Raw genomic sequence first — 72,089 nt, 5'->3', positions numbered from 1 at the left:
ACTTATTTGGAAAAAAGGAGCTGGTCTTAAAAAACTTCCCTTTACATCTTGGCCAAGTCCCTGATGAACACTTAGAAGATATCATAAAAGACTCTCAAATGGTTTTGGGCAATATCATTGGATTGAATCATCTCCCTACCCAGATGATGAGTCTATGGGACTGTAGCTATTTCCAAATCCAGAGAACTTGAGACTGCACACTTGGGCACCTGGGGAGTTGGCTGCAGCCACCTGCTTTCTTGGAAGTGAAAGAGGAAAAGGCATGTTGATTGTGTCCCCTGGTATTAGTTCCCACTGATGCTAAATACAACATTCACTTGAAAATAAGCTCCCAAATGAAGTCAGCGTTGGGAAGAAATAGCATCGTTAGCATCACTCATGGCTGGCAGTCAATTCTTGATTTTTTTGGTCTCTGTCTTGTCTTTCCCAGGAAGCATATGCTCATGACTCTGAGTCTACAAAATTTGAATCTTCTCCCTAAACATGAACTCACAATAGGTGCTTTGACTGTGGGGTAGGGGTCCAGACTGGGTTTAGACTTGGCTCAGTTTCTTGATTATATGAGCCTGCGTGGGTCACGTTGCTCTGTGTCTTCCTTTTCTCCCCAGGTAGAATGAAGCTGGAAAGCCCTAATCATCGAGGAGACTGCTGTCTTCCAGAGAACCAGTGTTTCTGATAATCTGCAAAAATTACCTCTTCCTCTACATGTCAGTGGCGACTTGGGCAACATGGCTTGATTCTAGAATTTCTCTATCTTCATTAGCTAAACTAGCTAATTAAAGTTCCTTTACAGCGTTGCCACCTCAAATTGCTCTGAATGAGTCAATCACAGTATATTCTGTGCACAAAGAGTGCACCAATTGTAAAATCTGACAGTTACTGTGGATATAACAGGAATCACTATTTCTACATCTTCAGCTCTTTGATTCCTGCTCCAGGGACATGACAGGGCTTTCGATCAACTACTTTAAATAGTAGGGAAGGGGAACTGTGGGAGCTTCCCCTTGGCCTTTCTTACTTGGCTCCTTTTTCACAGATTAGGAAGCTTGTATGTGGATTCTGTGAGTTCCCACGGATAGGTTTCCAGTATTATATTCAGAAATTTGAGGCTGCACTGAATTTACTATGAAACAAAGTTGGGTCAAAGTTCCATTTATCACCTGACCTCATGAGGCCTCACTCTGCCTCCTGTGATGTGATAGCTTCTGGGTTTTAGGAATTAGTGTTTGACTGAGAGCATTTTCGTATTTTTACATTGCCAATGCAGTAATTTCTCAGAGGTATACTTAATCTATCAAAAAGGTACAGGTCTTTTTGCTGAAGGCTATGATAAAGAGGTACAGTTCATACTTTCAATATTTTTACATGGCTCATGGTTTCTTTTTCAAGAATACTTGGCCATCCCTCCATTCAAGGGTTTTTAGGTTTGTTTAGATGTGGAAATATCCTTAGAAATTGTAACAGTATAACAGCATCCTATCTTGATGTCATAAAACCTAGAGCTATACATATCAAGTAGGTCTGTGATGAGATGCCAGTCTGTTTAGGGTACCGGGTACTTCCAAGGTCAATTGCATTCTCCACTTTTGTCCCCACAAGTCAGACACTGCAATGTCACTACCTATAATGGTGGCTAGACCTAATTAACTACTGTATGTGAAATGTTTTTCAATGTTTTTCACTGGAGTTCCCTCTTCCCAAAGATTTCAAAGATGACATTCACAAGGTTGTAAATAAATTTTCAGTCTTTTAAAAATGTCTGAGTGTTCTTAGTTGGGGAGGGGGTTAGATGGTCAGTTAAACTAAATCAGTTCAGCTTTTCTAAAACCTGAGTTCTGTTGTAGCTGAGATAGTGTCTAAAAAATTAGATGTCTATCACTACAAACATACAATTAAAATGGTTAAAAGGATTGTTTTGTCAGCATAGACACAAAGGAATATGAATATAATTAAATTAGTAAGTATTAGAGAATGTGTCTCTAACATGTTTCACTCAGTTCACCCATTTCCTTTTTGTCTCAAGCAATCACTTTCTACAATGTCTTATTGAATGGTGTGTCTAACGCTATAAGTGAGTTTCACATTCGGTCAGGGACTATATATGCTTGTTTTAACATGGGGAAACTGAGGCATGGAGATTGAGTACTTGTTCAAGTTGATGTGATTATTAAGTACCATAGGAGGAGTTTAAGGGGTCTGTTGGACGCCAAAGCATTTCATTAAAAAATCATTCTCTCTTTGCTTCTTTTTAACATTTATTTTTAATTTCCCGGATATGCATTTTTTTTTTTCAAGATTTATTTATTTATTTATACAAGCACTGGGTACAGTCAGAAGTGCGGGAGGGTGAGAGAATTTACCAGAGCCAGAGTGGGGAACAGAACAGGCAGACTGACCAAATACACTGCTGAGGGCGCAGTGGGTGTGGCAGGAGAGGTCTGCGTGCCATGTGCGACCCTCGCCGGCGGCTGGGGATAAAACCGGCTGCAGAGGCTGCGGGCAGCCTCACAGCCCAGCGCTCAACCATTGCGCCACCGCGGGAGGCCCTCCAGGGTATGCATTTTTAAACCCTGTCCAGTTTCTGGAGATATCAGGCTATATATTTTTTGATGATGTGTTTAAACATTTTGTTTTCAAAGCATCCACCAACAAGTATTCTTTTCCAATTCTTCCCTCTGGGGCCACCCTGACCTTTCTTGGAGCCATGTCCTCAGTGTAACAGCATGTCTCAAGAGTTTCACAATACTGGGCAATTTCCTTTGGCCAAAAATTACTGAGTCACAGAACACCTAGCTTATGCAGGATTTCAAGGCATCCATATATCAACATAAATCACCCTCAAATTTCTGGGTAAAACAAGGTCATCTGATCCTTAATTCTTTCTCTGATTTTTAGTCTGAGCTGTTAAGTGTTGATATTCATCATCAGGAAATGGGTGAGTTCCATAGATAAAATGCTTTAATTTTGTCATTTCTCCAACCCTGAGAGAGAACACAGATGGGCATTACCGATTAGCATCAGCCATTTATCAGATAACACTCATATTCTTATTTAATCATCACCACAAACCTATAAAGTAAATCATATTGTTTCAGTTTTTACAGATGAGGACTACTCTGAAATTCAGACTTGTCCAAAGTCTTCTGGTTGTAGGTGCTAATTCTGGGCTAAACTTAAGCCCATCAGATTCCATAGTTGGGTAACTTTTCACAACATGATGCTTGAGTGATCAGAATGAATGGAAGGAAAACTATGGGGTCTACACCTGATGGGAGAAACCAATTACCATACAAAAATGAGCAACACTGCAGGAAAATAAAAATTAAAAAAAAAAGAATGAATGACACTATAAATTGTTGAGACTTCACAAATTCTCAGGTTCAGAACTGATTGTTGCTCAGTTTTTTGCAGCTCTGCTCCTCTTGCTGTGTTCTGGGTCCCATTTAGGAGTGTTGGGACCCATGCCCCCATGATCAAGCTCAACAACTGCTGCTTTCTTAACCAACAGATCTGCTCTTTAGTTCCATCGAACTGAATCAGGGACCAAAGTTTGAAACTTGCTTCCACCACAACCTCCAAGCTGTTGACTTTGGAAGCAAGGATGCAGTACAAACCCATATCCTGTGCAACTAGACACTTTTTGTCATCATTCACCAATCTGTCATTGCAACAGTGCCATAGTTCATCCTTTGGACTGTTCATGTGTTACTGAAGAATTATTAACTCATTTATATTCTCATTTAATATGGATTCAGCAGAGATCATATTGTAGTATATTACCTTTATGTTTAAAATTCTTCTATAGGCCTTCTTGATTAGAACAGAGGTGCTAGAGAGGGGTGTGTGTTTTTCAGGAAGAGTGTAGGGCAATGCTTTGGGGTGTAGGAAGAAATTACTTCTCATATTTAGCTTAGTGACAGAAAAATAAATGCATATGAGTTATTCTAAGTGTTTCTTCATTCTAAATATTCAATTGCCTTTAGCATGTTGATATTTATCAAAGTACCTTGCTTTCTTAATAACTTGCATTTTTTTTCAATTTTCCATATAGACAATTACATCTATGAGTATTTTTATAATTTTAATTTCTTTTTCTTGACTTACAATATTGGCTAACCAATACAATATTAAATAGGAAATTACCTTATTCCTTCCTTAAAGGAAATACTTTCATTGGCTTACCTTTAAGTATGTTTTACTTAGGTTTTTGATAGATGCTCTTTATCAGGTTAAAAAATTCTATTCTTAACTTTATAATAATTTTAATTTATGCATTAAATTTATTGAACATTAAAATGTAATGAGAAGAATATGACTTTTTATTATCATTAATAAGGTGAACTATGCCAATGAAATTTTAAAATTCTTAACCAAACTTGCATTCCTGGTCTTAATAAAATACTGTCAAATGTATTATATTTTCTATTCATTGATGGAACTAATTTGAAAGTATTGAATTTAGAATAGTTGAATCTGTTCATGAGAGACAACAGCTTATAATTTTAATTTTTCATACTATTGTGTCTGGATTTGGCATCAGGATTATGCTAACTTCATAAAACTAGTTGGGGAGTGTTCCTTTTCTTTCTCTAAAAGAGTTGGTATCATAATGGAATTATCTGTTCCTTGAGAGTTTGGTAGAATTCACATGCAAACCATCCATCTGAGCCTGGAATTTTCTTTGTGTGGAGATTTAAAACCAGTGATTCAATTTCTTTACTGGCTACAGTAGCATTTAGTCTTTTTATTTCATTTTGAGTCAGACAAAATGGATGAAGCACTAAGACACCTAATATAATTAAACCATGAGGTTAATTAATAGTATTATGCATTATGTATTTTATTAAGGAGAAGAAATTTAGGGGTTCCTATCACATAGGAGCAGCTAATGGAGCCTAGATGATACTGTTAATACTAAACGTACAAATGAAGTCAAGATGTGGAGTATGTTTCGCAAAAAGTTGTGAGTTGCTCCTATGCTATATATAACTTCTAATTTCTAAAAAGGATTTATAAAAATATTTGTATGTTTAGGGAAACTGATTGTAATATAAAATATGAAAGTTGTCTCTCAGAGTGGGGACAAATATATGCTATTATGGGTAGATAATTCTTATATGTGTTTATTTAATGTAATATGTCTTTCCTTTTTATCCTGCCTTGAGAAGGTATAATTAGTGGTAAGCCTGAAAACCAGTGAACTCTTAGAATCAGGGAAATATGGTCCTTGTTATTCATGACGATGCCTTATTTTTTCTCATATCAATGCTTTTGGCGAGCAGTTTCCTGTCTTTCTTCATAGCCTGTTGAACTTCTATTTATCTTTAAGACAGTCAAGCCAGCGTCCTCAGGGACAACTTCCTGAACTTTCTCCATGTATACATAAAACCCATCCTATCAGTAAGAATTTTAAAGAAGTCCTAACATGGAAATTTCTGTTCTGAGTTTTAAGTCATTCTTCTCCACAGGCTGTGAGCTCCTGGAGAAAGGGCCATGTCCTAAACACTTCCCTGTACCCTGAAGATAGTACAATGTCTTAAGACATAGCAGGCAATTATTTTTCAATAATGTTTATTTGAAAAATATGCCAGGTTTATGGTCATCTCCAATTTCCTTGATTCTTTCCTAACTTATCTGTCTGTAATCAGAGATCCATGTCAGAAATGAAACTGAGTGTAAAATCTTAGCAGATCATTTATCTTCCTCCTTCTAAATCCCTTATTATCTGGCTATTCAAATTGGTAGCTGGGGGCTACAGAGGGGGTGCTGATAGGCTTTTATATCTATCCTGTTTTCATTCTGAGCAACATCTCACTTATTCTTGTCTGGTCTGATGCTGTTGGATTTGATTCCTGTGGACCTCTGGTAACCAGACCTGTGGTGTAATCTTACACCTAATTAGATAATCATGCAGCAAGACCTGGCCCCTTCCATTTGAGGGATGATTTATTTTTCTTTGCTATGCTCAGGAAAGTAAAGACTACAAAGTCATCTGAGAGGGCAAGCTACCCCTCACCCTGCCCCTGTTCACATCCCAGACCCCTGTCTCCTTTGGCATTTCTCTGGAGGCCCTGCAGATGTGGGTGGGTTGAAGGGTGGCTCTGGAGCAGCACCAGTGTGGCATTCCAAGGGAGCCAGGACTACCCTTCTGTCTCCTGTTGGGTTCCCTCAACATAGGTCTGATTGCATCCTCCTCCTACTTAAAACAGGTAGCACCACTGAGTAGCTGCCTCTAGGGTCCTGCTCCTACTTATTGTTCTCAACCTCACCTTTCAGACTGCCATTAACAGGGTCAAGGGCAATGCTATGCAACCAGAAAATGGTGAAGTTCTCTAAACACAACACCCCATTTTAAGTTCCCTGCCTGAATGGAGTGTTCTGTCTCCAGTCTCTGTCCCTACACCCACTTCCTCCCTGTTCTTCAGGTAGCCAGCTCAGGATGACTCTTCAAAATTCATTTGGGTCTCCTCCTTCTGGAAGCTTTCCATGACTCCCCCAGCCTGGGATAATTTCCACTCATCCTTATTTTCACTGCATCCTTCTGCCCCATTATCTAAGCAATTCTGGCTATCCACTCTGATTACCCTGCCTCTGGTCTTCAGCAAATGTCCCTGCCAGTGTTCCCCAATTCCATTGTACCCTTTCCTAGTGCTTCTTTTTCCTGTTTTCCCAAAAAGATTTGCCTAGTCTTATAAGTGAAAGCCAAGAGAGAGAAAGTAATGACTTCGTGAATGACACATTCATCAACACAAATGATGCCATGTCATGTTCTCTTAGTATTTATCCTCTTTGGTAGGTCCTCTGATGGAGGGGACATGGCCAGTCATGTTAATGCCACACATCCCATCTTTCTGGCCACCACAAATGTGTGTGAACACGTGCTTCTAAGGCTGGGGCAACCAGATTATTTCTGAAGAGGGACTCAAAGGATGTAGACCAACAGTGGTGAGTGGCTGACCATTGGGCTAGTTACATGTAGTGACCAAGCAGAAACATCTGGAAGGCAGAGAGGCTAACAGGCTTACATGAAGCAGATGTTCCATACTGTACTGCTCCCTGGGATGTTCTATGAGATACAACTGTGTTTTGCTTTTATGCAAATGAAATGTCCATACACTCCATTTACTACCACTCTGGTTGCAAGGACAATAGGCCACTCCAACTAGCCAAATAAAAATAAAAATAAAAGCCAAAGAGGCCTTACTGGGAATGAGGGAGTGGGGGGGGGTAGAGGAAGGCTATCGGGGGTTCTGGGGCATCATAACTAAGTTTGATGAGTTTGCAATGCACAGGGTGTCTTGTGAAGGGTAGTTTGAAAGAGAGAACAGACTGAGAGCTGGTGAAGGAGAGAGCTGCTGCAGTGTTCGGGGATGAGAGCCTTCGCTAGGAGCACCCATTTAGGAAGGAGAACTGGAATGGGATGTCCTCGCTAGGGATTGAATCATTTCTGGGACCACTTTGACTTTCCTCCCAGCCTGGCATGGCCTGAGTAAGCTCTTAATAGATGTTAGTATTTAATGTGCCAGGCACTGGGGTGAGAGTTTTATTTACATTAATTCATTTAATTCTCAACATTTTGAAGTCTGTTTTGTTATAATTTCCCATTTACAGATAATGAAACTTAAGGTCAGGTAGGATAAGCTAGCAGCTCCAAATCACACAGTTGAAAGTAGTGGCACCAGGTTCTGAAAGCAGATCTAACTGTGCCAAAGCCTTTTGATTCTCTTTATGCCTCCTTTATATATGGGCCACATATAAACTCGTAGGCTTCTCTGAGATGCTCCTGCTTTTAAACATCTGCTTTGAAAAGGCACAGAGTTTCCCAGGCCGTAATCCTCTTTCTACAGCCACGTCCTGCTGGATCCTGGAGGTGCTGTCAACTGCTCTCAACAATGCTGCCAGGAGGCATTACTGAAACTGAAATGATTTCTTCTGGAGGGAAAAAACATGAGTAATAAGAACTGGATTCCAAAAGCAACAAGCAATGCACTATTTTTTGTTCTTCATGAAATGTTAAATTTGAAAGGGCAAGACACTTCAATCACTGTGTGAAATTCAGATTATATTTTAGACATTCAAATGGTAAAGGATGAGACAAGCATTTAAATATGTAGAGGGTCCCCGTTATCATGGGGAGATGGAATGACCCAAACTGTAATGTCAGCGAGAGTAGAGATACATGTCCTTGATTTCAGAGATGCCTCAATATCCCCCGTAGCCAGAGTAACCTCAAATTACTAAAAGGGAGGCAGGGAATTTTACGACATATTTATTTCCCTTTAATTTTAAAAGTTGTGGTTATCCACTGAAGTATCCTAGGTCTAGTGGAGCTACTTCCTTGCAAAGGGAACTTAGCCAAGGTCTTTATTTTTATTGGGCTCACTTTCTCCTTCTGCCAAATGAAGACAATTGAGCCTATAGCACAGGGCTACTGAGAAGAAGTGAGATAAGGGATGTAAAATCTCTTTAAATTGTGAGGGGCTCTGAAAATGTAAGGGGCTATTACCACACATGCTTCTAGATCATGTTTTCTATGAAGGATGTGGCTTTGGCAAGCAGAGATGGCAGCAAAGGACATTCATTCATCCAAGAAATATTCACTGTCAGCCACTATATATCGCTAATCAATGTGTGTGAAGGGCTGAACAGTGACTCAGAGCAGTGCAGAGTGTTTCCTCACTGGGCCAGAGGGTGACTAGAGACATGATTCATTCTGTTGGAGAGGTCCTGGTATAGTCAGAGATAAGTAGGAATGCTTAGAAATACCTGCTCATCCAGATTTGGGGGGTAAGAAATGCTTTGTATTCTGGTGCTATTATGGACTGAATTGTGTCCCCTCAAAATTCATGTGTTGAAAGTCCCCAGAACCTCAGAATGTGACTATTTGAAGATAAGGTCTTTAAAAGTAATTCAGGATCACTAAGGTAAACTTAGGTCACAGGGGTGGGCCTGACTCTACTAGGACTGGTGCTAGCCAAACCTAGGATGTGTGAGGGGGTGGTGGACTAGGGTACTCTGGGCAAGGGGGAGTGTGTGTGAAGCAGGGAGGCTCGTGTGAACAAAATGTTTGCTCAGCACATCTCTAGCATAGAATGCTGGGAGTGCTGGTGACAGGCGTGAAGGTCAAGAAATCGTCAGGGGCCTGGTGAAGCTGAGGAGTGAAGGATCTAAATACTTGCAGGAGCCCCCCAGAGCCCCCCAGGTAAGATGCAGTTATGTAACATACAATTTAGTAAGGACTATTAACCTAACCACTACTGGCTTCTTGTATAAATTATTTCATTCAAGGTTTATAACAATGCTGGGTCTCCTCTGGTGACAGGCAGTTGAGTGCCACGCTGTGAAGCTGTCTGCAGTCTCTGCAGTGCAGGTTCAATCCCAGCTGGCCAGCGAGGGTCCCACATGTCACGGCAGACCTCTCTTGTCTTGCCCACTGCTCCCCTCAGCAGTGTATTTCATCAGTCTGCCTGTTCTGTTCCCTGCTCTGTTTCTGGTTAATCCTCTCACCCTCCCTCGCATCTGGCCTATACCCTGGTTCTTGTATATTTATTTATTTATTTATTTAAATAATAAATTTTATTTTTATATTCCCCATACAATTGCAAGCCCCCCATTCTGACCCCAATCCCTCCCCTCCCGCCCCCCACCCCCAAAAAGTGTCTCTGGTTCATAGTTTTTTGTTGATTTTGATTTCACTTTCTTATAGTTATTCATTTTCCTGGTCCCTTATTTCAGTTTTCTAGATTCCTGCTGTGAGTGAGACCATCCGGTATTTTTCTTTTTCTTTCTGGCTTATTTCGCTGAGCATGATCCCTTCCAGTGCCATCCATGTTGCTGCAAATTGCATGTGTTTATCTTTTTTGAATGCTGAGTAATATTCCATGGTGTATATGTACCACATCTTCTTGATCCAGTCATCTATTTTTGGGCATATAGGCTGTTTCCAAAGCTTAGCTATTGTAAACAGTGCTGCTATAAACATAGGGGTGCAGGTGTTCTTTGGAATTGATGTTTCTGTGTCTTTTGGGTAAATACCTAGGAGTGGAATTGCTGGATCATATGGAAGCTCTATGTTTAGTAGGTCCAGAAATCTCCACACAGCTCTCCACAGTGGTTGGACCAGTTTGCACTCCCACCAACAGTGCAGAAGAGTTCTTTTTTCTCCACACCCTCGCCAACATTTGTTGTTGCTAGTTTTTTTAATATGTGCCATTCTCACTGGTGTAAGATGGTATCTCATGGTAGTTTTGATTTGCTTTTCCCTGATTGCAAGTGATGTTGAACATTTTTTCATATGCCTGTTGGCCATTTGCATTTCCTCTTCAGAGAAGTTTCTTTTTAGCTCTTCTGCCCATTTTTTGACTGGATTATTTTCTTTGTTGTTGTTGAGTCTCATCAGCTCTTTGCAGATTTTTGTGATCAGTCCTTTATCATTAGTGTTGGGTGCAAAAATGTTCTCCCAGTTGGTGGGGTTTCTCTTTGTTTTTGTTATTGTCTCTTTTGCTGTGCAGAAGCTCTTTAATTTGATGTAGTCCCAGCTGTTTATCTTTGCCTTCACTATCACTGCTTTGGGTGATGTGTCTGTAAAGATGTCTTTGATGTTCAAATCACGTAGTGTTTCGCCTATATTTCCTTCTATGTATTTTATGGTTTCAGGTCTTATGTCTAGTTCTTTAATCCATTTTGAGTTGATTTTTGTGTATGGTGTGAGGTAGTGGTCAAGCTTCATTCTTTTGCATGTAGCGACCAGTTTTCCCAGCACCATTTATTGAACAAACTTTCTTTGCTCCAATGCATAGTCTTTGCTCCTTTGTCAAATATTAGTTGACCATAAATCTGTGGGTTTTGGTTCTTGTATATTTATAAATAAATCGTTAAAAAATATTAATAACAATGGGCTCCTGTTGCCATCTCCGTTTTACAGACAAGGAAGCAAAGGCTTAAAGAGATTGAATGGATTCCCAAGGACAATGACTAGGAGACTGGGGGCTTGTAACTCCTGCCTGGTTTCTTAGGTTTGGGTTAGGAAGTTGTCAAGAGTGAAGGCATTCTGGTAACTGCATGGGATATGTGGTGTGTGTGTTTGTGACTGTGCATGAGTATGTCTGCATGAAGGCATGCACATTTGTGCATGCAAGGCATACATACATGTGTGTTGTATGTGTGTGTATGAGCACATGCACACCTGTGGTTGTGTTATATTAGCAGAGTCCTCCCTGGGGCAACAGGATTGGAAGTAAATCTTCCTGTTGAACTGCCTTGGGTACTCTCAGGAAGAAGGGAAGACGCCATAGCCCTGGGCAAAATCAGCAGCAACATCATTGGAAAGTACATTGTAAACCTGGGCAAGAACACAGTATCAGGGCATCAGCGGGGATCATTTTCTTTTTCCCTCCCAGTTCCATGTGGAGAGCCTCCAGCAAGATTACCTCCCTGGCTTTCTCCTACCTCCTTCCCTCTCCTCCTGGGGAGTGGAGCCCCTCTCCTGGATGGTATGAGAGGCAGTCTGCCTGCCTCTAAGAACCTCGTGTCCTGATCTTTTCCTAGTCTGCCTGCTGGGAGCCCCAATTTTCAGCATCCTCATGCCAGGTGGGTGAGTTTAATTCAGGTTGAAATGTTGTTGACTAGTGCTTTGATCATATCTCAAGTCATATTCTCCAATCTAGCTCTTATCAGCTTGAAAGCTAATGTTTTTCTCTCTATCTGCCTTGCAGCCATGTTTATTTTAGTTGGCTCTACATTACAAGAAAAGCAAATAATTTGCTGATCCCTTAAAATCCTAGTGCATTGGATTAATAATAACAATGTACCCAACAATGTAATGTCGGTACAGGGTGCTCGAGCAAGGAGAACAGAGATACTCTAGCTAACTTCCCCCATCTTTGCATTTTCTGCTGCCCAGATATATTTTCCAAAGATTTTTCTCATCACCCAATGAGAGTGTGGACTTTGAGAGAATTGTTCATCCTGTAAGTTGTCTGCAGATATATTTCCAAGTGATTTTGTCTGGGCTGGCTCACACGTCTAGGGTCTGCTGGCTGTTGGCTGATCCAACATGGACTCAGCTGAAGTCACTGGGGCACTCTGTCTTGCTCTGTGTGTCACTCATTCTTCAGCAGATGAGGCTCGGCTTAGCCTTATGCCAATAGCCAAGAGGCAAGTGAGCAAGAGGCTATATTGGATAAAAGGAGAAACATTATGGTTAGAACCCTCTGTCTCCCACCGTGAGCTCCCTAGCAGGGTGCTCTGGAAGGAAGAGTCTTTATAAACCCCTCTTTAGGTCTTTTGCAACCAGAATGTAGAACCTGGATCTGCCAGCCCTGTTTGCCTGGGGTTCATCCTGATTGGTCAGTGCCTGTGCTGTTCTGTTTGCTGAATTTCTGAATTTCACCTGTGCCCACATTCATCCACTAACCCAATCTTGTATGTTTCTAATTCTTAAAGCCTCCTAATCTTCATTCCTATAGAGTCAGGGCTCACTTTTTCCTAACATGGTTTCCTACAATGGCTTTCTACATTTGACCTCTCTTGAGTCTACATTGGTCTCATACTATGGCTGGAGTTCTCTTTCTAAAACAGTCCCTTTAAAATCCTGCATTGATTGGGTGTACTTTTTACCTGATCATCTACAACCTCATCCCCTAAGACTAAGATAATTGCCATTGTGAACCTTTAATTACACTGGACTCTGCTCAGAGTTCTTGCCCAAACTCCTTTACCCAGCTTACTCCAATACATCCTTCAAGATGTGACTTAGACATCCCTTCCTCCAGGGAGTCTGCCTTCCTTTATCTCCAGTGAGGCACGAGGAGGTTTGCTCCACTGGAGCTCCACAGCCACCGGTGTTTCCCTTCAGCACAGCACTCGCCATGCTACAATTGTCTCTTTGCATGTCTGCCTCCTGCTTCGGCTCCCAGGGAGCAGAGACAGTTTTATTTGGATTTGTATCCATAGCACCCCTGGCAGAGTCTGGTACACAGTGGGCATCCACTATGTTTTTTTTATTTTAGTGAAAATAGGTACTCATACAATTCATAGTATATGTATATATGTGTGTATCTACATCTGCATATACATTCACATATGTATATATGTACACAAATATATACAATACTGTACAAACTATTCCTATATTCTCCATTGCACCCAGGTGTGCACACTCATGCCCACACTCACTTGCCCTCTCCTTCCCCTCCTCCACGCAAATTCTCTCCCTTTCTCGATGCACAGCAAACACACATACCCACAGGGTTCACGCCGGGTGCTAAGTGAAGATATTGAAAGCTTCTGCTTTGATGTTTTTTATTTCAGGAAGCTACTTAAACAGAGGGTAATTATTGCTGTTAATGGCAATAATTTCCCCATAATCTGGTTACATGTCCTATTTCATTTTAACGATCAGAGCAGCTGTCTTTAAACAAGTTTGGACGGGCCTCTGGGGATGGGGCTTCCTGAGGCATATTCTCCTTTGTCTAATTACTCCACTGTTGGAACTTGTCTGAGAAGGAAGCTGAGGGTGGGGGGCACGGTGGGGCAATTCTCCCTTGTACCGCCCCTACCCACCCCAGTTCTCTAGAACACAGAACTTTCTGGGGCTTTCCCACAGCCTCTCCATGTGTACCCTAGGGGGTGAGGCAGATATCTCATCATCTTCCTGGCTCTTATCAATAATAATGAGAATGCTTTCTGGAGGCCAGGCTATAACTCCAAGGGAGAGGGTTTCCTTTCCTTTAAATTAGCAGCTGATGGGAAAGCACCAGCCATATCTAGGCCTTGCAACCTATCAGGTCTTTTCCTTCTCTCTAAAACTTGCTTTATGGGAAGAAATGAGGCCACTTCAAATGGTTTCACTTTAAAAGAAAACACAGGAATCCATGCCCTGTACATTTGCTAAACATTTACAGAGTCTACAGTCACAGGCCCCTTAGGTCTGCAGATTCTGCTTGTGCCGCCTTTGGCTTCCTGGTCTGGGGTTTCCCATCCAAGCCACTTGTTTCAGTTAATAACACCAGCTCTGGAGTCAGTCACATGCAGATTTCAGTCCCTTCTCAGTCAACACTAGGTTCTGTGTTAAGAATCACTGCCCTCAACCATCAACTTCAACTTCTAACAGCAGGGACCACAGGTGAAGGGACTTAAACCCACCTGGTCTAGAAATGTGGACCAATGAGTCAGACCTGGGACAGACTATCTCATGTCCAACAACACAAAGCCACCAAAGTGATAGGCCTATCTGTATGTCTTCATCTCTCATAGATGAATGCTTTTATATTGTGTAACAAAAGTTGCTCTGAGCAGAAAGGAGGTACATAGATATGTTAGTATTAGAAATCTCTAGGTGATGGAATCAGGGGCAATTGGTAAAAACAGAGCATAGGAATAAAAATGGGAAAGAATGAATTCAAGTCTATTTGGAAAACATGAATCAGAAAATAACTGATATGCAAAAATAAATCCACTAAACTGGCTAATATCTTGGTAGAACTCTAAGGACCTGATTAAGAATAGACATCTCTATATCTCTAGTATTTATTACTCAATTATTTATAAATAATCTTATAGAGTACTTTCTCTGAGACTAGACATTATTCCAAGCCATGGAGATAGCAAATTAAAAATATACCTGAGGCTTCTTTACTAATGGGGCTTCTGCTCTATGGTTCAAAGGATTACCATAGTCATATCATATATTAATCATCATTATAATAAGTATGCAATAAACATTAGATAAACTAGGACTGTGCTAAGTATGGATAATTTTAGTTACCCTTCAAAGCATCTAATGAGATTGGTGCTTTTATTGTCAAAATCTGGGATCCAGAGAGATTCAGTTAACTAACCAAGGTCACATAGCTACTAAGTGGCAGAAAGGGAATTAGTTCCCAGGTCTGGTGGGTCCATGCCTTTAGCCCCTATTTCTTCTATGATAGAAATTTCTGCTTGTATGCCTTTTAAAAAGAAGAACTTTGAAGAACAGAAGTTTGTGTGTGTAAAATCAATTTTAAAATTAGCAAATAAAATAATGATCACTGAACTTGGCCAGCTGTTTGGAAAATCTGGGTGCTTCTGGCACTCTCTACTGGCAAGGCATCAAAGCATCTGTTCTAATATGAGGTTATCCTGAGACATGGAGGTAAACTCTTGGAGGGAGGAGCAGAAAATCTCAGGTGCAGAATTGTTGACAGGGATGATGAAAGAGGAACTTGGAATATCCAGGTTTGGGCAAAGGAAAGCCCAAGACACTTGTATGAAGGAAGGAAAACTCCTTAATTGTGGTTGAGTCAGGAGTCTTGCCTGCTTCCTAAAGGCAAAAAAAAAAAAAAAAGAGCAAAGAGCTCTTGGAGGTTGTTGGGCCAGAGGGCTTTACATAATAGACCCTCAAGCCACACAACTGCAGGCACTCAATGACCTGAAAGATGGGTCTAAAGTCTGGGTAAGCCATCCCCCTAGCTGTACTTAGAAAAACACCAGCAAAGGTTTCTTCTTTCATGTAGACTGTATTTGGTTTGAGCCAAATACAAGATGAGGGATGGTTGGCAGTTGTGGGGTGAGAGTGAGGAGGTGGGTGGGTATATTCCTGCCATTCTCTTTGAACTACATGCCACATATTCATGAATTCCTTTCCTTGGGGCAATATAAATAAAATTACTTGCCCGATGAATTTCAGGTGAAAAATGAACTCATAGCCATGACGCTGCGATTGCTCCTCACACAAACGTTGGGAGAAAGAGAGGCCAGGAAGGGAAGGGGACTATCATGCAGCAGATGATGGAAGCCTGTATTTAACAGTCAGGAGAGCTGGCTCCCATACCCTGAGGTCACTCCCCACTGTGGGACCCCAATTTCTCTATTTAACAGGGAGGATTAGCCATTAGGATCTGCAATCTTCCTGATTTCTCCAGTAGGAAACTGTATGATTCTAAACCCTGGCAGGGGTAGGAGGGGATGGAGGAAACATGAGCTTGAAGGAGAGCACTTGGCAGAGGAACAAATGGAGCACCTATTATTACACATTAGCCTGGCTGGAGGGCTGGGCTGGGTGGGATGCGCCACACAGGATGTGATGTCATAGGCAGCTGGGACCCCACTGGGCACTAGGAGAAGTTGGGTCATGCCCCTTGATTATTAGTGTTTTTCCAAAAGGGAGCTGAGTCTTCATCTTCTTTATTTGTAGTGTGTGACTCTCCTTAGAGAAAATAATTGCCTACATCTGTCTCTTCCAGGCTCCTTCACAGAAAAATGAAATAACACAAAGGAGTCAAGCATATAAGTTTGATTTTATTTCCCCTCTCCTCTCCCTGAGGTGCCACACTCCCCTTTGACAACAAACTGATTTTTTAATAGGAGGCCTCCTCTGGCCTCCTGACAGCTTAGGGTAGGTTGTAACTTGACCAGAGAGGTTCTCTGTCCTACTAAGTTTCGTTGGAGGGTGTCACTAGCTGACCCAAGGTCAGGGTTTCTGGATTTCAAATCCAGGACCTTTCTTAGATAGCAGTGCTTCTCACCATCTCCAAACTTTTTTTTTTTTTAAGATTTATTTATTTATACAAGAACCGGGGTACAGGCCAGATGCACAGGAGGGTGAGAGAATTCACCAGAGACAGATTAGGGAACAGAACAGGCAGATTGATGAAATACACTGCTTGGGGAGCAGCGGGCGAGACAGGAGAGGTCTGCCGCGCCATGTGGAACCCTTGCCAGCCGGCCAGGATCGAACCGGTGCAGCAGAGGCTGTGGACAGCTTCACAGTGCGGCGCTCAACTACCTGCACCACCAGGGGAGGCCCTCAAAACTATTTTTCGAAAATTTCAATCTGTCACAGGCTAATACTTTTATAAAATTCAACAAGAATGAATCAATGAAGAAATACAGTGAAATATCAAGACATACAAATTACAAACCCCAATTTTTTTTTTTTTTTGTGGGACCCTCGCCGGTGGCTGGGGAACAAACCGGCGCTGTAGAGGCTGCGGGCAGTCTTGCAGCCCAGCGCTCAACTGCTGCGCCACCAGGGGAGACCCCCCCAGTTTTTTTTTTTATTAAATTTAATAGACATATAAAAAGTCCTCTGTCAAATAAGTCTACATGTTTCTGAATGCTTGTTCTCATTGGGGATTTGGTATGTCCAGGACAATGCCACCTATGGTGTCTCTGCCCTCTCCCCACAACCTAACAAGCCCGAGCCTGCTTTCCTCTGGGCCAGGCAGAGGATATTTATGCTGAAAAATGAAGACAGCTTAAGAATAAAACTCCAGTGCCATATTCACTTTTCCGGAAAATCCGTGCACTTAGAGAACAGTTCTGGCTTCGCATTTTTCCTAGTAAAATTGAAAGTAAGTAAACATGGCAATTCAGCTTTGTAAAATTACAATTCCTTCAACTTTTGGAAATTAGTGGAATGTGATGGTTGCATTTTCACTAAGGAGCCTGTCATAATGGACAGGAGTTTGGGAATGAGCCATGAAAGTGACAAAGATGTGGAACTAGTTGGGCCCCTGTGTCAATGGGCACTCAGACACCAGAAGGCTTATTTTCCTCTCTAGCTATGTAGACCCATTGCAGAAATTGTGCAAGCACTCTGGGAAAGGGAGCTTTAACAGCCTCTTCTTTGCTTGTATAGTTGGAAGTATTACGTGAGTTATTTCGTGTAAATTACTTAGAACAGTGTGTGGTAGGCAATGCCACGCTATACAACATTCTTTCAGCTGGTTGTATTTCAGCTATTAAATGTTTAACTATTGTGATTATTAAATGAGATTATCTCCTTTATATTGGTTCGATGTTTCATTTTAGGTGAAGCGTGGATGAACAACTTTTATCCTAAAACAGGGATTTTCAAACTATGGCATAGGGGTCAAATCCAACCTCTCTCTTACTTTGGTAAATAAAGTTTTATTGAAACAGACACACCATTTGTTTAAGTATGATCTGTGGCTGCCTTAGCCTTATATTATAGTTAGAGCTGAATAGATGCATCAGGGCCTGGCATTCTTACCATCTGGTCTTTGTCAGAAAACATTTGTGGGTTCCTCTTCTACATGAATGATTGTAGATGTGTAATGTTTTGTTTTTTTGCATAGCTCATTAAAACTACATATAGATAAACATACAAAGAAATCCTTAATGTCATTGAAAAGTTTTCGGAAACTGACTAAGTATGTAAGAAAACCAGTTAGCACATAAGCTAATTGTCTGGTCATATAAACATGACTAAACTAGATATCCCAACCACTTTTAATATTAAACAACAGTCTGTATTCATTTATTGATTTTTCAACTTACTTATTCCAGCTCAGGGTCCTGGTGCCTGGAGCAGATCCTGGCAGTTCAGGGGTCAAGGCAGGTGCCCACCCTGGACGGGTGCCCTTTCATCGCAGGGCCATTCACATACATCCACAGTCACTCCAACTGGGGCAACTTAAACATGCCCACAAACGTGCACATTTCTGTGATGTGGGAGGAAGTTGGGATACTTGGGGAAACCCCATGCAGATGTGAGGAGAAGGTATAAACTCACACAGATGTGAGGTGAAGGTATAAACTCCATACAGACAGTGGCTCTAGCTGAAAACATTCCCCCACCAGCCCCCCCCCCCCACTAATCAACATTATAGCAAAAGGATGTTGGATTAAAAACATTATCTGAGGACCTGCTGTGTGTGTGTGTGTGTGTGTGTGCCTTTTCACCAATTTAATTACTGCAACTCCTTTGGTATATTTTCAGTGTTTCTTTTGCGATATGAAGTACTGGAGAGAAAGAAAGGAAAGCTAGCAGATAGCAGGGCATAAGTCTACTCCCAGCAGGTTTCTTAGATGCCATTTTACAAGGTTGTTTTCTGAGTCCATTTATCAATGTGCTTCTTTCAAAAATTGTTCTTGAAGTTTCAAGGTTTTGTTCAATGTAAATTTCCATTCATTTTATGAAGAAAACTTTGTACTAGGCAGGTGTATGAAATAAGAGACAGAGCACTATGCTAGGAGCCCCAGTCTTATGTTCCAGGGCTTTTTCACTAAAATGCCCCATAACCTTGCACAAATGGCTTATCTACAACATTTCAGTTCATTCCCAGGTCATTTGTGTGATCTAGGCCCTCATGAGTTTCCTCTGGATGGTTGCCTTGGTCACCCTTCTCCTGGTTGGTTGGCCTCTTCCTCTCCTCCAGCCCACCCTCTAGCTTCTAAAGAGTGCTTTCTGTCAATGATGTCACTCCCTTCCTCAAATGTGATCCTTGAGTCTTCATTTTACATATTTTAATGTCTCTGAGAATCAGTTTTTCCTAAAAAGAAAGTTAACAACAGGCTACTAAATGGGTTATTAAGAAGATCCTATATCTAGAATATAATATCCTAAAGGCCATCAGCAGCAGCAGCAGCAGCAGCAGCACCATGGGGGACTAGACCCCCCAAACCTTCCCTCCTTGAAACTTGGGTTAGAAATCCCACTCTCTGGGAAACTCAAATGCTGGAAACACTTTTAAAAATCTTTTTTCTCTATCCAAATTTCTGCCTACTGGTCTGGCATGGTGCAAACACTTTCACAGGCAGCTGGGATTTTTATCTGTGCCAAAAGCTGCTTGTCCAAGGTTGCTTGGCGATACTTAATCCTTTGAGTCCCCCACCTTCCACACATCTACTCTTTCTACACATCATCTTCCAAAGGGATCTCCTGCTAAATGCTTATTTTATTTTCAAGTAAATCTTTGAAAAATAGGTGTGGCATATGTTATTTCTCTATGACAGATAAGGAAACTGAGGCCCAGAGAGGTGAAGTGAATTGTTCAAGGTCACACAGCAATTTTGCAATGCAGGTGGGAGTAAATTATCTTTTAATTTCTGGTCTTGTGCTCTTTCCTCTTTCTATACAAACATTTAAAAATGGAATTTTGTCTTAAAATGTCCCACACCTGGCTTTAACTCCAAGTTAAATTTCTGTGTATAAAGTCAGTATTGTAGAGCTGAGAGGAAAATTGGTGGGAAAGAAATCTCATGTTAATGGACTTTGATGCTAGACAGGAACTTTTAAACTGAGAGAAAAAAATAAGCTACAGATGAAATCTCTGCAGAGCAAAAGAAAATAATGTTTTACTTATTATAAATAAGAAGGAAACTGGGCCTTGCTACCAAGGTATTCAACTCTGACATATTAATTTCAAGGAACACAAAGACTGTTGACATGAGAATTTCTGCACGGCCATGAGAAAAAATACACTTTGTTAAGATTCACAAGCCTTGAGACCATTTCTTTTCCTATTCATTTTTCAGTTTCTTTTCCTGGACCTCCATTTCTTCTTCTATAAAATGATTCGGTGGGTGTATCACTTAGTTTAGGCGAAGTTCAGCTACTGTGACTACTAATTCTCAAATGTTAGAGGCTTGCAACACCAAAGACTTATCGCTTGCTCCCTGGCATCAGCAAGATGCCAAGGTTCTAGTTCTCCTTTCTCCTGAGTCAAAGTGGCAAGAGCAGCCCCTCCCTGGCACTGGGTTATTAAGGCCTTTGTTTAGAAATAACACATATCATTTATTTACATTTTTTGGCCAAAGAAAGTCACAGGGACAAGTCCAGTGTCAATGGAGTGGATTATGATTCTTCTCAGGAACAGTCTCAGAGGGAATTGTGCTGTAGAAGGACAGCACATGTTTTGACAATGGGATTAAACAATATATTCCATTATTTTCTGAACATTTACATTTGTGTGGTTCACATCAAATTCAATGTCCCAACTGAACTAATCACTTTTGCTACCCCAATACACTATTTTTTCTCTAGCTCTTTGCCATAGAAATGGCACCACTTTTTATTTTTCCCATTATCCAAACCGGAATTGAGGAATTATCCTAGACTCTTTCTCCTTGGTCTTACTTCCCATGCCTAATTGTTAACTCAGCCCTGTTAACTCAGTCTTGTGAATTAGCCCTGAAATTCACTTTATTCTCTGTATGTCCCTCACCACTGCCATAACCCAGGGATCTACTACAATAGTCTACTCATGACTATCTGAGAGAAGAGGACATTGTGAGAATCAGAAATTATTCAGAAATGATTTATTGGTCTTATGATCAATGGTCAATAAATTTTTTGTTCAAAGTATTTTTCTCTCTTTTGTTTTTTTTTAAAGGAGTAAAGGAGTAAAGGATAAAAATACACTGAATGAGCTGACATTCCCCATGGAATATCAGTGAGTATTTTAGTCATGCATTTTTAAGATGCAAACAAAGATAATAAGAAATCAAGTCCTTAAAAAAAAAAAAGCAGGATTTCTTATTGTATGAGGCAGAACATTTGAATGGTCTGCTCACCCTGGACTAGTGGAAACTTGCCCACTTGATATGAGGAATTTGGGTCATTCTTGTTCATCGACGCTTCTCTCCACACCTATCCTGGTCTCCAGGGACCTGGGATCTCCAAAGGGAAAGATAGCAGGAGAGGTGGGCAGAGGGGGGAGGGCTTGGTCAGGAATGGTATATCTGGAAACAACAAACTCCTGCTACTTCTCCAGGATGGGTGACATGAAGTTAAAGAGACACATAGCAGAAAGGAAACCTCAGTTAGCAGGGAGCCCCATTCCTACATTTAAAGGTGTAGTTTAAAGGTGTAGTGAAAGCTCAAAGGTCACCTAGTGAGTCAGAAGTAGGACTGGGCCCAGAACCCAGGTCACTTGAGTAATAGTGCAGTCTCTTCGTGCTGGAGTATCTTTTTTTTTAAAAAAAGATTTATTTATTTATCCATACAAGCACTGGGTACAGTCAGAAGTGCGGGGGGTGGGGTGGGTGGGGTGGGGTGAGAGGATTCACCAGAGCCAGAGCAGGGAACAGAACAGGCAGACTGACGAAACACAATGCTGAGGGGAGCAGCAGTTGTGGCAGGAGAGGTCTGTCGCGCCATGTGTGACCCTCTCCGGCGGCCGGGGATTGAACCGGCGCTGCAGAGGCTGCGGGCAGCTTCGCAGCCCAGTGCTCAACCACTGTACCACCAGGGGAGGCCCACATGCTGGAGTATCTGTGGTGGGGTGCTTCAGCATAGCACCCCAGGAGAGCCACAAGACTGTGCATCTGACTCCTTTTTTCCTCATCTATTTCATCTTCTATCATTGTTGGTCTAAGCACCATTTGGCCTTTTTCAGACACAATGGGTACTTCTACAAATCTTCACTAGCATCCAACTTGCATCCAACTTGAGAGCCACATGGACAATGTTTTTTTGTTTTTTTTTTTTTTTTTAATTGCTCACCCTGTCCTTTTTCCCTGAGTCTAGGTTTCCTCACTTAGAAAATGGGTGTGAAAATAATACATATTTCCCAAGTTACTGTTTGTAAAGATTAAATAAGAAGTATGTGAAATTGCCTAGCACTGAATTTTATAATTTAGCTTGCCACAGTTCTACTGAAATGCTTGTTTTGTGCATGAAACCAGAACAATACAGATTAGCCAGCAAGCATGGAGGGAGCTCACTGCTTCTCCATCCACTAATCAATACATACAAAGCAACAGGAAGTCAGCTACAGACGTTGTGCAAGGCAAAGAAGTAAGACAGGGAGGAATGGATCAATTTTTTCTAGCTAGTCATAGGAGGCCCCTCCAGAGGAGGTGACACTGAAGAATAAATATGGAAAGGTGAAACAGAATCCTGTATGTAAGGAATTTGGGTAATATTAGGGAAATGTAATACCATGAGCAAATGCATGAAGGTGTGAACATGTATGCTTTTTGAAAAACAAAAGTAGGCAATTTAATATAGCTAAAGAACAAAATAGAAGTGGGGATGGTCAGGGTAAGAAATGAGACTGGAGAGACTGGTCTGAGCCAGTTCAAAAGGCAGCTGTCCTGAGAGTCTAGGAAATTCAGCTGCACAGAGTTTACATGCTGGTGACCTGGGGTTCAGCCCCAAGATGCATTTTGCTTGATTGACAAGGAGAAAATTTCTACTTTCTATTATCTTCTGGCCCCAACTTTTCCTGGCTACTTCACTTATTTTTTCATTGCCTGGACAGTAAAGGCATTTGAGTTTGAGAGGTTTGGAGCAGAACACTGAAAAAATTGCATTCGAGTTGTAGATTGATGCCTACGGCTGGATTCTGGGTGGATTATAGGGGGTAATACTAGCTGCCGAGAGTCCTGTTAATAGATAGTTGCGGTGATTCAGTTGGGAGATGACGAGACCCTGTTAGAAGGCAGGGGGAGAGTGGGGGGAGATAGAGAGAGAGAGAGAGAGAGAGAGAGAGAGAGAGAGAGAGAGAGAGAGAGAGAGAGAGAGAGAATGAATCTGAGCATTATTTGAGAGGCAGATCCAGAGGAAGTGGTAATAAATTAGGATAAGAGAGAACCTTTCTGAGGGGCATGAAGGGAGAGTGTCATCTGTCTAGGTATCCCTGGTGCCCAAACCATCTGTCTAGGTATCCCTGGTGCCCTGGTGCCCAAACCTGGTGCCCTGGTGCATAGAACCTCAATAAATAATCCTTGAATAATTCAAATACATGGTTAAGGGTGGTTCTCTAATTTCTAAGTAAAAGGAGATACAGAGTAGCTGCTTGAAACCTTTGTGTTGATGTGAGCAGCACATTTCTAATAATGACATCCAGCTCCTCTTTTATTTATTTATTTTTTAAATTAATTTATTTATTTTATACAAGAACCAGGGTACAGGCCAGATGTGCAGGAGGGTGAGAGGATTCACCAGAGACAGAGCAGGGAACAGAACAGGCAGACTGACAAAACACACTGCTGAGAGAAGCAGTGGGCATGACAGGAGAGGTCTGCCATGCCATGTGGGACCCTCGCCGGTCAGCTGGGTGTTGAACTGGCGCTGCAGAGACTGTGGGCAGCTTCACAGCGCAGCGCTCAACCTCCTGCACCACCAGGGGAGGCCCCCCAGCTCCTCTTTTAAATGAATTCCACCTCCACTAGATTCAGATAGCTCAAGAAAACCCATGGAAGGGATGGATGACTGGCTTCTGAGAAGCATAAATTAGAGGCATTTGTGAAAGGGATGCTGTCTGACATTTCCCTTAGGAGACCGAGGCCAAAGGCGTTCAAACACTGGATTTCTTAGCTTTTGGAGATAAAACTTAAAGGACATTCAAATCCGGGGCAGCCAGGAGACAGGGTACCTTAGCCCTTTCACCAGGGAAGCAATAACAGAGATATAACCAACAAGATAAAAAGGGCTGGATTGATGAGATAATAATTTCACTGGCCAAACAGAAAAATATCAAAGGTCCAGGCAAGGATAGAGTTATGGGCCTTTGATGTACCATAAAGGCCCATTTCATGCACCAGTCGGGAGTATTTCAGGGCAAAGATGGAATGATATTCTATGTCACCTCTGAGGCATAAAGGGCACTTTATGAGTGAAAGGAAGCCAAGTTCTCAAATGGCCGGAGGCTGGCAGGTTATTAGTTTAAAATCTAAATACACACTAGGATTCCAAAACAAAATTACTCCCTGTAGCCCTTGCTCCGGAGAGGTTTGTTCAGGTTGTAAGCGGCAGTGGGTGGTTGGTGCATGTCCCAGGGCCCAGCAGAGGCAGCCCATTACACTCTGCCACCTTGAATGAATTCATTTTTCTTCATTGATATATATCAAGAGATGATGCATACTATTTGGTCTTTATTATCTCTTTCACTTTTAGACTATAAGCTCCATGAGCATGAGCTGTGTACTGTTCCTCTGCAGTAGATGATTGCCTGACACAAAGAAGGGACTTGTGAGCCACCGTCAATGAAGTAAGTCCCCTTAATTGTGTTCAGGCCTGTGCCAGATGATTGAATGCTCACAGTCTTGTGGGAGAGAGAGCACCAGGAGGTACTGAAATTATCTGCATCAATATGGAGCTAAAGGGAGTATGGTCAGGAGAACCAATAAAGCACCTAAGTAAGCTTATTGGAGAAGGACAGGGAAAGTCACCTGCAGCTCAGATCTGAAGGAAACATGGGGCTTAGGCAGAAGGAAGGTAGGGAGAGTTATCCCAGCAAGAGTGGCCATACCAAGTCAAGACGTGACCAAGGAAGGGTGTGTTGAATGGATATGCGAGTGACTGCTTTAAATATAACCACTTATTTTGTTAATCATTCAAAGAGCCAGTCCAAAAGGAAACCTTCCCACTAATATGTCATTTTATTGAATTGTGCATTGGCCTAGTCTGTGTTTTTTAAAGAAAATGTAAGCATTCCTAGGAACATGAACAGGTTGGTATAGGAACTTGGAAAAAACAAAACAAAAAATGGACAATATATAGTTGCTTCCTCCTTCAAACAGTCTTTTAGAAAAGAAAAAAAACTTCCACTTTTATCTAGTGACATGGGCTGAAAAGAAGCCAGGATCTGAGGTTGGAAGGTTGGGATCCAGTTTTTACATCAATATTTACTAGGGAAGTGGTTTGTGTCTGGGCTGTGAGAATCAAATGAAAGCGCCTTGTGAACCAAAAATTGGATAAATGAAAGTAATTTATTATTATTCCCACTGAACTTATTTTTTTTTAAAGATTTATTTATACATACAAGAACTAGGGCACAGGCCAGAGGTGTGGGGGGGTGAGAGGATTCATCAGAGAGAGAGTGGGGAGCAGAATCGGCAGAGCCACTGAAATAACACTGCTGAGGGGAGCAGCGGGCAAACCAGGAGAGGTCTGCTGCGCCATATGGGTATCTCTCTGGCTCGCCAGGGATCGAACTCGTGCTACAGTGACTGCGGCCAGCCTCATAGGTTGTGTCCCAATGCTTTGTGCCACCAGGGTGGCCCTTTTCCCACTGAACTTATTATTTTAAATTTTTTAATAGACAGACTAAAATGTTTTTTTTTTGGTGTACCATGCTGAGTTTCCACACAGGTATAGGTATCTGTAACCACCACCACAACCAGGATGCAGAATAGTTTTATCAATCCCCAAACTCCCTCAGACTGCTTTTTCATAATCACATCTTTGCTGGACCCCTCACCCCTGGTGGCCTCTGACCTGCTCTCTGGCATGATAGTTTTGTCTTTTTGTGATTGGAGAATGACAACTAAAAGGATTCATTTAGTATATAATCTTCTGAGGCCTACTTCTTTCAGTTAGAATAATGCTTTTGAAATGCAAGTCACGAGTCCCCAAAGGCATTGCTTTCATTGCCCAGTGATATTGCATAGAAGGGATAGACCAGCTCACCTGCTGACAGACCAGTTGGTTGTTTCCACTTTTTAACCGACTATGAAAAGACCTACTATGCACATTTATGCAGAGGTGCCTGCATTAGCATGTGTTTTCCTTTCTCTAGAGTGAAATACCCAGCAGTGGACTTGATGAGTCATAGGATAAGTATATGATTAATTTTATTGAAAATACCAAGCTGTTTATCACAAAACAACCACATAATTGTGGGTAGGACTCTTAAAGCATCATTTACTCCCAGTCCGGAACCACTTCTGTTAAACTGAGATCTAACATTGTTTATTTCATATCATCCTCAAGACAGCTCTTTGGGGGAGGGAGGTTTATTCATTGTTGTGTTGCCCCCTCTCACAGGTGAAGAGACAAGTGGGGAGGACAGGCGTAAGAAGAAAGGTGACCTGTGCAAGTCATACAACTTCTGCAGCATTTGACTCCAAGCTTATGCTCCTCCCATGGTGCACATTTCCTCTTCGTTGCTGAAAGTTGATTAATTTTTCAGTGAATCAACATTTCCACCCTCATGCTACATTACAGAGGAAACATTTCCATGCTTTCATAGTATGAACTGTATGTTTATTAATAACCGTTCCTCAATTGCTTCAATTTTCACATTACCAAATGCTAAGGCTTGACTCACTTGCCATTTTCTTCTGTTTGGAATGGATGTTTTAAAACTGGGACTGGGAAAGGACAAGAAGGATTTACTGGTGCCCGCTATACCTGCTGGGCAATTCAGGCCCTCGCCTTCTTTCCTGTTGGTCTTTCAGCAAGGAGTGGTCCCCACTTCTGCCTGGGCGGGAGACAGTGAGAGAGCAGAAAACCCACTCTGGTCCCTGTGTCCCACAAACACTCCATTGCATGGTCAAAAGTGTTGCGATGATCATTTCAAAGTCTTGTGGGAAGGGAAAGACTGACAGATCACATTCAGGATTTGGCTTTTATGAGAGACCTTAGGTCTCTCCCAGGCTAAATTCCCTGTTTGAGCCCTGGACCCTAATAGAAAAAAGGAAGGAAGCAGAGTGGGAAAGACAGGGAAAAAGAGAAAGAAAATAATGGGAGAAAGGAGAAAAGATGAGGAAAAAGAAATGAAGGAAAGGAAGACAGACAGAGAGTTAGAAAAAAGACTTGACATCAGGTAGTTTATTTTTCTTTCCTGGTGTTTGTTACAGATTAACCTAGGCTAGTTGGAATGGAACAGAGTAATTGGACCAAGTTAATTAGATCTTCATTTGATTTTTCTGTTTGTTTTTTGACTACTTAGTTTATAACTTGGCAGGGAGTTTTATCGTATATACTCTACTAACTGGTTTATCTAAACTGAGATTGAGCATGAACAAAATTGACATTGCATTTGCTGCTTTGGACCACACAGAAGAGGGGGGAAGCCCTTTCGAGTAAATATTGATGTCTAGGTGCAGTAGCAGATCTGACAGGGGCCCTAATGGTTGGAGTCCCAGGGACAGCAGAGTTGATAAGTATGGCTGGGCTCAGCAAATGTGGGGTGAGGCTCCAGGAGCAGGGGCCACCCTCCTAAGAATCTGCTCTTTACAGTTGGACAGATCTGCATCTAGTTCCTGTTGTCGTTGCTTGCCTTGTTTTCCTCCCTGAGCCTCAGTAAAGAGAGATAATGTTTACCTAGGGGCAGAGACAAGGATGAAATGGAATAGTGTCCGGAGCCGCATGGAGCATGTGCCGTGTTGCGCATGCTCGCAAATGTCCGGAGCCGCATGGAGCATGTGCCGTGTTGCGCATGCTCGCAAGTTAGGTTTCGATTCCTGTTTCGCCTTCGGAGAAACCACTGTGTTTCCGAAAAATCACGTGGGACTGAGAGGTACGAGGGGAGGAGCGAGGGGGATAAGAAGGGAACCAGAGGAGAAGGAGAGAGACTGTGTAGAGAAGGAGAGAGACTGCGTAGAGGAGAAGGAGAGAGACTGCGTGGAGGAGAAGGAGAGAGACTGCGTGGAGGAGAAGGAGAGAGACCTCGAGAAGGAGACTATGGAAAGGATACTGTGTAGAGACTTTGAGAGAGGATACTGAGAAACGTACTGAGAGAGGAGCATAGAGAAAGCCAGGGAAGGTAGTAGGACAGGGAAAGGAAAAACATGTAAAAGTAGGAAAAGGAAAAAGGAAAAATAAAGAAGCAAACGCTAGCGTCAATTTGTCAAGCCCCTCATTTCAATCCTCAGCCCTTCTCTTTCCGTGCCTCCGAATCCCGCGGGTCGGGACAGGTGGCGCCCAACGTGGGGCACGAAAAAGAACGAAGGAACAGCTGAAGGACCAGCTGTGGTGAGCCGGCAAGTAAAGTAAAGTAAGGTAAGGTAGCTGGGATCATGGGCAATTCAATGTCCAAGGGGCAGTTAGTTATTTCCCTGGAAGCTCTTCTAAAAGAGTTTGGAGTTCCTCTCAGTAGAAAAATTCTTAAAGGATTTGTAGAGACCCTTAGTATTGCTAGTAAATGGTTTCTGAAGCAGGATCAGGTCGATAGTGACAATTAGAATAAGGTGAAAGGAGATATTGTCTTGCATCAGCAATTATATGGCCTTGAGTCTCTTCCTGGCACTACTTTGACTTTCTGGAGAGTGGTGGGAGATGCTTTTAATGCCAGTGGCACTGTTGCCACTCAGTTAGCCACTGAGGCCGTCAGGACAGCGAGACAAACGGAGGAAGAAGATAGAAGTTCCATTAAGAGTTCTACATTGGTAAGTCCCCCTTCCTCTACTCAAAAAATAACAACAGCCCTTCTCCAGATGATTCTACTGATGAGTCGGGAGGAGACGAGGAACAGGATGAGAAAGGCCTCGGTTGTTATAAGGCAGGGAAGCGTAAAAGGAGATGGAAAACACCTGGGGAGTGACCTCCTAGAACCCTTGGCAGGTCACGATGCTGCAAGCGAGATGGAAGGACTCAGTTAATAATGAGTGGCAACCACCCACGCCAGTATTAATACAGCTGCCAGGCAGCATTTGTCTTTTCCCACAGGATGCAGAAGCACCCTGCTGGGTTCCTGCTCGATTGGTTCAGTTTGTCAATATACCTGACCCTGCTAACATTGATGACACAAGCGTCCCAGATGTTAGTACGATGGGCGATTGTGCATCAGCTGCCGTTTTTGCTCCTCATTGATCATCATGATTCCACTTTTCCGCAGGTATTTGCCACTAATCTTACTATTGGTCTGGCTTCCAAGCCATTGGATAGTGCCCCGTTGGGCCAGGGTGAGGTGAAATTATTTAATGGCATTTATTCTGTAAACATTAGTTCTACCATTGAATAATTTGTTAGTATTCAGAATAATAGATTATAGAGTTTGTCTGCTGCTGTCTGTCTGTCCCCTCCTTTCTTTTTTGTCCTCCCCAATAATGCAGGAGATGCCACTGGGTTGAGCTGTTCAGCGGAGACTTGCCCCCTCTCTGCCTCCTGGGCCCGGAGTGCGGAGAGAGCGATGATCGTTGTCTACCTTCTATTTTAGTCATGCCCGTGGATGTTTCTGCGCACCTTTCCCCTGTTCTACCTAGGAGGAGATGTGATTTTAGCATCACTGCAGCTATTGTTGCCGTTTCAATAGCAGAGGCGCGGCTGCGGCTGCTGCCGCCTTTGCTGTCACTTAAGGCTGCTGTAAATACGGACACTATGGACAATTTAGCTGCCGTGTTGCTTCTGCGTTGTCAACACAGTAATATATGCATGGACATTTGCAGAATGGACTTTTTATGCTTAGTCAGCAGTTAGCTCATGTAAGAAGAGATAGACACACTTTTGCTAACCACTCACATGCATTGTAACTTTTTGTACAGTTTTATTTGTGTAATTCCTGTTATGGTGAAAAATATGTTTATGGAAGAAAATAGGTTAAATAGTGTAATCAGAGGACCTTAGAACCACCAGCTCCTGAACCTGACCTCTCAATTGGCGAGACAGCTCATAACTGTTAACAACACTCAGGTTACCCTGTTTCGAGTAAGGGTCTCATTGCGTGGTTTAGAGGACTCCTCCCAGAGTTGCTGTTTGTGCATTCGGCATATGGTTTCTCCGTCGGCTACGGAAGCGAAACAAAAAACGTGCTATTGTGGTCAGGCAAGTACTTGGCGCCATGGTACTTGACCAGGACTCCCCAGTGGCATCCGGATGGGTCAACTTAGCCCTAGAGAACCTGTGAGCCAAAGACGGGTAAGAGCGTAGCCCGTCCAGACCAACCTAAGACAGCGGTCCAGACCAAGTGCGCCGGATTAGCAAAGACGGGTAAGGCTGGTTACGGGATATGCCAACCTAAGACAGGCCAGGTATCTCATTTAAAAGAAAAAGGGGGAGATGTCCGGAGCCGCATGGAGCATGTGCTGTGTTGCGCATGCTCGCAAATGTCCGGAGCCGCATGGAGCATGTGCCGTGTTGCGCATGCTCGCAAGTTAGGTTTCGATTCTTGTTTTGCCTTCGGAGAAACCACTGCGTTTCCGAAAAATCACGTGGGACTGAGAGGTACGAGGGGAGGAGCGAGGGGGGATAAGAAGGGAACCAGAGGAGAAGGAGAGAGACTGTGTAGAGGAGAAGGAGAGAGACTGCGTAGAGGAGGAGAGAGACTGCGTAGAGGAGAAGGAGAGAGACTGTGTGGAGGAGGAGAGAGACTGTGTGGAGGAGGAGAGAGACTGCGTAGAGGATGAGGCGAGGAGACCTCGAGAGGGAGACTGTGGAAAGGATACTGTGTAGAGACTTTGAGAGAGGACACTGAGAAACGTACTGAGAGAGGAGCATAGAGAAGGCCAGGGAAGGTAGTAGGACAGGGAAAGGAAAAAACATGTAAAAGTAGGAAAAGGAAAAGGAAAAATAAAGAAGCAAACGCTAGCGTCAATTTGTCAAGCCCCTCATTTCAATCCTCAGCCCTTCTCTTTCCGTGCCTCCGAATCCAGCGGGTCGGGACAGAATAGCAGGGAGATGCCCATCAGCCAAGTGTGGTTTTCAGGAAGGACTTGTTCCCCTGCTCCTCCTTGGCTGGGAAGCCCTATCTGGGAAGTCATTCAGGCAAATACTATGCGATTGGGGAGGGCTGACACACTGATATTGAGGGCTATGTCCCAATCAGATATTGACTTTAGTTCCCCATAGAATCAGATTCTGGACTTGAGCAAGGCAACATTCTTCTTTCTTCCTGGATTTTGGTTTCTCTACTGGTAAATTATATCCTGAGCAATGATTTAAAATGCTAAGCACTTGCAGTCCCTATAATGAGCCCTCTCTTGATTCTGGGGCCCCCATTACAGGATCCTTGCTCTGACCGCCTCTCAGATCACTCTCTCTGGCTTGTTTCTGCTCAGGCATCACCTTTTTGGGTCTATTCTCCAGTCCCTGACTTCATGCCTCTCTTTTGGATTCATTGGTCATTCTCTGGATGTAGTCTCCTTTGAGACTCTGCACTATCGTGTAGTTTGGTTTATTTGCCTGTCAGGACGCAAGCTCCTTCAATTCAGGAATTGCTTCCATCTCTGAATCCCCAGGAACTAACACAATGCCTTTTGAGTGACTATACACATTACTTAGCCTCTTCACGCATTCATTTTCTCATGTATAATATGGGGATAATAACAGTACCTAGCGGTTTACTGACTTATTGCATGTAAAAGCTCTCCTACTGTTCTCGGTGCATAGTAAGTGCTCAAAGTATAGTCATGTCATTATTATAAATGTCATTAGACTGAAAGAATGAATAACTATGAATTAGACTATTCATGTTTATTAAGTCTTAAGGAGTTGGCTTAGTGGGAAAAATGTATAAACAGCTCGCAATGAAACAATGTCATATTAAAGCAGAAAGTCATTAAGAATGTAATAACAGGGGAGAAAGACTCATTAAAGTTAGATCATTAAAGTAAGGATGAAAAGTCAAGAAAGACATTGTAAAACCAAGTACTTGAGCTACAAGGAACTGTGAATGAGAATCCTGCTGTTTGCTCTCAGATTCCTAGATACCAAAGCAGAAAACTAGGTCAATTTTATATTAAAAATCTAACCCCAGCAGAAAGAGATTTTCAGGGTTTTTAACAAGGGCACCGTCGGCTTTGTGGGAAGAATGATTCTTTACGGGATGAGACGGCCCCACGTATTGCAGGAACTGGCGCTTCCCTGGCCTCTGCCTGCTAACTATTAGTTGTGTCCTCTAGTCACTGTAAGAAGCAAAAAATGCCTCCTCACTTCTAGAAATACCTCTCAGGGGATGGAGCTAGTACCAGCTGAGAACCACTGACCACAACATACTGGGTTTCAGCAGAAAAAGATGTCAAGGTTCAGAGACAAGACCTGACTGTTCAAGATCTCATAGATCAACAGTATCAAAGCCAGGTCCCAGATCCATTTCTTGACTCTGGTTTGGTTTCTATTATTGTTCTATTTCCTACTACTGTTTATTATTTCAACCACATATTGAAGTAAATCACCTTTTGCATTTAAAGACTGAGCATTTATTTTTCATTGTCTGTAAACCATTACCTTGTATGGAGAGACAATAGTGAGAAATGTACTAATTATTTCATGAGCAGAAACCAGGGAGTCTCAGTGCCCTTGGAAGTTAGAGCTCTGAGAAGTCAGAATGCCTGAGTTTTTCCATGGACACTGTGCCAACATGGTTTCCTGAGATTTCCCAGGGCAGAGAGACTTGATGATTGTAAGAATTCAAATGGAAAAGTCCAAGCTCTTCCTTCTTGGACTACATTTATCTGCTGATTCTGATGGAGGCACATGGAGAGGATGAGGGCCTCTGTCTGTGATGATTATTACAGTTCAGTGGTAAGAAACTCCTTGCAGATGCTCTGCTAGGTACGGAGGGGTCAGCTGTGTTCTGCCTCCCTTTGTCATCGTGAAGACTGGCAGAAAACTTGCAGGGAAGAAGTTTTGCATTTACAGCTGGAACCTGACATAAGGATTTATGCCTCTGCAGCTTAAATGTATTTGACCTTGATCAAAAGCAATTCTCCTTTTGAAGGCTCACCACAGATACTGAACTCACATGACTGTTGGGGGGTAATCTAATCAGACAGTAAATGAGAGAGGTCTTGCTTTTCAATGTAGCATGCACTGGCAGAGAGCACTACAGCTCAGCCTCACCAGTGAGCTGGATTCCAGTTTCCTTTCTTCTTTCTTCCTGGATACATAGCTAAACCTCCTACCAGCCTCCTTGCACTGATGGTGGAATCAATAGAAGGTGATAGAAGTAATGGATGCTATGTTGCATGATATCCACCCTCTTTCCATGGCAACCTGTGGCACATGCTAAAGACAGCAGTGCTAAAGACAGTAGTGCTACAGAATGGAGGAATCTGAGCCCTAAATTGCCACGAAGAAGGTTGCCCCTGAACTCTTCAGAATGTGGAGTGAGCAAGCAGTAAGTCTGCATGGCTTAACAACAAAGCTGTGCTTGTAATAGGTATAGGTGATGGCCAAAGCTGACTGACAATTGGTAATACCACTGAGCAGACCATGAGGAAAGCAGATGTAGGAGCAATATTCTTTCCTTGCCTTCCACTTCTACCCATCTGCAGCTGGGAGAATTTTTTTAAAGAATAAACCAGAACTTGTTGATAATTTTCATTCTTGTGCCTCTTTAGTCAATAGAATTTGATACCAAAATCATTTTTTTCCCCACATCAATGCACAATTGCACCAATCTGAGAGGTAAACAAACCACTGGCTGGACCATGTTTATAGAATCCTGTAGCTGAGGACAGTGAAGCTCAGAGAAGGACAGTAGACTAAAGGAACTGGCATAAGTGGATTGTTGTGATGTTTAAATAGGATCGTGACTGTGAAGTTCTCAGCACAGTGCCTGGCCCTTAGAAAATGCTCAATAATGTCAGCTCCCACATTCCTCATCCTCCCTGAAGAGTGAAGGGCTTTGTTTCCTGTCAAAGGAATCAGTGAGCACAGGGAATGGTAGTTGAGGAATTGGGGGAGAGGTGTGTAGGCATTTTCTGATGCCCTCACCTCAACTGCAGCTCCTTATAAAACTCATCTCTTTGAGGCACCCCGACTGGTAGAAGGCATTGTTTTTTTCTAGTCTTGGATCTTTGGAGAAATAGCTGCTTTTCTCTTTGGGCTCAGTTTCTCTTTGGAAAGACTGGGTAGAACTAAATGACCTCCAGGAGCCCTCTAGCTCTGCCAGTGCGGAATTCCAAGTTAATGTGAGAAGACGGAAAGACTGTGGAGAGAAAGGCATCGAGGATGGGGAATGGGCTGGAACAGGGCTTAGCTGTATCATATAACACGTCTCAGAGGACATAAGCCATGTTTCAAGGTCATACAGAAAAGATTTACAATCTCAGAGTCCATAAATAATCCCTGGATGGTGGGGTCCTTTAAATATCCAATGACACTGGATGCCACAACAGGGGAGAAAGTCCATTCTTCTTAGAAACTCCAATGTTATTGTGAACTTTTGCAGGATTGGATTCAGGCTTGTTTTCTTTTTCTTTTTTTTGTCTTTTCTTCTGCATCTTACTCCTCCTCCTCCCTTCCTCATCCTTTTCTTCTCCTCTCTCTCATCTATTTCTCCAGGCTCCTTCCCCGTCCTATCCCTCAGTCCTGGTCTGCTACATTCCCATCTTTCAAGAACTTTGCTTCTTTTACTTCTTTATTTTAAAGCATATGTTTTCTTATCTAGTTTTCAAACCAACTTATGTATGTATTTTCCATCTCTTATTTATCCTTAGCTATCTCTCCAGATTCAGAGGGGTGAGAATCAGGTCATTTGTTGATTAAACAATCTTGGTGACTTAACAACAACATTGATAACAGACTGACTGGTTTATAAATTCAAAAGAATATCAGGCGCCGTGATTTTAACTACTATTGCAGGCAGTTAAAGTTACTGCAGAAGGAGTTTATGGTAGTGGTGGTGTGGGGGAGGGGGCCAATTCTGGGAAAAACAAGTTGAAGACAAATAGGCTCTTTCCAAAGCTGTTTACAGTCTTTAGGATAATTACAATTTCCAAGTTTTCGGGGACAAAATCATTAACTCTGACATTCCAATCAACCTTGAAATTAACTCCAATCTGAAACTTCAGCCACTGATCAGACAGTTTTTTGATGTGCAATCATGTGCTCTTTTTCTTGGAGCAGAAAATTAAGAGAACAATTTAGAATCATACAGAGAATGTTTTATCCGGACGTGGTCTTGGTTAAAATTTCAGGTACACTATTATAGGGACATATGGAGATTTCACCCACATCAGGCCTACTCCCTTCCCTTCTCCTTAATGTATGCAGGTTCAATATTTTGACTAGAAACCACAATACCCCAAATTCCTAGCACAGTGCCCAGAAGTCATTCTGACTTCGACAAATAAAAATGATCGCCTCAGCCACCCTGCAGCCCTAGTATTGTTATCACCGTTCAGAGATGAGATTGCAGTAGTTTTGGACTTCAAAGTGGTTAAAAGTCAGATTTGATGCCTCATCTACCTAATTCCAAAACTTCTCTTTCTACTCTTGTGCCCAGAAATTCTCTCTGCTTACCACTGGTGACCTGAATTGACACAATATGTTCTTTTTAGTGAGAAAAAAAAAAAAAATTTAAAGGGGTAAAACTCTGGTAAAGGGAATCCAATAGTGTCAGTCTCCATTTTCACCAGGAAAGCATTTCATGGTTTCATTCATTCATTTATTCAATAAACTGTTATCTTCATTGTTACATTAGCAAATTCCACTTTTCATAATTTTATTTTTACTTTCTGAATCTTTTACTCTAAGCTCTTTGAGGAAATAGATCATCTCTACTTCATTTCCTAGTCTTTGTTCAGTGCTGAGTTCAATGCCTGACATCTGGTGTATGATGACTCTTTATACGTGAACAACATTGGTTTAATATTAGTTAATTATAAAATACCACTAAGACCTCAGCCCACCATTCAGGTGGCTGAGAGACATTGGGGAGAGAAGATTAAAACCAGGAAGAAAGAGTTTAAGATAGCAGACACAAAGGTCCAAGGGACCAGTATTTGAGTTCACATAGCATGGCCTCAAGAGCCTTACTCATTGTGATAGAAAAATGCACAAAGAGGGCTGTACTGGTTATTCCCCTTTCTCCTCCAAGCCCCTTCTCTACTCTCCACTGGTTGGCTCTGAGCCAGGGAGTGTGACCTCTATGGAATGCTCCATAGTCTCTTTGTCCTCTGTTTCCATTTGAATGGTGCCAACCCTTGCTAGAAGGGAGATGGAGAGGGAAAGTAGAGGAGTACTTAGTCTTCCTCCTCCCTCCCTCTCTCACCTGATAAGAGCAGGGCTGGATCCCTCTACAGCAGCAGTGCCTACTGGGCAACCCTTCTCCCAGCTCCTGGTTCTCCCAGCTCTTGATCTCATTGATTCTGGTGACAGTGATCCCTCTCCTTGACCCCTTAAGGCACTGAGGTGGCAACAACTTTTGTTATATTTTTTAAAGATTTTATTTATTTATTTTTGCATAGAAGAACTAGGGTGCAAGTCAGAGGTAAGGGGGAAGGGTGAGAGGATTCATCAGAGACAGACTGGGGAGCAGAGCAGGTAGATATTCTGAAATATACTGCTGAGGGGAGCAGTGGGTGAGACAGGAGAAGTCTGCTGCACCATACGTGGGTTAGCTCCCTGGCCAGGGATCGAACTCAGGTCATAGAGGTGAAAGCACTGAGACTTAACCCCCAGACCACAAGAGAGGCTCCAAGGATGGCAACAGCTTTTAATGATGCTTAGTCTCTGGTTACCTGTAGGGTAAAGAAAATATCAGGCTTTTCTGCCCTTCCGCCATCAGGATAGATGATGGATCCTTGTCCTGAATGCATGCCTGATGGCGGGCACCTGGAGTAGGGTGTGGGCATAGGTAGATGGGATTCAGCTGAGCTAAGACTGTGCTTTTAAGGGCGGCGTCACGGGGACGCCAGCAGCAGCAGCAGCACCAGTAGCAGCAGTAAAAGCAGAAGCAGAAGCCAAAAGAGAAGCCGAGAAGCAGCAGAACGAACGCTAGAGAGCCCAGATAGAGTGAAGACTTGCTGGGGGCTGGGAGGCCTGCCAACCTCCCAGCCCCCCAGCCAGCACCCCTGCCTGCTATATGCCTGGTGAACCCCAAATAATAAAAAACCTGCAAAACTACTGAGGACTGACTCCTCCTTTACCCGGTCTGCATGGGATCAGAAAACCTGCACTGTGGCCAGTCCTGCCTTTACAGTACCTTACTAGCGCTCATTTCTCTTAATACTGTTCACCCCTCTGTAAACAATCTCCTCATTAAGCTTTCTTCAGTTAAACACATTTTGTTTTCCCTGTATCAGTCAGTACCCTGGTAATGAAGAGAACACTGGACTGGATAATTGCAGATTATGTGTTAACATGGGTTGATAAAGTGGAGTTCTCTCCTGAAACCAAGGACACATCTGCTTAAATGATGGGAAGTATGTGAGCATAGGATAAAGAGAGAGGGCTTTAGTGCTCTAATGCCTGACTATTATTCACTCATTCACTTGTTTTCATTTAATTTGTATACAAATATTTCTTGGGCGGTTACTATATGTCAGGCAATCTTCCAAGCCCTGATGTTAGATCATGAATAAAACTGACAAAATTGATGGATTTTTGGAGTTTCAACTCTAGCTGGAAAAGTCATTTCATTAACTATTAATTGTCTCAGGTGGAGATATAAACTATGCTGTAAAAGAGGACAGAGCGTAGGGCTGTACAGCCCTATGTTTGCTTAAAAAATTAACCCCCAGAAAAAAAAATTGCTACTATTAGGATCACCAAATCACAACTCCACAGAGGGTGAAAGCTTCAACCTGGAAAGGGTGTTGGTTTCTATGTTAGACTGCTAATGTTAATCCCAACAAGCTTAACCTGGCTCAAAGCCCAAAGATGTATGGTTCTTTCTCTGAACAAAATCAAGTTTTCATAAACCCATGAATTGAATTTGGCATGGACTGTTACTGAATTAGAAAGGTAGGCTCACATGTTATACGCAGAATGTCAGCTCCAGAAAACAAACAGTGCATGGCAAGTGCCTGGTACAGCAGGTTACACGTGATGCTACTGAACAGGATTTGTAACTCAATGCTCACACCAGTCTACATGGTAGGTGGGGATATTTATGCCTTCCTTATGGATGATAGAAATGAGGCTTGAGAGGATTCAGAAGAAAGGATTTGAAAACGGCAAAATAAAAAAGCTCTGAAATAAGGTACATGTGTCAGATGATGTTCCTATTATATACACCTATGGGAGCATTCAGAACTGGGTTCAAGTCCCGTAAACTTCATGAAATGATACTTCGTGAAGAATCCTCGTCTATAAATAAGTGAAAACAAAGTATTATATCTGTAAGTCATTCACACATCTTTGTCATTAAAGCAGATTCAATCACTATATTTTCATTAATCCTTATTATAACTGGCTTAAGTACCACTGCGGATCATAGATACTGGGGTATAGCAGCACTACTGGGCAAAGCATTCCTATGGTGATCTATTTCAATGTGTCATCCTATTTTTTTTCCTTCATGATTGTCAAGTTTTAAAAATCACTGTTAATTAGTTAAAAGATTTAAATAATTTATCATTATTTATCAAATCATTATTTATCAAATTATTAAATAATTTATCATTATTTTAATACTTAATGTTATTTACAAATATTCATTATTTGTAGCAGGTGGCAAGTACAGGAAGTTTGAGAAGTCCTCATGAATTGCATGAACAGCTTTTGAACATGGATGTGGTCCTGAGCCAGGTTCTCCACCCTCAGAGCTGTCCTCCTGTGATCACTTCTCATCCCTATGCACATGGGCATGGAGGGAATTTCTCTTAACTGCCTTGGAGTCATGTTATACACTTACCTCATACATAAGCAAGTATTTTTTTTAACTTACAGTACAAAGTTTATTGAATGAGAAAATTATAATGGCATATTGTATATAGGAAAATTGTTTATAGCCAACATTAGAGCATTTGCTATATTCCATCACTTTTGTAACTAAAAAATTTAATACTGAGATGTCCCATTAGCATTTCCATGTTTTCTAATCTATGTACAATAAACTTGTGGGACTTTAGTATTTTTTTTAATCTCTTATTGCTGAAGTATAATTTACACATGATAAAGCACCGCTGGGTCTGAGAACTGCTTGTTTGTGTGGGAAGCCTCCACATGCTAACATGGAATTGGGTCCAAGAACCTCTATTCAGACCTTGAAATGTGTCCAAAGACCTTGGCGTTTCCTGTGAGCCACAGGAAGGAGTGAGTCTTGCCTGCAGCTGCCAGTCCATCTCCCCCATATCTGCTAGTGTCTCTGGCCCTGTGTGGAAAACATGTTAATTAATGATGAAAACCATTCTGCTCTCCAGGCCTGCAAAAGGCTTCCTGGGAGCACTTTGCAGAAAGATGGCCTGGTCATTGCTGTCAACAGTTACTCCGACTCCCTAGTCACAGATTCCCGGTCCCCAGCAGCTTCCTCATCTCCGGGGTGTGCCTGTCTCTGCGTCACGGGGGAATCACGTCACTGTGCATAGAAGCATCCAGGCCTGGAACCCGTCAGATGCAGAGAACTGGATGTGTCAGGCAGAGTCTCTAGGGACAGGGCCCTGAAGGCTGGGACAGTTTCCATGTTGCTTTTTGGATCCCAGCGGTGTTTGTGGAAGAAGGAAATTGTGGCAGAGGAGCAAGAAGCAATCCCTACCACGAGTAATTTTTTTATACTTTTAACTCAAGTTGTTCTTTTTTTGTTATTTTACATACTGTGCTTTATCTACTTTCTTGTCCAGTCTCCTATTTTTTTTTAATTGAAGTAACATTGGTTTACAACACTGTATTATTTAGAGGCATTGCACCACACCCTTCAGACTCCTGCTTTCACACCACACCCTCTACCAGAGTCCCATGGTCCTCCAGCTTCCTTCCTGGTAGCCTCAGTTCTACAGTTACATTTCTAGGCCTTGTTATTGGTTTGGTTTTACCTGACCCTTTATCTTATTTCCTGGTTCCCTTAACCTGTCCATACCTCTTGAGAAGACCTTTTTGGGTTAAATCCTTCTGGGTACACGTGGTGTTCACTAGACTTAGCGTGGCAAAGAAGCCAAGACTTTTAATGTTATTTTCCCAGGATCTTTCTCTTCTCTCCACTAACTATTCATCTGACATCTTCCTTCCTCCCTGCCACCAACCTGGCCAGCCTTATGCTACACTTAGTTTTCTAAATTGCACATGCAGGCATGCTACTTTCCAATCTACAATTCCTTCTCTTCTCTTCAAATCAAGCCAAACTTCCTGCCTCTTACAGAGACCACCACGGTGTGACCTCAACCAACCTCCCAGTCCAGTGCTGCTCCCTGTCATGGATTATGCTCCAGCTGTGAGGAGGCACTAGCTTCATTGTTTCTGTTCTCTCAAGAACATGACTGTCAAATGGTATTTATTGAATATTTATTAACATGCACCAGGCACAGAACAAAGTATTTGCTCTCCAGTTTATAGATGAGACTCTGGGAGACAGATCTGTGAGGGAACATGCCCTGGTCCTTCAGCTGGGAAGTGGTGGAGTCAGGTTTTGAAACCAGGTAGGCAGCTCCAGAGGAACGGAAGAATGGAAGCAGGAAGGAATACAAATCACTATGTGAGATGATATCCTGTAAGGGCTACAAGGAAAAACAAAGTTGCCTACAAATGGAAAATCATGGAGGAGGGCAGCTCTGAGACTTTTGAGGGAGGCTTACTAAAGCAGGAGGAGTTGTTCTGCGAGGACAGAGGGAGACAGTTTAGGAAGAGGGTTTTAGCAGAAGCCAGTGTGGCACATGGCATATGAGAGCAAGATTGGGAGCTGCCATGTGGGCAGGCACAGTGCTGAGAGGAGCCTTGAGGGCCAGATGCTGAGGCCTAAGGACATGGAGAGGAGATGTAAAGTTACCATTACTGTGAATGGGAGGAGAACACGACATTTCAGATCAGGACAAAAACATGATTTGATTTTCATAACAGAAGCCCTTTCTGGCTGTTCTTTAGAGATCATATTATTTCTTAGATGTGTGGTCCTGCAGGAGCGTAGTTGCTTCTATGCCAATAAGTCCGGCATCATACGCAATAAAATCCGCCAGCTCCAAGAAGACCTAGACAGTGGCCGGCAGGATCTTGCAGCCAACCCCTTATGGACTGGCCTCAACGGACTTTTGCCGTATCTGCTCCCCCTATTGGGTCCCCTGTTATCCCTTTTATTGTTACTTGCTATAGGTCCTTGTGTTTTAAACAAAATTGTTGGGTTTGTAAGGCAACAAATACAGTCCCTTCAGGCGAGACCTATCCAGGTGCACTATCACCGCCTGGAAATGCTGGAAAGTGGAGATGCATATACAGATCTCCGGTCGCCGTCTGCGCCTGGCCAGTAGGTAGCACAGCCTACATGCTATGGGAGTCCCACCATCCTGACCTTTGGTAGCCTTTTAACGTCAGTCATTATCCAGCTTCCTGGCTGGGCCCCCTTGAGGATGCTGGAATGGATAGCCAATGACGGGTAAGATGGAATGCGGGATGAGACCAACCTAAGACAGCCCAAGCTCCCCTTTCATCTAGGACCGTCGGGTGATGATGGGTAAGGCTCGTCCCTGTAATCCGCAACCTAAGACAGGCACATTCCTCCTCACTAATAAAGGGAAAAGGGGGATCTGTTGGCGCCTTGCCCTGTGACATCGGGACATTTCCTCCTTCCGGGATTAGCTGTGCTCCTTTCGGTCCAGTGCGCATGATGACCTCCAGCGCACCAAATAAGGTCATGTGTGTAATCATTGGCTAGGCACTGTTGGCCTGCTTCTTCCGCTTTTCCCCGGCTATAAAGCCCCGCTGAAACCGAAAATAAATGAGACATGCTTTAGCTGAACCGAGTGTACGTGTCTCCCTCCGTGGTGTACCCCTGTTCTTTCAGGTTGCTGCTCTCCCCCCGAGAACCTCGTTGATCAGTCCGCGGGCTCGGACACTTAGAATCTTGATTTCCCACTATACTTAACGTACCTACCCTGTACCAACTAGTTATAGTAGTAAAAATAATGACAAAAGAGTAACCACACCTGAAGCATACTTAGTATTTAACTATGCATTTCTTTTTATCAGTATAGTGTAATTGTCTCATTATTGAGCACAATTAGTTACTGAGTAACTAACTTGTAGGGATGTTTTAAGAATTAGTAATGATTGCTTTTTATCATGGAAAAGGAAGCTGATGAGCCACACAGTGAGTGAACCATCTTGCTAAGATCCTGTAGCACATAAGATTCAGAATTCAGTCTGTCTATCTGCCTGTTTTCCACTCCGCCCTGCTGCTTCCCAGCATTACCATCATATGGGGGTACTGTGAGAAAAGAATTAGTTTGCTTAGTTCTCTCAGCAGTGGTATGAGAGCGATGTTGATGTGTTTTTCTCTGTGTACATCCTTACTTCACAAATGTAGACACTCGGGCTTAGGGAGGTAAAGTGGCCTGAGTGAATCACAGAGGCAGAATGGAGACTCCGTTCTGTCTGACCCAGGTCCCATCATCTTTGCCAGTGCTGTCCATTAGAGTCTGCAATAGTGGAAATGCTGAGCAATACATAGGCATTAGCCACTTGGAGCTACTGAGCACTTGAAATGTGGATTAGTAAAATGAAGGAACTGAAACTTTTAAGTTAATTAAAATTATATAAAATTGAAATAATCTCAGCTGGCTAGGGGCTACCTTAGTGGCCATCTCAACTTAAACCATGCAGACTAAGACAAGGACTCAAATATTTGTTAGTGTGTGGACCAGGGGAACACAGGGACCCCAAACAGTTAAGAGGTGTACTCTCTAAAAGGGATATAGCCATTCTCAAACAAAAAGGCAAAAGAAGTAGACTCCACACATATTTCAATCATGTATCTCTTCCAGGTGTCTCCACATGTTCTCTTGCCCTTCTGGCTTCGACGTGCACCCTGGTACTGTTAGAAGGAGCCATGTGGAGAAGAGACAAGAGCACACATTTATCCCTGAAGGATCTCAGCCCAGGAGAATCTTACAAATTTCGGGATGGGAAAGGTTCAGAGGCATTTTCTAATCTTTCACCCAGCTCCCTCTTTATACAGATGGGAGGACTATGACCCAGAAAAGGGTAGAGAACTTGTATAGCCAAGAGTCCATTAACTCCCACTTCTGTTGTGTCAACTCTATGTCTCCAATCTAACCCCATTAGGTCTTTCTCCAGGGTTTGTTTAGAAGTTTTAATATAAAGGAACACTAGCGTAAATGATTGTGTAACTGCATTTGTCAATGTCTCCATGAAATAGCTGTCTGAGGTCTGTTCACAGTTTGAGAGAATGTCAGATACAGGGGGGCCTTGGGGCTCATCCATTGAGCCCCTTATCTTATGTCCTGAATTCTCAGGGTCTACAATTCAGACAGGGCACAGGGGAGAAACTTGTCTTTTTCACCATGTCTGGGGACCTAGTTAGAAGACTCAAAGGTGGTGGTGGCCTGACATCATTTCACTTCATTCATGTGTCTGGTTACTGACACTAACTGTCAAGCTGGAAAATACAGTCTGCCTAGGTGTTAAGCCATCCTTTAGCGGTAGCCATGAAGGTTATGTGCAAGAAGAAAAATCAAAAATGATTTACAGGGAAAGGGGCTGTTGAATGGAGTAGACAAACTAAGGAACACAGAGAGGAAAGACCATTTGGCCAGAGAGGATCTGTGTGTTGTAAGTTGAGTTCTCCAAAGGAGATAGAGCTTGGGGTACAAGGTGCTTATCAGAGATCAACACCTGTGAAAAGCAGGGGGAAGTGACATGAGGTAGAAGGAAACTTGATAGAAGCCTGACAAAGCTTCAGGCAACACAGTGGATCTCCTCCTCCTCAGAATTGTCCCTTGTGAGTACGAAATGACTGGGCCTCTATACGCTGCCTCACTTAATCATGGAATGTGGGCCAGTCCATCAAGAGCATGGCCTTGGATGAGACTGGCCTTTATAATTGGAAGCTATCTTATAAGGCATGCCCATCAACTGACAGTCTTTCCTAGAACATCTGTATAATGCATCTCTGTGTCTACCACAAGGGGGCACACTTTCCAGTGCTAACATGTTCTTGTCTGCCCTACAAATGGGGTTTACAAAATAGCCTCCATATTTATAATACACCACTCTCTGGTTAAGATGAATGGATTTCCATGTCTTGCAATCTAATATGCCAGCCTAAGGCTCTAGGTCTCAGTTTCTCTTCCTATAAAGCAAGGGGGTTGGATGGACCTTCCTGTTTTGAAATCTGGTGATTTTTATCCACGTGGCAGCCACCTTTTACACAGCAAGCTCTGCAGAAAGTGGAACACAGCTCACTTATTGTTGAGAGCTTATCAGATACAGACCCAGACAGACACAGTCTGGCTTAGCTGTTCATGTGATTTATTCACCCTGTTCAGAAGAAAGCACCAGGTGATATCTGAGCTGTGGCAGCGGCCAGCTGGCTCCCAACACATTCCAGGTATAAAAATAGTTCATAAGAAGCACCAACCTCCAGTAATTCTTACTTCAGACTCGGAACCCTAAGACAGCCTGGAAAATGTGGGCAAACTCAATGAGTTCCTATTAGAAGTGGATTGCTGAGGAGACAAAGGACGGAGAGCTGGGCACTTTCCCCAGTCAGGCTCAGGGCCATAACATTGTTCTTCCAAAAAGCAGAGAAGTGTGGATTCAGACAACATGCACTATTGGAGTTTCACCACTCTCTTGCTAAATTCTGCATCCACCATGTACTCACTGTGTAATCTTGGTCTCTGACTACGTTTCCCTACTTTAAAAAGTGCTTCTAAAACATACTTCACAGGCTTATTTTGAACACTGAGAAAACCATGTGTTATGAAGTGTTTAGCATAGTATCAGTCACATTCTTAATATTATTGTTCAAGAAGAACATAAACTTTCAGTGTTTGAAGCTCTATTCCAGGCACTGTAATAAGTGCTAGGAAAACAAAGCTGTCAAGACGTGTTGCTCCTGACCTCAAGGAATTTTGGTAATTTAGGAAAGACAAATTATTCGAATGCAAACTCTGTCAGATCCCAGCTAAGTGACCTTGGAGTAGTTATTTTACTTTTGTGGGTTTTCATTTCCTATAGAGGTAATTCTGTTTACTTCATAGGATTGCATTGCTGAATATATGAGATGCATTAGATACCCAGCTCAGGGTGACCATTTGTTGGGTAACTCTCCTCACACTATGAGCTCTCATCTGACCCATTGGTTTTTCATGGGCTGCTCCTCAGAGGAAACCCCTAAGCACACTGCACTTTAAGGGGATTTGCCCAGTCTCTTTAGCCATTTGGTCTGCTGGATTCTTTATGGGAAATGTTGAAGGCAGAGCTGGAAATAATAGTACACTAGCAGCCAGGAAACCTCAGGCTCAATAACATCCTTTGCCACTTGGAGGTTCATAAAAATTCAAGTGCCCACAGTAATTGTTCCTTGTTTGATAGGGGCATAGAATTTGGAATCAGGCAGCTGGGGCTTACAGCACTGACTCTGCTCTTTTTGTGAGATCTGATGGCTGAACCCTGGATGAAGGCCTCAGTTCCCTTATCTGTGCCATTGCGGTAGATTGCCTCCTTCAAAGGTACATTATGTTGTGCATTCAGGCCGCGTGTGTAACACAGTATAGCAGCTGGCTCAGTGTAAGTGATTAATAAGTGCTCCCTTGTATTCTTGAATATTCTTACAACTCCAAACACTTAAGAGATGTGTAACAAAAGCAGAGCTATGAGATGAAGAAATTAGTGCTCAGAGTTAATTTATTGTGGTGCTTTATATTGACCATCTCAGTGCCAGATACACAAGAAGCACCCTATATATATTTGTCCTATCTCCCTCTACACAAAGGTCAGTTTTAATCCAGGCATCATTTTTGAAGAGCCTTTCTTTGTTCACATTTTTAGTCTCATTTTTTTTCTGTGAGTGAGCCTGAATCTTCTCCCTGGTGATGAAAATTATTTTTCTAAACTGGAAAACTTCAGGTAAGGTATCCTCTGGGAAAAGTCATGAGGAAAAGGAGATGTGTGATTATTTGCAGAAATCAGCAATAGGTTTTGAATCAGACCTAGGCCCCACGCTCCCTTGGCCCATCACTGCAGGCTACTCCTGGCTCTGGTGTTGTCTTTGGTGATTCGTGCAGAAGGAATGAGTGAACCCCTCACACTGACACATACACACACTGACACGCACACACACACACACACACACACACACACACACACAATCTCCTAATGACTCACATCCTCTCCTAATGACAGCTGATTACTGTGGAAAACTGGATGACTCCAGGGAGGGGGCTCCAATCAAGTGCATCTCTCAGTTCCCAAACTGACCATCTGGACACCGGTGACTCACCACTCAAAACACACAGGGAGAGAATGCCACGGTCAGCTTGGCTACCACAGACAAGCTTGGAATCTATGGAGCCTGAAGACAAATCACATTTCTGGGCTTTAGAGAGAATTATGAAACTCTCTAAATTTAGATTGGGCTCTCTTCTGGGATCAGTATCTTGGTGAGAGATGTCATTTTGCTATGAAAACCTGAATTGAAATCATAATAGCCCATCACGCTGTGCATTCATGTACTCCCTGCTCTGGCACAAACTCCAACTCAGCTGCAGAGTTATTTCCCAGCCCAGACTCCATCCAGTCCACGAACAAGGATTTAATCACCCCCAACCTGCTTTAAAAGGTGCTAATAATTTCCAAGTGCCTCTCAGGCCCTCTGTGGGTGTCTGTATGCTCGCTCATTAACCGCCTCCCACACCCTCCATACTATGCATATCAATTGTAATGTCCTCAATTCTCAGAGTTTTAAAGGACTCTCATTGTTCAAATGGTGCATGCAGAAGACCTCAAGGAGTTAGAGCCAGGAACCCATCCCTGGTTTGTCTGATTCCAGAATCTATGTTCTTCTGCCTACACCACACAGGCCAGAATGGTGGTCTTCCCCAAGATTTCAGCACTGCTGAACGTCAGACACAGTGAGGCCCTCAACTAGCCTCCAACTCTCATCACAGGGCTCAGTTCCCCCACCATGTGGATGACCAAACGCAACTTCGTAAGTGGAGGAAACTGGGTCTTGCCCAGTGTCACAGCATCCACCACAGTTTTTTTTTTAAACTCATAAAATGAGGGGATTGGTTAGATCATCTGTGGGTTCACCCCTCCTGGAATGGTCCAGAGTGGTGCTTCTCAGCACAGGCTTCACATTCTAGCCCCCAGCGGAGTTGTTCAAAAACACCAGGTCCAGGTTTCTTTCTAGAGGTTTTGGCTTAATTGATCTGGAGAGGCAACCAGATATTTCCTGAAAACTTCCCAGTGACTCTAATGGGCAGCAGGATACACAAGTGCTAACCCAGAGCTCCCTGGTCCTTCCATTCTTGTACTTTAGTGGTAAAAATCAACCTGTTGCACAAGCCAGAAACTTTAGGGTCAACGCTACCTTACCACACACCCAATCACAGCAATCCTACCTTTAGTATTTTGCTCCAATCTGTCCTGGTCTTTCTTTCTTGATGTGCCTAACTGAGAAGTCACATAATCCTCCTCTTTCACGATGGCCATCACCACTGTGGGTGTCCAGTCTTCATCCACTTTCTCTTCTTTGTTCCTATTTGAAATTTGCTTCGACCTCTCCCACATGGCTCAGAGGATGTTACCCCCACCTCCACTTCAGGAATTTCAGGAGAGGTCCTGGTAGAGTCAGTCTGGACATGGCACACCCCTGGCCAGTGGTCTGGATTGGGCCTGTGACCTGAGTGGCCTAATTAGATGGAAGGGAAGGAAGGGAGGGATGTATGAATCTGGCTGAGGGGGAGTGGATTCCTTTTCTTCCTCTTCTCAGAGGAGATTGCCCCTGGCAACCATCCTAAAATACTACTGTTGTGTGACATATTGTATATTATATATTACATAAAATATATACAGGGCCTGGACCTAGTATAGTATCTGAAACATTAGATAATGGATGGTAAATGAATGAATGAATGATCTCTTTATCGGGCTGGAATCAAGTCAATGTAGAACATGGCTTTGCAAACTTTCTGTAACAGAATAGTTTGCATATTTTATATGGCTCTCTTTGCTTTATAAATACAATTGAATGAGCAAAGCCATGTTCCAGTAAAACTTTATTAAAACAGGCAATGGACCTACTTTGGCGAACAGGCTATCCATGTGCATGTGACTTGTGAAGGAGGAAAGAAAAGGGTAAGACACAAAGAATGACAAGTATTTGGCATGCCTGCAGAACCTCTGGTGCCCATGACAGATCTCACGAGTCAATCATACGCCTCTTTCATGCAGAGCCTTCATTTGCTCTCATACACCTCCATCCGGCACTATCCATCAATTAAGGTTTGTGTGCTGAAAGCAGCCTCTTTGCCATCCCTGCCTCCATAATACTCTGAGATGCTTCCAAAGCTCTGTGGTTGGAGCTCACAGAACTGGGTTTAGACTTGGCTTTTCCACTTGTGTTCTGTGTGACATTAGCCCAGACACTTTCTCTCTCTGGGTCTCTGGTATCTCTACACTGGGAATTTTGCTGACAGGAGCTTGAGAGATTACCTAGGGAAGGATTCCATTAAAAAAGCCTGCCTGACTTTATTCTCTTTGTGTTTGCTATGTGGTCAATTAAGCAAGGAAAAATAATTTAAGCCAGTTGTGATAATAGAGCATTAGAACCTGGGCTCGTATTTTTCCCTTTCCACCTTGCTGAATTATTAAGGGCAGATGATGTCTTTAGTGGCAGAGAATGGCTGAGTCCTGCTCCAGAACACCACCTTTCCTCCCATTGTGCCCTTTGTCAAGCTTTCCAAATATGCCCCTTTCACCTTCCATTTCAACGTTATTTTCATTCTGAGGCTTCTGACATGTTTAATTCCTTGGCTAAGCCCTCTCCCCGTCCAAATGTCGCCACCCTTGTCATACAATTTATTTTCCACGCACATATAAAATCAAGACCTTACATTTTTCTCTCCGGTGAACTCCTGAGAAATCGCCTTGGAGCAGCCATCCATCACGGTGGCAATAATACTCTGAGAGTAAATTCTTTTTTATTTGTTTAGTATTTCCCATTCTAGATCAGATTTCATTGAGGGCAGCCTGTGTCAGCAGAAAAATGCCCCTTCATTGGGTGTGTATCTAGCCTACCAGTCAATCAAAGAAATGGAAAAAGAAGCACCTAATGTACCAGCCATGGAACTAAGTGTCTTTAAATAGCCAGTTAATTCTCAAAGTCACTCTTGGAGGGAGGGTGATTAGTCTCCATTATGCTGATAAGGCGAGGGGCCCAGACCAGTTCAAAGAGAGGAGACTAGAGTATCACTTTCTAAATCCTGGTTGTATCAATCAGGGTTCTCCAGAGATACGAAAGTAGTTGTGTGTATATGTATGTGTGTGTGTGTGTGTCTGTGTGTACATTCTCCTCTTTCAATCACCTATTAACAGACTAATTTTAAGGAGTGTGTGTGTATACATATATATACATATATTCTCATCTGTCCAACTATCAATCAACTATCTGTTATTTAACCAGGGACTAAACATGGGCTCATGTGATTATAGAGGCTGGCAAACAGACTCTGCAGGACAGATTAGTGGGCTTGAAAGTCAGGTAAGAGTTGATACTGTCGTTTCAGTCTCAAACCGAAGGTCAGGTCAGCAGATTGGAAACTCAGGCAGGTTTCTATATTACAGTCTTGAAGCAGAATTCCTTCTCTGGGAAACCTTGATTTTTGCACAGACAGCCTTGAACTGATAGGATGAGGACAACTTACATTGTGGAAGATAATGTTTTACTTCAAGTCAACTGTTTATAAAGGTTAACCACATGTACAAAAGACCTTCATAGCAACAGCTAGATTACTATTTGATGAAACCTCTGGGCACCACAGCCTAGCCAAGTGATTCAAAATTAACCAAACTAATCCATTATTTTTTCTATTTCTCATATGTCCATAGACATAGGTACACTCTAAGGAAAATGCCTTAACTTTCCTTAGATCTACTTGATCACTTAGATTACACACAAGGGCCAGCAAAGAATCTGAAACTTGAGACACTAGTTGAATGACTATGGCAGATATACTCCTTCTGGAGAGGATTTTCAGTTAGGATCTATAGTTGAAAAAGTCTGACCTTTCTAACACTGCTCCTACTCTCTTAATTGTAGGGTCTCTGCACACTCAGAACTCCGGCCACAGTAACCTGTCATTTTTAATCACTAATGCTCTTTCTTTGCCTCTGTGATTTCTCATACACCATTTCTTCTGACATGGGCACCCTCTTCCCTCTTCTACCAACTGCCCATTCTCATAAGAATAACAGAGGATCCCTTAGGTCTCAGCTTAATTACCATTTTGGGGGGCCCTTCTCAAGTCTGCAATGGGGGCTCTGACCTGAATGTGTATTTAGCTGACCATGGTGCTTATCATGTTGCCTGTCTCTTTAGCTGTGAGTCTCATGGGGGTGGCCCACATCTCCTTGGCCACCAAGTACAGAATAATGTCTGTCTGGCACATAGTGGACATTGAATAAATATTTGCTCAATATCAAGTGAAAGAAAAGAATGCAATCTTTGATATTCTCCATCTCCTTTTCAATGTTGATGAAGTTAGTTTCCCTCCCACCCCCCAAGTAAATTACTACCTGAACATGAGTTCCTCCAAATACCCATCGTAGTAACATAACTGCTCCTTGTGAGAAACAAATCCAAGAGGCGACCATCCCTTCTCTATGGAATTTACGTCAGACAGACAGTTTGCACTCTCCTTAGAAGCGGGATCTGGTGAGCTGGCCCAGGCCCAAGCCACGAAGGATGAGTTTTGTGGTCAGATGGAGACATGGAGTCATTACCCCCATGGACTTCCTGAGGCTGCTGCAGGAAGAGTAGTAGGAGGATGACAAGGACACATGCTCAAAGCTGCTTTGAGGTGGTCTCAGTTCCATACTGTCCCCCAGAGCTTTCTCTGACCCATTGGAAGCACACACAGAGACAATGATATATCTGTGTTTAGTCTGAGCTTGTGTAGCGTGGCTGCGTCACTGTGGAGCGCAGCTGCCTCAAAAAGGGAAGAAAGATGGGGTGTTAAGCACAGGGCAGGTGGTTTGTCCTCTCTCATTCTATCTGCCAAGGCAGCAGAGCTGGTCATCTTCTGGGATTTCTTTTACTTTTCTCCAAAAGTGAGAAATATTACATATATATGTATACATATATATACACATATATACATACACATATATGCATATATATATATATGCCCTCTGTACTGGAAAACCTTAAAGAATTCAAGTCTATCTGTAATACTTCCAGAGTATTCATTGTTAATTTACTTAAAAACATTTCTCAAGGCACTGAGCTATACACTAGGAAAACATTTGGGGAACTTGAGGGGGAGCCACTGTGTCAGATCTGTGCTCTCCAGGTACCTCAATAGAGGTGATGTTGACAGAGCACTGATACCAGTGCTCAGTCAGGTATTTACACCTGTCATTTCACCTTCATAGCAGTTCTCTGAAGTAGGGATTACTCTGTTCATACAGGTAAAGAAAGACCTCAAAGTCCTTAGGAGACTTTGCTAGGCAGAGACAGTAAAATAGATTCCCACTAAGGCTGACAGGCTGGACAGTGAAACCAGCCCTCAGCTCAGAGCCCATTTTCTAGCATCAGAGGCACAACCCTCAGTCTGGCGGGGTGGTCACTCATCAGTGTTGTCATGAAGGGACACCGAGAAGGGGGCATCTGGACTGGGCTTCAAGGACTAGGGAGGACTCCATCCTGAGGCAAATGTGGAGAGGATATTCCAGACAGGGACACAGTGTTGCGCCTGGAATGTAGGTGGGCTGCCAGGGGTCAGAGGTGGAGGGATGGACAGGGCAGCAGGGGATGCAGCTGCTAAGGAGGAACAAGGCCATTTAGGAAGAATGGTCTTGACTACTTCTTAGGGAGCCAGCAGTCATTGGTTACCTTTAAACAGCAGAGGAATATTACCAGAGGTGAAAGTAAGATAGGAAGTGTGCAAAATTGGCCAGTAGGAGAGAAGGGGGAAAAGGAGGAGAGAAGTTGGGCAGAGGAGACAGCAAGAGCCTGGGCGTCCACTTCAGGAAATAAACAATGGCAACTTTCCTGCCCAGGAGGCAGCCATGTTCTTGGGGGGCTTTGAACTCTGCAGAGCAGTGAGCTTTATCATCTGGAATAATAAACCAGACCTGGGGCTGGAGTGCGGGCAGCCTGTGGGCTGGGGAGGCGGCTCCTTGCTCTGCCCACAATGGGCAGCCTGCTGTCTGTTTCTGCACAACGGGGCCCAGGAGGAGTCCTCTAGGAGACAGGGGCCAAGAGGGCTCTCAGCTGGTGCTGAGTGAAATTTTCAAAGCAAACAAGGGCTCCAGGGTCAGGAGGACCCTCCCATTGGTGGTGAGTCTGACAATATGTGGGCCCTGGAAGAAGATTAGTGTTTTTAGTTCTCCAATTGCTTTGCAAGGAAGAGGGAGAGAAACAGGGCCTCTGTGCTCAATTTGTTTTTTGGGACATAATAGCTAACAGCTCCGAAAACATTCTGGCTGTGCTCCACAGCTCTCCAACAAGGATATCTCCAAGGAGGAAGGAAAGACTGAACGCTGCACGTACCGAGCACTGGCTGGTGTGGCTGGTGCTGGGGAACCAGATTTGCACTGGCCTCCTGAGACCAGTGATAATGTCATTCCCCTGATGGCTCTTTGGGAGCAGCCTCCTGGTCCCTCTAATGGAAAGCATTCTGGTTTGATAAGACCCAAGTGGAATTCCTGATTTTCTAAGTCACTAAGAGGCGATGGGAATCAGTCAGGGTTGGGAGGTGGCCCGGGCACCTGCCCTGCCAGCCTGCTTGCTGTGGCCTTGGACCAGTGCCATAGTTACCTTGAACCTAGGTGAATCTGAAAGTCTTTCTGGGGTGTAACACTAAACAGTCCTTCAAAAATGCAAGTGAGGAGAGGTTATGAGGGGCTAGGTAGGTCCTGGGACTCAGCACAAATATTTGTTGAATTAATGCGTAAACAGCCCTGCACGGTCCCTCTACCTCCAGGCTCATCTAGTTTTTAAGGCTTCCCAGAGCATAGTTCCTGTTCAGTACCTGTATGGGCTCTTCCACACAAACTCCTGGTTTCAGTCACATTATTCCCAAAAGGCACCGCGCTTCCTCAGATGCATGTACCTTTGCCTGTGCTGTTCTGTCTGCATGCGCTTTTCCAAAACTTGTCTCTGGAGGACAGAACTCAGGGCAGAACTCACAGGGCAAATTTCTTCCCCTTTTATAGTCCCATGATTGCCTGTAATACTTTGATTTTCACTTATCTCCTCAAACTCCACGAGAAGCAGTTTGTGGTCATTGCCATATACCAAGGCCATCACAGTTATTAGTAGTCTGATGGATTTATGTAAGTTTCTAATAAGTGGAGATAAAGATCCTTTCTTTTTGACTTTACAAAGCTACAGGGAGGGTACAAAGAATGCAAAATCATTTTATAAGAGGTAAAGGTTGTGTACATTTTAGGGTTTGTCATTTGATGATCTAGAACAGAAACTAAGAACAGACTATAAAGGGGCGGGAGAAGAATCCCCTTCTCTCCCCTCCCCTCCCCTCTGTCTTTCCTCTCTTCCTTTTTGAATGTTTGTCACTGCCCAAAGCCTGAAAAAACACTGAAGAAATTCCCTTGCCCTTATGAAGCTTATTTTCTGTTAAGAAACAAATATAGCAAACAAATTCAATGATTTATTAATGGATGGCTGAGACAAACGTACAGCAGGGTGCGCTGGGAAGAGAAGGTCTTCCGAAATTAGACAGCTTTGGCCCCAGTTGGGGCCGGGCAGCTCTAAGCTGCACAATTTGGAATCTCAGGGCCACATGGCACCTTTTAGTTTCCTTCTCTACCAGTGTGAGGTAATAGTGCCTATCTCCATAGATAGCTCTTTGTGTGGACCTAATAAATATGCCTGGATTATGGCTTCCTAGGAGTGATCTCCTAGACAAAGAATTTATTGTTTCCTACTATCAGTGTTAAAGGGGACTTCTATGGTGTCCTAAGGGGAAGGGATGAGGACTGAGGCCTTGTGTGGCAAAGGGGAAGTGAGCGACCCATATACACCAGGGAAACTATATATTATGGTTTCCATGAGACATCTTTGGCAATTTTAAGCTCTTTGCATGGATTTCTAGAACTTTCCCAGGCCCTGCATCATGGTTTGCTATGTTCAATTGTGTTCTCACCAGAACTTGACTATATGATTGACTTGGGACTGGTAACTTACCCTTTCCAGGTCTGACTTTTATCTTTAAGAAGAGGGCACTGAATTAGAAATTCACCCCTCATTATCTTCCAGCACAGACATTCTCTGATTTTGGTTTGGAAAGGATGCTTTGCCTCTCCAGCTAATGAGCTCCAACTTGTTTTACTGGTCTCTATTAACTGAAGGTTCTGAGACAGTGTGGCGTTGCATGCTTGTAGAGCAGAGAGTGTACTTGGTATCCTTAAAGTTATGGAAACACGATGATCCTGCTACGAGGATCTGGCAGAAGTCAGCTGGAAGCTAGAAAATTGGTTCAGACATGTCCAGAGGGTGAAATAGGCCATGTTATATTCTGCATCAATGAGATGGGTAGAGGTCATGTCCAAGGGTGTCTGTGCAGGGGTGAATGTATGCATGTGTTTATGGAAGTTCAAAACCTTAAACAGACTCATCACTGCAGGTACACCTCATGATTCCATTCTATGCCCTTCAGGGTTGAAAGTTTTCTTTGTTTTTTGCTCATTTTCTTTCATATTATATTCACTAGCTACTTCCAGGCAATCAAAATAAAAACCTTTTTATGTTATTGGCAGTCCTCAAAATTGCCTTAAGAAATAGGTAAACTCTTCCAGTCTTACATATTGAAGAAACTTAACCTCTCTGAACATAAGTACCTAACTTAAGGTTGCATAGCTGTGGAATGGTTGAGCTGCGACCCTAACTCTGGTGGATCTAACCTGAAGACCCATGAGCCTTTTCTGAAAAACTCCTCACAGAGAACTGATTCTCAATTGAGAGTGAAGGAGTAAACAAATGATCTCAGAGAAGACTCAATCAATCTACATGGTCCATCTGTCAAATTCATGGGAGATTTATTCAGAAGATTGCTGGGACATGTTTTACACATTTTAAATTGTATTGGACCCACCTGTGGTGCTCCTTGCATTTAGATTCTCTTACTCTGCATTTCTAGGGTACAGGTGGTCTAGAACCATATGTTGAGAAGCAAAACGCCCTTAAGGGTTTGCGATAAAGGTCAGTATGGTACTTGAATCCCCCAAGTTATTCCTCTTGCTTCTTGGGCTACAGAAATCCATTAACAAAACAGAAAATAAAATACCAAATGTATTAAAGCACAGAATATACCACTGCAAACTGGTAAAGGCCTGGTAAAGGCAGTATTAGACTTCAACCTGCCCTACTCAAGTCTGGGTTGAGATTTGAGTTTATAGCCTCAGGTCTGCAAAGTGAGACACCGGGTTAGTGAAGCTGACCCCAAGTTTACTTATCCAAACCACCACATGAATGAGGCGGGTTTGCCTGACCCTCTCACCCCATCACAAGAAGAACAGTTGATGGATGTCTTCCCAGCAGATGCTTACTGCTTCAGACAGAAAGTGGGCAACAGTCTACCATGCCCGAGCCCAGAGACAGAGGGCACAAGAGAAAACTGCTTCTTCATACCTCATTCCAGGGGTGGAAATATGTTCCCTGCATCAGCACAGCCTTTTATTGAGCACCAACTCCTCATCAGATCCTGGACAGGGAGGAGCTTCCCACCCTGTCTCCTGCATTTGAGAATTGACTCCACTGAGGCACAGGCCTGGTGAGCAAAGCAGACCTGGCTCCTATCCTGCGACGCAGTAGTTCCTTTTGGGGAAAGAGCCACAAATGCTCACAAGTAAACAGAGAACTTAAGAAAATGACTCATATGTCATTTATTCATAAGTGCTATGAATAAACATAACCAACTGGGGGCAGAGACAATGATGGCAGCCAGGGAGAGTCTGTGATGGGAATTGGTAGAGAAGTAGTACATACATTATAAAATTAAAAATTAAAGACAGTTGAAGCGATTTGCCCAGGCTAATGAGGCAGGTCACAGCAGGTCCTGACTAGAACCTGGTGCCAAAAATATTTCTTTTACTTCAAGTCTTTATCTTGTTGCTTTTATTCATCTGTCTTGGATTGCTTTCTCTGGATTCGATCGCCTGGTGTGGGGGAAAGTTTTCTTCAAAGAGTTAGTCCTTGTTTTGGAAGAAGAATCAAAGGTCATTGAAAAGAAAACACGTGTCACACCAAAAGTTTCTTTAAAAGAGACAATGAAAACTTAAAAATAGACTGAGTTTCAGATTTAAGCCGTTCTCCCTCTTTAGCGGGTCTCCCTATTTCATAGTCTTGTTATGAGACCAAGGAGCAGATGGGGAAGCACTCAGCAGACAGTGAAGCTGTGAGCACATGCTATGAATTATCAGATACCTGACACGCACAGAGTGGGTGAAGGTCTTTACTATTTTACTTTTGGAAAAGCATTACTTCCATCGCCTCTTTTCTCTGAGAATTAGAAACAAAAGTGGCTTGGTTCTAAAGTGTCGAGAGCTTCTACAAAATGCTCTCTTTGCATCCTTCCTTTTATCTTTTCTAAGGACAATCAAGTGCCAGAAATGTGTCACTTCAAGCAGTCCTTCACATCTTATTCAGATAAAACTCAAATTATTACCACACTCATCTGTGCACACTTTCCTCCCCTTCTCTTTTCCAAGAATGGCCCTAACCACGCTTGACAAACCACTGATTTCTACCAAGTGCTTTCAACACTTTCTAAACATCAGAGACCAAACAGATGAGAAGGGACTGAAAGCAACAAGGAAACTCAACTTTCTCATGATTCCAAACTTATAGCTTCCTCCAGGCAGTCTCCCCAGCTTTGTTAGCAACAAAGAAGGATTTCTTCAATACCTGTCAGCTGAGGATGGGAATCGCATAAAGCTCCTCCTTTTCGTCCCCTCAATGACAAGGCTCCATTATAAGCACTGAAGTCTCAGTGATGAGCCCTGTGACCCAGCAAGTTTTTAAGGCATAGGGGATATGAACAAGGAAACAAATAGTAATGGCACATGGCAAAGGCTGGCATTAAATGAAAGGTAGCATTTTATTTGCAACAAGCAATGCTGGGTATGCTACATTTCAACTTAACTATAACACAGTCTACTTAGCTTCTGGCCAGTGTTCAGCCCTGTAAGGCTGCTCCCCTCATCCACATACACACCTTAGACATCAGGTGCAAGACCAGGTTGTTACCCGTAATTCTGACTGATTAACTATAGATTAGAGGTTCTCGCAACACCTGCCTCCTTCCTTGGGTTTGATTAGTTTACCAGAGTGGTTCGCAGAACTCAGGAAAATGTTTTATATACCTGATGACCAGTTTATTAAAAAAGAGGATGTAATCCTTGAGCATAGAGTGTAATGCAAGGTACAGGAGCAAGGAATAGAGTGCCCATGCCATCTCTAGGGGTACCTCTTCCCCCAACCTCCATGGTTCACCAATCTGGTGAAGCCCATCAAGGTTTTCATCAAGGATGAATGATGGAATCCTTAGCCCCCGGTGATGGGGTGACCCTCTGGCCCATTTCCCTTCCCTGAAGTTTGGGGGTAGGACTGAAAGTTCCAATCTCACGTGGTTGTCTCTTCCGATAACCACCTTTAGGCGCTTTCCAAAAGTTACCCCACAAATAAAATATACCTTTATGGTTCTCATCATTTGGGAATTCAAAAGGCTTTCAGGAGCTCTGTGCCAGAAAAGGGCACAAAGACCAAATATATATTTATTATAAATCACAATATCTTATTGTTCAATACATTTGAGAGCCTTGTTTGGGCTTCTGAGCAAAGGGCTAGACACTTAAGAGGGAAACCCAAACAAGGCTGATCTGAGCAAGTGCTAACTTGTTTCCCATTTGGCTGGTCATCTTTGGATGATGGGATATTCATACTCCAGAAGGAAGGGGGCTTTGCAGTACCCAGAACTACTACCTGAATGACAGCTTCCTCATTGGGTGGTCTTAAGAGGGCCACCAGGTGCATCACACAAGTTATGACTAGCACTCACTCGTCAATAGAACTAAATGGAACTGGTTAGATGTGCCCCCATGTTTCCTGTTTGAGTTGTACCCAAGTGACAGTGAAAGTAATTGTTTCTTTGTTTATTCATTGTCAGTAGAACACTAGGTCCTATTTACCTAGCCAGTGTAGGGATAGGGAGGGTGTTCAGGGGAGGGAGAAGGGAAGTAGGGAAGAGGAGTAGGTGGTTGGAAACTAAGCCGCATTCTACTTCCATTCATTCTGGATGGACGGTGGGTCCTGATTTATACAATGCAGAGGCCCTTGGGATTAAGCAACATAATGTGTGTAATGTCTCTGGCAAGGAATTGATGCAAAATAAATATCTATTTTTAATAATTTCTTGGTATTGAAATATTTTACTATGTTGAATTTTGTGGTTATTAATACTTAATTATCAAATAAGTCTCCATTTTCCCATCAGAAAAGTGTCTGGGGAGTGGTGATAGTGGAAGTAGTGGAGTAGACGATCTTTAAGGTTCTTTCCAGCCTGCCTACCCTGATTCATGAGCTAATGCAAATCTTCTCATAAAAAGAAGCCAAAACACATGCTGGGGTGAGCTCCTTTGGTGAAACTGGGGACGTGGCCCCAGCCCCACTGCATGGCAGTCCATCCGTCAGTCGGCTGTGTCAGCAGCCTGAGAGGCAGCCCATAAAGCTGCCAAAGCTGCCCTTTGCTTTGCCCCAATCAAAGAGGAGGCAGAGGCAAGGCCTCTCGTTAGGAAGGCCCTGCTTGGCAGGAAAAGAGACTGCACTGTGTTCTGAGCAAGATGGGCATGAGGTATCTAAATGGTTAATGCATCACTGAAGCCACAAAATAAGTTCTTCAGTTTAAGATCAAAAGCAAGCAGCATAAGAAACCAAAAAATTAATGAGATGCCTTTTCCCCCAGCTGCCGCTTTCTCTGCATCCCATCCAGCTCCCGAGACCTACAACTATAGTTCTAGAATTTTGGAAAGGACACTGAGATGGGGGATGCTAAGTTCCAGTCCTGGATTTTCTAATAGAGGCATTTTTTATTTATTTTTATTTGTTTGTTTGTTTTGTTTATACATGCACCTGGTACAGTCAGAAGCGCGGGAGGGTGAGAGAATTCACCAGAGCCAGAGCAGGGAGCAGAGCAGGCAGAAGGACCGAAGTACACTGCTGAGGGGAGCAGCGGGCGGCAGGAGAGGTCTGCGCGCCATGTGGGACCCTCCTCCGGTGGCCGGGGAGCAGCCGGGGATCGAACCGGCGCCACAGAGGCCGCGGGCAGCTTCGCAACCCAGCGCTCTACCGCTGCGCCACCTGGGGAAGTCCTGGATTTTCTAATCACCAGCCCTGAAGTCTGAGCCTCACCCCAGAAGCTCTGGGTGATCTAGGCAGGGACCAGGTGGTGGGCATCACTCCTCCGCTCACTCAGTATTCCTCTTCTTCCCCGCCACCACGATTCACTGACTATAGAACAGATTCTCAGGTTCTCCAGCCCCTCCTTGGCTTGACCTATACTCTTTCAGCCTCATCTCTCTACTTCCCTTCTTGATCTCATCCCACATGGGCCTATTTGACACTGTCCTCCTTCTCCAGGTCCTTTCACACCTGAATGCCTTTGCGCAAGCCCGAGATGTTCTTTGTCATCCACACCCTCATTTCACACTGAGCTGTTCTCTCTATTCCACAATTTCTTTTATGTCTGTGTACAAATTATTTCCTCTGTTAGAAATAACTTTCCTCCTTTTATCTGTCTGGAAAAGTACCCTCCACTTCCTCAAAAACTAATTCAAATGTCTCCTGGTTGAGCTCATGGTCACCCCAGTAGGATTTGCTTGCTCCTCTTTTGGCAGTCTGTCTCTGCTTGAGCGCTAGGGTGTAACAAAGCAATGGATAACAAAATAATGGATCTTTGCAACCTGGGGCACTGGATTTTTTAATGCTTATTTTTTAAATTGAGGTAATGTTGCTTTATAACATGTATCAAGTGTATACAGCTTTATGATTCAGCCTGTGTATATATTACGTGATCAGCACCAACAGCCTAGTTTCCATCCACAGCCATACTTGACCCCCTTTGTACATTTTATTCACCCCCAACCTCTTCCACTCTGGTAATCAATCTATATCTAAGAGTTTGTTTTCATTTTGTTTTTTTCATTTGCTTTGTTTCTTCATATTCAACATATGAGAGAAATCATGTGGTTATTTGTCTTTACTCTTCCTTTAGGGACCTGCTAAGGAAAAGGGAGCTTGGCAGCCGGGGGCTGTAACTTGCCGAGTTTATCTTTGTATTGATCTTGCCTTTCCTTGGATTTGTTGTCTAGCTCTTTCCTGGAATCAGATTTCATTTTCAGGCTAAATCAATAAAACATAAAATCTCTTGCAATTATTTGCCTGACTTTGCAATGTTTTATGCAGTATATGGATTAAAGGGCTTACAAACCAAGGGATCAAATACACAGGAGGTCAATCTGCAGAAGCTGGGGAAAGGAGCCAAGGGTGACCCACAGTGAAGTCAAGTCCTTTGACTGAATTTAGGTAAGAAAATTGTGCACTGAAAGTGGGCCTGAATAATAAAACACTATTCTGATTTTCTTTCTTTCCATTTATTTTTGTAACCAATACAGCCAAAATGTGGGAAGCCACATCTTCTCAGGTCACTGGCCAGAGACTTGAGTGTAAAATTTTTAGTGTTTCTTTGACCATGCTCTTTTTAAAGTTTTATAGGAATATTGTGATACTGTAAAGGAACTGTGTTCACCAAGGATGCATTCTTTAAAAATAAGCTTTGAGGTCAGATGTATATGACTCCAAATACTGCTGCAACTTTAGATCTCTATTACCTTGGGCATGGCGCTCACTCCCTGAGCACCAATGTCCTCCATCTGTAAAATGGCAAGCTTTACCTCTGTCGCTGGGACCTTATGGGACACACATGGGGCCAGATATACATGAAAGCCCAGCACAGGGGTGGCTCACAGCCAGTGCCCACACACATTGACTCCTTTATTTTCTTTCAATAACAGAATCTTTTCCTGGAACTAAAACACAGATTCCATTCTGTGAAAGGGCTTCTCAAGTTTGAGGACTATCCGCCAGTAGGAGCCAGACCAGAGTGGGTCTTTGCATGTCAGTCAGAGGAGTTCACATCTGTGACCCTACCTTCGTATTGCCTGTGGCTCTTCGAGTCACAGACCTTTTTCATTTGTATGTGTAGCTATCCAACTTCAACATGCACGCACTGAAACTTGACCACAGGGTCGGGGAGACCTCTGACTGAACTTCAGGGTAGGAAAGGGAGGTAAAACTGGGAAAGGGGTTGTTTAGGAAGTTTTCATAACTCACTAGTCTGTGCTAGCAGGACTTCGATGTTATTTTATATGCTTTATCTCATTCCATTTCTAAGGCTGTTTTGTGTGTGTATACATGTGCGCATACTCTGATGACAGCTGCTACTGTTACTATTACTACTGCTACTATTACTACCATTATGGTTATGGTTACTATTACTAATATTTGATGCTAATGATAGTTGAGAAGTATCACAACATAGTGGTTCAGGTCATGGTTATTGAAACCAGACTGCCTGCTTCAAAGTCAAGCTCAATTTTCTCATTATATAACTGGAATGAGGATATTAACAGTAACTATATCATGGTGTGGTTCTGGGAATTAAATGTGTTGATATCCATGAATAGCTCAAAGAGGCATTTGGTCAGGGTAAGCACAAGCTAAGTTACTGGTGTGTTAATAACATTATGAGCACTCCTGTCTATCTTCAATTTCAGGCTAAGGAATTTAGCTTTTAATTGATTGTGAGAATATACTAAACCTCCAGGACTATTTATTATTTAGTGTGACATTTCTTTCTTTATACTTTGAGTTACTCAGACCTAGAACCATGCCCAAAGAGATATAGCAGAAGTATGTAAAACCTTCCAGAGGCTCCATGTAGCTCAAATTTGGGAATATGTACATGGGGGAGGGATGGAGGCATGTCACGCCTATATCTAAAGAGCTTTAGGATAAAGACAGAATTTGCATAAATATCAGATTTGCTAGGGAAATGTAAATAATTTATCTTTTAAGTAATAATATTAAAATATCCAGAATGATTACAGAACACAAGGTCAAATGATTATGGAATACAAGGGGTAATTCTTAGTAAGTCATTAGTCTTCAAAGGACTCCAGCAGAGGTCTGCTTTAAGCTCTACCTCTAGGACTGTCACAGGCACCTGATCACTTTTCTTTGTCCCCCAAAGGCCACTTAAGGACAATGTTTGAGAAGGCCTGTCTAGCTGTACACTCTGGGAAGTGATCAGTGAAGGCAGTAGGGTATTGGCACAGGCTTGAAGGGTGAACAGGAGTTCTGTAAGCAACAGTTATGGGTCACAGATTTCTGAGAAGGTGTGATAACTGGTATTGTTTGATCATGGTGGCAGCATGTAGCAATAGGCAGTGAGAGACTGGAGGTAGGGGGACTAGTTCAGAAGCTTCCATAGACATCCAGGAAGGAGATGAAGGTATCAACTAATGGATGGGCAGTCTTCATGAAGCCAGGAAAATGAAATAGCTTTCTGTAACTTACTTGTGCCTTCTGGGCCTGTTAGAGCCTAATCCCATATTTACCACATCCAATTGATCATGGAGTGCTACTGTGTGTGCCTGGCTTTTGGGCTTGGTCATAGTATAAAGAAAGGCCAGACAACATCTACTTCAAGGTGGGCAGCTCAGGTCATGTGGTAACTTGAAGACTCATGATTAAGCATTCAGTCTCCACTAAGGGCTAGTAGCATGCCAGTGATGTGGCTACAGGGAGAGAGATCAGGAAAAGAGAAAAATGTAAAGGGTGATAGGAATGGCAGCCTAAGGTAGAAGCTAATTTCATATTGTCTGTTTCAGACCAGTGGCATAAGGAATGGGGGGAGAATTTCAGGGTATATAATCTTGGTGAGGTTACAAGACATAGTTTGTGTTTTCCCTTTTCCAGTTTATATTAAAATATGCTGGCTGTGGAAAGGGCATTGGAGATAGAATGTCAGGAGTTCAGAGAAAGGAACTATAGCTATGGGTTGGAGAGCTGGAGATCAGAGAAGGCATTCAAAGGAGATGGCACTTGGTCTGAACCTCAAAGTCTTCGTAGAACTTTGAGGGATGGGGGGAATGGAAGAGCATTCCAGAGAGGGTAGAGTCCTTAAAATAATGCGACTTGGCTCCTGACTTTGATTCACAGGGGAGAAGCTCATTGAGGGCCATCATCCAAGTGGAAGCACTCAAAGGTCAAGGACTGTACATTTTGGGGGGAGCATTTCTCATTTGTTTGAACTGAAATGAAGATAGGCCCTGAAGGCAAAGGAGCACGTTATATTTCTCCAAAGCTGGAGCTTCATGGCCAGGAAACCATGCTGGTTGGACAGTAATACAAGTGACTAACACATTCTCCTGTGGTTTGAGACCCCGGGAAATCTGGGCCAGGCAGAAGATGAGCAGGCACTGGCTCCAAATGATGGTAACTAAGCAAGAGGGACTGTGTGGTGAAATATGTTGCTCTGGGAATGACAAAAGGGGTTCTCACTCCAGTGGCCCTGATCTAGTTAGGTTCCTTCTCTGGGCTCCAGTTTTCTTTAATGTCTTGATCTGATATCCTAGAGGGTCACCAGTGAGCACAAGTGTATGCCCCTTTAGCCAGGGCTGCACCCTAAACAACAGACTGAAAATCCAACTGTGAGTCATTTCACACATATTCTGCCCTTTAAGATGCAGTTAGCTGTCTCCTTCACTAAAGCTGTGACTCCCATAGATAGAGCTGATCACTGCTGCCCTGTGTCCACACACCACTTAGGGAAAAACTTAGGGAAATTGCAAGTACAAGGAAATAACTCCTCTCTTTCTTCCATAGGTTTTTCAAATACTGGCAAGTCTTTTAGAATTTTCAGATCAGAATTCTCAATCAGCCTCTTAATCTGGACCTGGCTGGCAAAAGGGTGAATAAATGAGAAACCGAATGTGAAATTGTTCCTAGTAAGTTGAGAGACTTATGTGTTACTTGGTCTGTACAGTCTTTAGCATCTCATCTACTGGAAAATCAACATGTTTATCATGAGACTCAATCCTAGATATTTCAGAAAACAACCTCCTGATCTACCACCTCCTCCAGTTCTTTACATCACAGGTGCAATATTAGAGAACAGGGCACAGAGTTAGCTGTGTTAGTTAGATTGGATTCAAATTCCATGTCCACCACTTACTCTGATTAAGTGAAGCAGTATACATGCAATTAGCGTAGTTGCATGTTTTAGAATATATAAGTTGAATCCTTAATATATGCTAGTCTGACACCAACACACAACTGCACCTCTCTGCGTATTATTTGGAAAGTCAGGGAAAGTAGGGTTTTCTACCAGGCAGAGAGGATGGAGGTGCATTCCCTTCCTTTGTTCCTAATCAGACTGCAGCAGAAGAGAATTGCAGAAGGATGGGCAAAGCAAAGTCTGCTGTGCCTGGCAGATACCCAGCTGGGCTTAGCCGTGTCCATCCTGGTGCCAAAAAGTCACATCCACAGAGCAGGTCTTTACTCTCAGGAAGCCCTGAGATAAGCTTCCCCCAGCTGTGCTCTTGAGACGTGACTTTTCTCTGCTGGGATAAGTCTACATGTGACCCAGCACCAGGCCATGCCCCCTCCTATACTGCAGCAGGGGCGCTTCTCAGAGCACCTCTCTCCATGCTGTGTGATTCAGGTGACAGTCACTAAGCCTGCTCAGAGCCAGGCTGTGTGATCTGTGTTTGCTCCCTTAATCTTCACCAGCTTAAGAGGCAACATTGCTGACTTCAACTTCTCCATGTGTTCAATAGATAAATTTATCATACTAGAATTCTTTTCTTTCAGCTTTAACAACTGATTTCCTCATTGTGATACAGGAGTGGAAAGAAATGCATACTTCATCTTCAGAGGTAGACATTAATAATTACAACACAATTGTAAAAATTATCTAGTTATAACACTCGAGTATTTGCTAGGCATTGTGTGAAGCTATGGTTATGGGGGGCCTATTTTGACACCCAGGGGACATCTGATATTGTTTAGAGACATTTTGGAGGTGCTAGGCATCTAGGGAGTAGAAATAGGTTGCTGCTAAACATCTTATAATGTACAGGACAAACGCCTGTATTGCAGAATTATCTGGTTCAAAATGGGATAGTATAAACTAAGGAATGGTTTCAAATTTGTTCAAGATCACACATGTCCAGTCAATGGCATTGTCTGAGTCCTACCACCCTCCACACCCCAGCCAGGACACTTCACTGGGCCATGTTATGCTCAAATGAGAAAATCGACGTGACTCTGCTTAGAAAGAGGGTCAGTGATATAGGAGCATGAGGGATAAAATGTCACATGGGCTTTTTGTGTAAGAATAAAGCTTGTGTAAGAATAAAGCTCCAGTGTGGTGCTGGGAGGACTATGGGGACTACACATGAAGGGAGAAGCAAGTTACTGTATAAGATGAATAATGATGTAAGAAAAAAAAAATTGGATTTCATAGATTATTTTAAAAAAGAAAATGCAGGGCCTCCCCAGTGGCGCAGCGGTTGAGCACTGGGTTGCGAAGCTGCCTCGGCAGCGCCAGTTTGATCCATGGCTGCTGGGCGAGAGTCCCACATGGTGCGCAGACCTCTCCTGCCGCCTGCTGCTCCCCTCAGCAATGTATTTCGTCAGTCTGCCTGTTCTGCTCTCCGCTCTGGCTTTGGTGAATTCTCTCACTCTCCCGTGCTTTTCACTGTACCCCAGTGCTTATATAAATAAATCTTTAAAGAAAAAAAAAAAGAAAAAAAAATGCATACGTCTCCAGAATGTATCCAGTGCAGTGTGTTCACAGATGAAAGCAGTGGAGAATATCTTCAGGCCATAAAGTTTTCCAAGCCACCGATCCTTTGAGCCCCATGCAAATCATTATGACTTTATGCTCATGGTTGAACATATACAAATGATTCGATTTAGGCAGCCCCAAATCACTTGCTAGTTGTTTTTCTAGACTGTAGGTTTTTGATCATTTTATTCATTGAGTCTTAATCCAAGGTCTTATGTTGACAAGCATTTAACAATCCTTTCTCAGCTTACAATACAATTGTCTCAGCCAAAGAAGGTATCCCTTGTGTTCTTACACCCCAGTCCCTTATTGTTCTTAAAATTCTAGTGATTCTTTAATAATAGATCTTGGAGAGAACTAGAAACTATTTGGTATAACTCAAACATTTCATGGATGTGATAATTAGGGCCCAGAGGAAAAGGAAATGACTTTGCTATTATAATAATCAAAATCATAATAAGCAAGAATTATTATAATGATTAATATATCTGCTTATATGTATAAAGCTTTAAAGTTAAGTCATTTTTAGTTAACTGACCTTGCTTGAACATCACAGCAATGTCATCAAGCAAATGGGACAGAGAATGTTTTTCTCATGTTTCAGATGGAAATAGATGGAGTAAATTATTCAAAATCACACAATTAAGAGAAGGTAATCTATTCTCTACAACCTCAAGGCAAATGATTCTATACACTTGACACTTATGTCTCTGCATATAACTACTTAGTGGGCCAAACCAATCTCCTAATTGTGCTTATTGCTTTAAAGGAGAGAATGGGGCCAAGTTTAAGGAGTCAGATCTGGGTTCAAGGTTTATTTCTACATTTAGTAGAAGTGTGAATTTGGGCAAATTATTTAACTTGTTTGGACCTCTATCTCTACCTGGAAAACATACTTTTGTACAATTATTGATAATCTACTAGTATTATATTAAATGGTGGTGGTCATTATTAAAAAGGATTATTTTGACTTTTTGCCCTTAAGTAACCACCACTGGGGTTTAGTTGTCTGTTATTCTTGGAGACATATGGTATCCGTCAAGCCTAGTTGTCATTTCTGTGCCAAATAAAGACCCATTCTCCTCCCCAAATGGGTGACCTTCTTGTCATGGACAAGGAAAAGTAAAGCATAAGTTACAAAGAGTTACTGCAGCCAGAGGCATCCTTTATGATTAAAGGATAAACAAACAAATCTTGAGCAAAGAAGAATGTTTCTTTACAACAACAAAAACAATCTTTTACAGTCACATACAATGGCTGGTTTGAAGTTGTTTTTCCGCTCCAAGGTCAGACAGGGGCTGAGACTTCGTTATTCTTTCATCTCCAGTATTTACTACATTTGTAGCTCAATACGAACCAACTATGCCCTGTGGCCATGAACAAAACCAATTCTATTACCAATGTGTGACTGCTAGTGTGTATCTCCCATGGTCCCCTGTCTCTGTGCACATGGCACATTCTTTCATTCTCATTGAGAAGTGCACTTTGAGTCTCAGAAGGATCAGTCTGTGGGGTCTTTGGGCACACTCTCAGCCACCAGAATCTCTTTTGTCAATAAAAACAAAGACACCAGTTGTCTTTGGATGGCAGAGATGGTTTTACCTTTGAAGCACCTCCCAAATCCAGGCCTCTTTTTAAAATGCTAACCTTATTGTCCTCATCATGACCACTCTCATCTCCCACTCCAACTGTTAAAACAATTTTTCCCATCCTTCTTTTAAGGATCAATATCATTGACTAGTCATGATGAACCACATCAGAAATCCTGTCACAAAGGTCTTTATATGCCATGCTAAGGAGTTAATTATTTGGTAAGTAATGGAGAGTCAACTGATTATACCAAATTTACACTTGAGAGAAAATTACTCTAGCTTCAAGCATAGATGGTGAATTGAAAGGAGTAGAAGACATGACAGGCTACAAGGTGACTGATAACTTAGGTAGGGTTACAGTAGAGGCAGAGCAGAGGGGATGATTAGAAAAATATTAATATTGTTGAACTAAGAAGATTGGTATTTAATCAAGTCCAGGGGATGAGAAAGCCCAGAATTTAGAATGATGACAAGGTTTTTTGTCTTGGGACGGAAACATTGACATTGGGAAAGGAAAAGCTCAGTGAGATGAGATCTTTCTTCAAATATCAAAGTCTGTCATAGTAAAAAGGAATTGACTAATTCAAGTTCTGAATAACTTCTGAAAGACAAAAAAAAAAAAAAAAAGACAGATTGTGAGAAGGAAAGGTAGATTTGAGTGCGGTATAGAGTTTTCTCAATGGTTGTCCCAACCTGGCTCTGATAGGGAGTTCCTTGCCTCACATATCTGTCTAGTCCCTACTTGCATAATATCAGGTAGATCATTGATGAACACAATGATTCCTTCAAATATGGTGATTTGTGCCTTGTGTTTCACATGTACTATGTTCTTAATCCTCACAACATCACTGTATTTTTTCAGTCTTCATTTTAAAGATGGGGAGTCTGGGGTTTGAGGAGATGATCTCTCCTTTGTTGTTCTTACACTTTGTGATTCTATGATTCTAAACCAATGAGAACTAGCAGCAGTTTGTAGACCTTTCCTCTAACATGTTTCCATAAGAAGGCTCAGTTCTAGGGTCCCTGTCTTTTTGTGGTTTGACTATTCTACCTTTCCGGGCTTCTGTCAGACTCCAAGGTCCTGCTTTTTGCTCAGACTAGCCTGTGTTTCAAGTCAAAGAACCATAACAATACACTAGTTATCACCAGCGAGGAGCTTAAAATTGGTGAAGGATCTAATTATCTATATGATTTGGGCACAAATAATGTGCAAAAAATGGACCATCTCTTCTGTGAGTACAGGTACCATGTCTAATCTACCTTTTATTCAGTGCCTTGCTCAAGGTCAAGCACCTCTTGAGCACTCTGCCAGTACTGAATGGCATGCTTACGAGATACTTCATGATGCTTACCAAAAATTTATTCATAATATTCATTACAGCAAAACACCTTCCACATCTATTATGAGGATAGAACTAAGCTCAGAAAATGGGAAAAGGACAGATGTGTGGAAAAGAAAACTTTAAACTTGGACATACCGTATTTGAGGTGTTTACTAGTATCTAACTGGAGCTCTCCGACAGGCATCGGGATGTACCAGATAGGCAGTGCATTAGAAGAGATGTGGGTTGGCTTTAGAAATTTTAAGATGATAATGTCTACATGGTGTCCTTTAAGTCCATGGAACCAATAAATAGAAAGTAGCTAGAAAATCGGAAATAACTAAAGAATACAATGTATTCCAACACAGAATATGGGAAGGGATAGGCATAGGGACTAAAAATTGTAGTAAATGATACAAGGGAAAACCCAGAAGCCATGCAAAGGAAATACTTAAAGGAAAGTGATAAACTCAACAATGCTGCCAAGAGTTTAAGAAATGTGAGTTTACCATAGCATTTAGCAGTATGAAGGGCCCTGGTAAATCTGATGAAAGCAGTTCAGAGAAGTGGTGGATGTGCATCTGCACGGAATGCTGTGTGATCATTGCCCATTTGACTTTTCATTAATCCCAATCCTTTTTCTCATTCTCTTCTACATTGAGGGAAATGTAACTTCTAATCTCTCCTGCAAACTTTTTTTTAAGACCAGATTGAATTTATGAGAGTCCCTGGCAGGACATTGGGAGACATAATAAACGTCGGCATGCTTTTCTCCATTTTCTATGATTTGAAAAGTATCTCCAGTGGGACCTGTATCTCCAGAATGGCTCTGGCTGCCCCTGGATAATCCTCTGTGTGGTTCCAGCTCTCACTAGGCAGGCCCACTGAGTGCCAGCTCCCATGGAGCTCTGGAGACGGTATCTCTTTCCTCTGTCACTAGTACTATAGGTGGTGGTAACTTTCTGCTGTGGTTAATATTGGAGTAGCCTCACCTTCCCTAGGTCAGGCTTTTTCCTCCCTATTTTTTTACACTTCCATAGCTGATTGTAGTCACCCTCTTTTGGTCAGCAGAATCCTGGGTCTTACGTCCCACACATTCTGGGCCATTATCCAGGCATCCCTGTGGTTTCCATGCACATTTTTGAGGACATGGGGAACCCAAGTCCCAAGAACAACAATTCCTTGGGTATTTCAGGAATGGCTAATGAAGGTTACTGATAGTCTATTTAGCTGGGGTGAAGCATCCTCCTAAGGCATAAAGACTTCCTCAAATATGGAAGGTGGGTTTGGAGACTGTGGTGGCAAGTTTATTTGCTTACAACTTTCCTGTGGCCAAGTGTCCCATTTGAGGAAAGCTAAAAAGGCAACCCACATAAATTAGCCCAGCACAGTCTCCATAAATAAGTGGGAGGCAAATTCAATGGGTTACAGAAGTGGGAAGAGGAGCCTCAATTTCTTTCCAAATACAATTTTTTCCAGGTTAATCATGAATTTCTGATATTTTAAAATCCTAAGATTCTGGGCTTCTTGGATTTTGAGTTTTACAGTATAATTTCTGTGTCTGTAGGCCTCCCTTGTGTATGGATATAGATTGTAATCTCTTAACAGCAATTTCCCAAATTTTGCTGGTTATTTCCCTATCTGCTTCTGCAGGCTCAGTAACCCATCCAATAGTCTTAGTGTCAGGCTGGCTTCTGCCTTCCACAGCTTCTTTTCACAAGCATCCAATGCCAATACTTTCTCCTATTCTCCCTACAGGTGCTCCCAGGTCAGAGAAAAGCTTCCTAAAGTCTACTGGTCCCTGGGTGTCTTTCCATTCTTTGTTGATTCTTTTAATTCTTTCTGTATTTTTGTAAGACATCCCTTCATTAAATCCTTGTTCAGTTAAAGCCTGCTGGATTTCTTGCCAATGCAAGAAAGAGATAAGATACCAGGTATTTCTTGGAGTTGCAAGATGAACTTGAATAAATTGAAACTTTCTCTGATGTCATCTCACACTGATTATGTGGTTACTCTGGGCCAGGCAGTGTTTCTGCTCTTGTTCCAATTGCCTTTACCAAAGTTGGCCAGGAAACCACTGGAGGGCCCCTTGTCACTGCTGGATTCTGCTTGGCCATGCCATAGCACTGCCTGCCTGTCACAGATGTTCCCAAGGCTGCCTATAGGTTCTTGCTGTGTTTTGAAGCTTCACTGTCCTCAATTCAAAGAACCTGAAAGGCAGAATATCCCTCTTTTGCTGTGACCCTCTCACAAAGCACAGCTATCTCCAGTGTCCTATAGAATAGCCTCCTTCCCCAGGAAGTGGTACCCTTTTGCTTCCCACAGAGACTCCCTCCATAGTCTCAAACATAGATGAGTCAGGAGCTGTAAGAGAATTATGATGGAAAGGATTTTTCTAACAGCTCAGTCTTTCATTGGTCTGTGAATGGGCAAGTGGGACTACTGGATACATTTGCCTTATTTTGCCAAGGAACCCTTTTATCAAGGAGTATTTCATGGCTTATGCCCTTTTGGGTGATGTGGATTATGGTGTTTCAGCTTTTTAGTAAGAACCATGCATTGTGAAGCTTTCTGTGTTTTTAAAAATTTACTTTAGGCAGGCAGAACGGACTTGCCAAGGAGAGACCACTTTAAGAAAGGCAACAGTGTCATGGGGAATAACTGGGGCTTTGAGCTTACCCAGACTGAGTCCAAATTCTGACACAGTCAGCGAGTGGTATTTAGCAAATCATTTAACATTTCTGAGTTTTGGTTTCCAAATCAGAAAAATGGAATCAGTATAGTCTATTCAATATGATGGTGAAGTTTCTACTCATATCTAGAACGCAGAAGTTGCATAGCAAGTGAGAGTTCCCCTTAGGATAAGCGCTCACTCACATTGCCTACCTCTTAAAGAGGCTTGTTTAAGATTTGTTTTCAAAGTCTTTCTTATTCTATTTTTTTAAATTCATTTGCTTTTACTTCAAGCAATCTTTTTATTGAGAAATAACTTGCAAATTATACAATCCAC

Source organism: Talpa occidentalis, unplaced genomic scaffold (genome assembly GCF_014898055.3).
Source record: "Talpa occidentalis isolate TD23 unplaced genomic scaffold, MPIMG_talOcc4v2.1 talOcc4.9, whole genome shotgun sequence".
Taxonomy (NCBI): Eukaryota; Metazoa; Chordata; class Mammalia; order Eulipotyphla; family Talpidae; genus Talpa; species Talpa occidentalis.
This window is presented reverse-complemented; position numbering follows the sequence as displayed.